We start from the raw sequence: 66,104 nt of genomic DNA, 5'->3' as shown, positions 1-66,104 counted from the left end.
TCATCTTTACATTATATAGACTTAAGCATTGTTTTTGTTGCTTCAAGTACTTGTGATAATATTTTGTTTAATAAGTCTGTTAATTAATTATCCTTCAATCTTTTCCCTTAAAAAACTCCTGAAATCACCACTATCTATATAAAACAATATATACAGACTGTATCTGTGTTTTTTCATAATTAATGTTTCAAAATATTACATAATATTCAGTAAAGTTGATAATGCAATTTTAATTTTCAATGAAACCTGGACTGTGATCCTACTTTCAAGGATTGCCTCTCTATCTATGGGATTAAAATTATTATAGAATATTACATATGAACAAAACCAAAGAATAATGACTGTCATATTTTTAGTTTTACCTTTTTTGTTCAGTGGCATTTTTCTTACACATACACATATTTGAAGATTTATAATAGGATCTGAAGAGGTCAAAAGGTCGAAAGTCTAATCCTGCCCTGTATTCCCTGAAATCAAATAATAAAGATTAACTGACAAGAGGTCATGTGTGATGAATTATGGTGACAACTTTCAGAAATCTTTTTTTGCCCATTTTTTTTGCCAAATGCATAAATGTCACATACAAGTAGAATTTACAGTTATTATATATGCAGCATGCAATAGATCTTGTTACAATAGAATACACAGGAAATAATCTATTGTTAAAGGCTTAGTGGAAGTTGATATTTTTTCCTTGTGTGGTACTCCAGTCAACACCAGTCCTAAAGGCAAGTACTGGCAATGTCTGTGTCCCATGATTATACACATATTTAAAAATAAAACGCCTTACCAAAATAAATAAATATCTAAGTGCACACTACATGTAAATGAACCAAATTATATTTTTGAGTTTAAGCAAAAAATACTAAATTAATAATAAACAATGAATTGGGACATTCAAAACAGGAAGATGAAATATTGTGGAGGGTGGAGTTAGGTAAGGTATTACACAACACAAACTTAAATGAGATGTCTTACAAATGCTCTGAAAACACTGTCATGGTTATTAAGTAGTACCTTAATGTGTACATATTCTATATTCACGCTAAACATAAGGACGTGAAAATAAAAACACACAAATTTTTACCCCTCAAAAATTTATTGCTATTCCTAAATATGGTATACTCTGCGATTGGGAAATTTAAATTATATGCATAAAACATTAACTATTTTACACCAAGACGTGAAATTTCTTTAACCTCCATACAACCCACTTATGATGTGTCATGATAAACATTATAGACATGGAACAACGTGATTAGAACTTCACAGACGGAATTTTACTTTTTTTCAACACCATTACAAGAGTTTAGCTTTGTAACAACAGGCAAAAGAAAAGTTGTAGTCTCATAAAAATTGAATTAATCATAGAGACTGTAGTTTATGAGACTGGCCAGTTTAGTCATTATGAGACAAAAATGACCAGCTTGGTGCTCCGTGATACAACAGTTAATGAAATTTTAAACTCATGTACCATAAGAGCACGCCCAGTGGATCCAAAGACTTACAAAAGAAAACAGGTGCTCTAACCTGGGCACAGGGCCAAAAACTTCAAAAAATTTCAAAGACACTGATTGGAGTTACCATGGAAGTTAAGAATATTCTCAGACTTAAATATTTTTACCTTTGTGGCGCTGGGGCCTGGGACCACAAAATTTTACTCCAGAAAAATTCATCAACTTACTTTTAGATATACTAAAATGCTAAATAACATTCTTGCTCGGATGTTGTTTCTTTAACTACATTGATTTCTGAGTAATTTTCAATGTTAAAAAATAATAATTTCCCACCTTCTCCCCCTTGATTGGCCAATGACTAATACAACAATTCTTACTTTATCATAGCTAAAAACTCACAATTAGGATCTGACATATCATAGTCTCGTTCATTCTTCAAACGTAGTCCCTCTTGTTGTGCTCTTCTCTCGTCTCTTTTCTTTTGAATACTCTCAACAGCCTTTACACAGTTAGACTTTCTTCGAGCTGAAAAAAACCATGCAAATGTATGCTACAAACAGAACTCTGAAGACTGAAGAAAAGAGATATTTAATCAACTTTAAAAATCCTACTTACGTCAAGTAACATTTGATGTGCTTTTAGTATATTTGATCACCATTGCAGGACACTTAATTTTTTTTATATTTATTACTAGTTTATTTATATTTATTGTGACAGCTTTGTGTTCATCATAACCTTACCTGCAGCGCCAAGAGGTTTCGGAGGATAAGGTTCATGTTTGATAGCAGAATGTCCTTTAGATACAGGTGATGGCTGTTGCTGTGCTTGGTAACTGAGTCTTGACTTAGCAGATGATGGTGCAGCAACTGTAAAAAAAAATGTTAGTACAAGTCATACTTTGTACTGAGAACTGGAGTGGCTAGATGATGTTCTCATTTAGATTTATTGTATGACTGCTTCCATAGTTGTTTCATTCCTTCATTGCTGAGTTTTAGGTTAGACCTCTCAGCAAGAGCAAATAAAATAAGTATAACTAGACATTGCCCCTAACGTGACTAATACCCCCGCAGCATGCTGAACCTGGTACACTTGGGGACCAATGTGGACACCCAATTCATATCGGACACAATTTTTAAAACAACCGACTCCAAACAACAATCAGTACAATAACAGAATATGACTGCAAATTTACTTTAAACATTTCTAACAATATGCACATCCAAATATGGTAATTTAACACCCCATTATGTTCATAACAATCCTGCATATTGAGGAGGAGTTGCGGACAAGACATGGGATCAAGTTTTGTAGAAAAAAATGCTTAATTAAAACAGCCGTCATTTCTACAATTTTTGTCCAAACATAAGTCTTTGACAATATACACATCCTAATATGATAATCTAACACACAATTGAGTTTCATTACAATCCTGCAAGTTGTTAAGGAGGAGTTGGGGACAAGGCATCCGACAAAGTTTTGCTGCAAAATGCCTAAGTTCAAACAGCCGTCACTTCTGCAATTTTTGCCCAAACACAAATCCAGACAATGTGCACATCCCATTATGGTAATCTAATATCCCATTTAGTTTCATAACAATCCTGCAGGTCACTGAGGAGGAGTTGGGGACAACACAAGTTTTGCTGAAAAAATCTTAAGGTCAACATCTGTCATTTCTACAAGATTTGTCCAGACATATTTTACTGACAGTATGCACATCTTGACACAACATTGTTATATTACATCCTACAAAGTTTTATAACAATGCTGCAAGCTACTAACAAAAAATTGGGACAGACAGGCAGGATGAAACCTAAATACCCCCACCCCACACCATGCAGTTAGCAGGGGATATCATTAAAGGCAGTGACTATTCAAAGTTTTTGAAAGATGCCTGTGCGTTTCAATTTAGGAAAACAAATTATTAAAATTTACAACAAACTGTGAATTTGTAAGTCAATTGTATTTCATCATACAGCTGGTTGCATTAATAGTCCTTAATTTACATCTTTATTGACAGAAGATGAGAAGTGAGGGAAAAATTAATTTTGGAGTTTTAAGAAGTTTTCACCTGATCAAGTCAGCAGAGCCTGCACGTGTCAAATTAAAAAAAATCAATGAATAGCAGGATTCTGGTAATTTTTGGAGACATTAAGAAAAATGATCATGCTCAAGGCAATGGGAAAAAGTCTTATATTGGCTCTAAATCATATATAGAAAAATCGCTGAAAGATTTGCAGTCTTTTTGAATTATGTTTTCAGTAATACAAAATGAAACAACCTGCTGACTTCTGAACTTATTAACCTCAAATTTCATAAGAGTACTTCTTGTCTTTTGCAGTCATTGTAAGTTTAATTAAAATAAATCACGTAGACTTAAGTTATATAAAGCCCAAACCATTTTTTTTCATATAATACATTTGTAATTCATTTTCGTCTTGACATTTATACTCATATCATAAAGATGCTTCCTTCTAAGTAAAGCTTTTACTTGCTCACAAAATTAATGCCCTGCTCCCCCATTTGATAAAAAGTACCTTTTGACCTTGCAGTTGATTTGGGTCAAAACGTAACATACAAAGTAGGAGGTACGCAATTGTAATAAGTGTAATTAAAGTTTAAAAAACGTATGTCTCACCCATTCCTAAGCTCACAACATTTAGAGGATCATAAATTCCTGGTAATATGCACAACTACAAATCATGTCCTAACCTAACTACCTAAAAAGTTTCAAGATATTTTGAGCTGCAGTTTCTGGAGAGTTACAATTACAAAAGGGTGACAGACAGATGAACAGGGGAGACATAATGTATGGGGCAGAAAAGTAGCAGACATTTTGGATTTTTATTTCAAATTCATGGACTAATTGTGATCAAATAGCACAATAAATGGGAATGTACAGACGAAAACTTAAAATTTTTGCTGTAAAAGTTTTGAATAGAGTTAGCATGCAAATGCATTCATAAATACCTTTGAGGCAATTCAGCAGTTTTGTTATTAATAACTAAATTTATTATCATCAAAGGCCATAAATTCTATTGAGAAATAAGTATTAATGTAAACTCTTAATGAGGCATCTTTTGCACATAATTTTACTCTTATAAAGAAAGCAGCAAATTTCTTTTATAAATTCAATTTTCACTCAAGATCATCCTTTTAGATGTTGATAAATTATACTGAGATGCTTAAGTAAAGCGTAAAGTGATGTTTACCTTTCGGAAGATGCATGCATTTTTGATTCCATAGAATATGTAATAAGTTTTTGGGTAACATGTATAATTCACATTATATTGTAACAGATATGGCGAATGGTTCGTTTTGGTAAGATAGTGCTCAGTTTTAAATCTTACGTTTCTGTGTATTATATTGGCATATGCATGTAGAATAAAGCATTTAAAAATGAACGATAAATTTATTACAATGAATGCATTTTCTATTCACCAGGATATATTACGATATTGACCCCTGGTGATAGCAGTTTCTGTGTCTTTAATAAAATGTACGCCTGTGTGCCTTGTTATGTTGCCTCATCCTAGTCCAACTGTAATTTACTAATAGCTCTTGAACAGCACTCACACTAGTATTCACCAACTAAATTTAATAGTTCCTAGTTCCTTTTCCACATCAAACGATCCTTAAAAATATTAACCATGCTTCCTAAAGTCCCCTCATATTTCTTATCCACCATAAATAATGCTTGCATTTCACTCAATTCAAAGTCAGGTTCCCATTAAATTCCTCCAGTGGTGCTCATATATTGGCAGAAAATATCGTATGCTATTGTAAAATGCAATAAACATCAAACGACAATATCGGTGTGGTGGGTGATTCCATTAATGATGGTTTCTTGCAGCACTAAGTCATTCCCATGGCTGTTGCCTTATATTTCAAATGATGTTGACAGCACTGCAGCCAAATGCAATCTACCATGTTCTTGCGAACTTGCTTCGTATTTATACCTTCGAAATTATTCATACACAGGCTCATGATAATGATTACATGTAAGCAAACAAAAGAACCTTGGCTGATAATATGTCCCTAATATTATTTCATAATTGTGTAAAGATCCCTGTGGTTCTCTTCCATGAATTTGTTCTTTTTCTATAAAACTCAAATTAATTGGCTAGTGTTTCCATTGATGCTGTTGCTATGTGAAGTGGTAAAATATGTTACTACAAATAGTCCATGGTCCCAAACATCTATAGGTTTGAAATGTTGAAATAAATATCGAAACTGCTATCATTCTAGGAGTCAACATTTACATTAATTACTGGTAACGCGGTATTTACTATCTAAATATGTATCTATATAGGAAAACTCTCCACCGACATTTAGAACTATATTCGAATACAACGAATTCCATTAGTGGTGTCTTTGCCGGTTTTCGTTATTGAAAATCACCTCTCTCTTTGAAAATTGGTGCACACTTTGAAAACAACAGTACTTACCGTAATTAATGCATTTTTTTAAACTAATCTAAAAAAATGCATATGGATAAAGACAATAAGTAAATAATGTTAATACATGCGTGAATGTTCGTTTCCGAAAACTGTCTTTAAAAGTATACTTCCAATACATTTTTTTTAAAAAGTGGCCTTAGACCTATCATGGGCACCTAAATCGGGGGTGTCCAGCTTTTTATCAGTAAAAACCACTATTTACCATCATTAAATGCAAAACAATCCCATGTATGGACTAACATTTAAACAACAGCATAGCGAGAATATCACGATAAATAAACATGTTTAATAATTTTCAATTGTCATTAAAATAGGAAAATCAAAGTACTCATGTACTGAATCAATTTATATTTACTCTTTTAGTTGCCTTAAAATAGCAAGAACAGAGACCGACTTCTTGGTTATCAAAATATTTAAACAGTTATTGTACAGCAATTTTGTAAAATCACTTTCTTCCGACATTGTTGTTCCAACTTACACAATGGAGGCACATTATTCACACTTATACACAATACTCATACTTTTGTAGAGACTTAAAAGTACGAAATAAGAGTTTACAATCTGAGTTTAATTTTGACCACATTTGTTCAATACACACTCAAATAATACCTTTACAATGCATAATTTTAGGTTAAGTGTGTTTTAGTACTTCATAGAAGGGTGGCCATTTGAGCTAGAAGTGACAATTGAGACCTTTTGCTTTGCAATACTTTATAATTATCTCCCTTTGAATTTATCTATTTTCATGAAAATCACAAGTTCATTTTGTTCTCAACTGATTGTATTGATGAAATTGACAGGAAAAAATAGTTTATTACAACACAGTTACTGCAGAATTCATCTTTCTTATAAGAATCAGAACTATTTTGCAAATTTAATAATTGTCAAAAACCTCGCCTTTTAAAACATATACAAGAAATAAATATTGTCGATCGAGCCGTCTCTACAGGCTAGAACACAATAAGCCATTAGCCGTGAAACAAAGATCATTTCTCATGAACATGATATTTGTCAGGATAGAGTTGGTGGGAAAGACCTTTCAATTGTTCTGGAACGATTGACCTTTTAATTCATTTCAACATTTATTGAAGTTATCAAAACAAACAGGTATACACATTGTAAATCAGGAATATTAGCAATGCAACTGCCAAATATCAGCCTGACTTATAAGCGGGACAAGACTAAGTTCCAGAAATTTGAGACTGAAAGGAGGTCCAATTTTTGGAGGGATCAACTTATACTTGAGTATATGAGGGTAAATTTTTATTACACATATTCTGGAATGCGTTAATTTTCTCTCAATACCAAGCCACATGCTGGCATGTTGGATGATTGAAATTTATATCCTTTCTACCAGTACACATGTATGAAACTATGATTTGATTCAACGTCGGTTTTTTCATAATACCCATATGAAGAAGGCTTTATCTCTGCACAAGGATTTTTTCAGATGTGGACTGGCATCTGCACTTTGAATGGATTAATCATCATATAAGTTTGTCCGATTTCCAAAGGTGACTGCCGGGCTCATCAACATCAACCTCACCACCTTTTCTGTTGTCCTAAGTCAAAAACCATCAGTCATCAGTCAGACATTGTCAAGTTTAAATTCTGAAAGTGTCAGTACTTTGTATATCTTTGGAAGTCAGCGTTCATGACGTAATTAACGAAATTATGTAATCATGTTTATGTACTTGACTTTTTATGAGCAATTCGGCGAGTGTTTCTAGAAAAAGTAGAGGACGCTTACCCTACCGGTGCACCTGGTCCATGCTTCCAGTTTATATTGGAGTCCTAGTTGCTCATTTGCTTTTGTTACTTTGTATGTATGATTTTAGTTACTTTATGTTCTTTGTTGTGCATGTCTGTTTTCCATGTCGGGTCTTTGTCCCTGGATTACATTCTTTTGATTACCGCTATAATCTTGGTTTCCTTGACTACTCTATTATATATTAGAATAGTCATACGTGCATTTCACTACACCTTAATGCATTGATAGCCAGGAAAGAAGGAGATTTAAAGATGCAAGTTCCTTTTCATTTAAAAAGGATATATATATCTGCTTGGCAACGAGCTGGTGATGGACACACATGTCTGCTTGTCAGTAAGATGGTTATTAAGTTAGAAGGCGACCAATTTCATTAATTTTCCCAGGGCAATTACTGAAAACTAATAAGTAATTATTGATTTTTACAGGAAAATTTTGAAATTTTTATTATATTTTAGTGTTTTGTGAACATACTCTACCTCAGTATTTCCATCATAACTTTGACATAATCAGTTTGTTAATTCTATAAACCAGCACATAAATGTATAGAAATTTGTTTAAAATTCATTATACTGACACCTGAGAAACTTTTGTCTAAGCAAAACACTTTATCGGGATACATACTGTATGATTAAAGCGTCAGAAATAGTAAAAATGTAGGCTAGATAATAGTTTAAAAGACATCTAAAAAAGCTACTTCAAGTTGGATCCTGATAAAACCCTGCAATTTACACTGAACCTGGAACAGTTCTGTGGGATATCAGTAGTATTTTAAGTAGCATGAATAATATAATAAGTAGGAAGTAAACTGATGAAAAGAGTTCACCCATTTTTAAAAATAGAGTAGCAGTCAAAAGATGAATAAGTAACCTTCCATTTTTTCTGGTTGATGGCTTCTATTGACATTCCTGGTTCGTCTAATTATTTTACAAATATTTGCCGTCTCCCACTTATTACTGATGAAAAATTCCTAACAAAAGGTGGCAAAATGATAAAAGGCACAAATTTCAAATTTGTTGAAAAGGGAACCAGATACTTTTGCTTCAGACTTCGCTTGCACTTAAGCAAGGTCATTGCCTTCCTAATATAATTAACTTATGTAACTAAAATCCTGAATAATTTCTATCTCCCTAGTATGCTTAAGTCAAATATCAATCTCATAAGTTTCAAGTTGACCCAGTATTTAGACCGGGAGCCATATTTACTTTTGTACATTATATAGACTTTGTTAGGAGTGACCAGTCCCAGTATCTAGTATTAGCTGTAACATCAAATCCCTGAAGGCCTATCAGGCTGATGCATCATAAATTGAAAGTTACACCAACCTGTTTAATTTAAATCAACGAAACAAATAGACACGTTCGTCATATTCGTTTCTATAACAAGTCTACTGTACAGTGCACATAAATCAACATGCTTAGCTTAAATGGTAAATGACGAAAAACCCAGTCATGCTGGGGAGTTATTTATTAGCAACCGATTTAGGTCACATGGTTAAGTGCAGTTTACCGTCCGTTCTTTGAATGTCGACATTGACACCGACTTTCAGCTTTCCCATTTCATCCATGACTGTTACCAGTTGAACAAATATCTGATAAATTTATCAGTTTTTCATTTAAATGTTTGTTTGGGTTTAACGTCCGAGCAGCAATATTTCAGCTATATTCAGACGATGAACATGAAATTGATGATAAAATGAACATGAAATGATGATGAAATGAAAAAGGGATGGGACACAAGGGCAATGGGGTCGACAAATTTTGATTACCACTGGAAATAGGGAGAGGTGGGTAGGATCGGGCAGTTTAGCCTCCTGTGGCGGAGCCCTATGGTCCCTACTCCGAGATAATACCACAGTAGGGTTCTTTAACGTGCGAGAAACGTAGCATCTTTCCCAACATGGTGCACCACTATGGTTTGCGGTCAGGTTTTCCGTGTTATAGCCTGACAACCCCAGCATGTAACACGTCCGAGGTACCCCATTCCACGACCTAGGGCACACATCCCAGTTGCTCTGTGGGCAGAGCGCCCTAGCCCCCGGCTAGGATTCTGAACACTATTTAGTCGCCTTTTACGACAAGCTTAGTGCTGCTGCAGGCCTATTCTTTTAACACCCGGACCTGCACGGGGTTTCTCATTTAAATAAGGTAGTCTTAAAGCCTCCCATTAAAAAATTTGAAAGGCATGAACGCATGCGTACAATACTCCTGAAATCGCTTGGCTTTTCGGACCAAAAGTAACTCGTATCATTTTAACACCGTTATTTTATGAGGGTATCATCCCCTTTTTGACTTGGGATTTTGCTCACTTTTAGAGTGTATTTTAGACTTAGGCACACAAGTCCATTGACTTAACATTTCAAAACGGTCCTACTAAACAAAGAGTGGTAGAGAGCACGTAATTTTGAATTATTTGAGTAAATAAATGTTTCTTAGTATCTATATAGTGTTTATTTTTCTATGTGACCATTGAAAATAATATATCAACTACTATTCTGGATATTTATTCATAGATCGGCATCTAGACATCGTCGCGCGATCAGTTCGCAGTCTGGTGATGTGAAGGAGTTAAATAGCTATTTATTTGCATTTAAATAAACAAAAACAATGATGTATGGTATATAACTTGTTATGATTCAAAGTTATTTTTATTAAATTAACGTGTCTTTTTTTTCAAATTTAAACATGATTTTTGGAGTACGTATTTCCACTCGTAGAATGTTCAAATTGGCGACTAGATAAATAAACTAATAATGTTACGGTGACGGTGAGGAAACATAATTAATCAGTAAAAAGATTCGAATGTCAAAATATCCCATCTATTTTTTGTGGTTAATGATATAGTTGTTTACTTTGTATGTACTAATAAATGCTGCCATTTGGTAATATGTGTTATAGTATATGTATATGTAATATTCAACCATTTCGTAACATCTTGATGAAAAGATAAATGGAATTTCTATAAAAATTCGTATTGCCAATACATGTATCTCACCTGCATATAATTTTCACAAAAAAAAGATAAAAAATCGGAAAAGTAAAAAAAAAAAAAAAATTTCGGAAAAGCAAAAATTAACTGACTCTCCCAAAATTTTCGGAAAAGCAATACGTCCATCAGGCTACTATCTGCAGGCCATTTTCTTTTGCTTATTGGGGGTTATGTTGTATTTTTTTTTTTTTTTTTGCCCAATTAATTCATCGCTCTTATGACCTGATTTCGGGCAATTTGACAAAAAGTATTTAATTTATCTCCAGGCCACAAATTCGTATCAGTTTCCGTAGGAAAACGACTGAATCTATCGTCTTAATTCGGTCATTTTCGGTTTATGTTCGGCCTTATTTCAAATAACATTAATTCTTATTGGACCGCACTAGAACTGTTGCAATTCTATTGGCTCCTGTAATTTCTATCTACAGATTTCCCGCTATTATGTCAGTTGGCCATCTGCTATCGTACAAGGCAGTAGCAATTTAAGGAGTAGGAAACATGTTGTATAAAAAAGAAATTTAGAGCGCTGTCACTTGGCTTCAAAGGTAAGTGATTTTATCTGTCGCTTGTTTGTTTATATTTATAAATGATTTGTTTTAAGGCGATGTCACTGTGAGTATTGGTTATTTAGTAAGTTAAAATTTCAATTTCGAGAAGTCATTCCACCTTTTGCTTTTCTGTGCTATGAAAGACTTCCACATTGATTGGATATGGCACTCAAAATACAGGTTAATGTAAAGTTGAAAGTTTGGAAACTGTAACATTTATTTTTTAATCATTAAAAACAAAAAGAAATTGCTTCAGGAGAGCCGGTTTCTCCCATGAAATACATGTATGTAGATAACTTTGAAAATTTTAATTGGTGAGCTATCTCTCACAGAAATTTAAATCACTCCTTCCAAGTGGTTTATTTTTTTTTGTCACTAGCATAAAGTAAGATCATATTTATTTCATGGCTCAATAGCTTAATAAAACAAATTTTTACTGGGTATTTGGTGATATGAAATTTCTAATCTTGACTTCATCAGGGAGTGTGTATTAATATAAATTCCCTAACTACATATGTACTTGAAGAAATTTTAGTAGACCCTACTTTATGTAAATGTACACATTTATACATGTACAGGTATGTACCAAGGATTTTTACAGTAAGACAATAAAAATCCTTGTATGATCTATAATCTGAAAATGCTCAAAAGGGGGCACTCCAGTTTTCTTTCCAATTTATAATGTGATACAAATTGTTATCAAGACTTTTCGAGCATAGCTCCCACCACATACACACATGCACACATAATTGTGAACTTGCCATAGGTTTGTGGTATGTCATAGAAAGTAAGCATGAAATTATTGTATTTAATATTGAATATTGTATTTGCTGACACACATTTTCATTAAATTGTCATGGCATAGTACATTACAAAAACATACATGTACATTAGGAGTAAACATGAACAAATACTACTGCATGTACCAGTACATGTATGTGTGGATGGCTTCATGTGACGTGTGTATTTTATTCTATTTTCGTTGGTTCCACAAATTGTGCTGTCAGATGTACATGTTCACAAACGTATGTTTTCAGTCTGTGGAGCTCACTTCACACAACAGTGCATTCATCATACTGATTTTTACACGTAAATTGAAAAAGTTTTTTTTTTGTTTTAAAGGTACATTCTGAGTGGTGTGAGGTGGAAGCCCCTGCAGTCCACATCATGTACAATAGAAAGGGTCAGCCTACCCTCCTGTAGGTCAGCCATTATCTTATGGTCAAAGAAGCTTATACGTCAGGTAAAGTATTCACTGTTGCATTTTTCAGCTTACAGTCCACCTGAGCTACATGTACATGTATTGTCAAAATCTGTTGTAGTTACTTCCAACTTATTTTCATTTCTAACTACTCAGTGGATTGTCACCAAATGTATCAGGGTATGTACTTGAACTGTGTCATTAGTATGCTGATGAAGCAACTTTTATCAATAAACGTATAAGATTCTGGAAAATAAAATGTGACATGCTTTTAGCTTAAGCCCTTGAAATACATTTGTATTCATTATTGAGTCCAACTTGTTTGGCAACTCCAAATTTGAGTTATTGCCTGTGAAAAGGCTAAAAGTAGCAATTAGCACTTTTAAGCTGCTTCTAATGTGTATAATTTAAAATCTTGTAGTTTTAGAAAAAAGCTTTTAATTGAAAAAAAATATCCATACGATTATACTAAGTAAGATATTCATTGAGTTGAGCTTGTTTGTCTCCCTTTTAGAATTTTTGACCTTAAAATATAAAATGTACCAGAGAATTTTTGAAAATTAAAAGAATAACTCACCTAATGCAATGATCTTAATGACGAAGGTACTATTATACAATGTAGTGTATGATAGATTGTGTAAAAGTTGTACTTCAACTCTTAATTATACTGAAGTTGTACTTCAACCCCTGATTGTACCGAAGTTAAACTGAACGTGAGTAAATGAGGCTTCAATATAAATGCAAAGTTTATTTTAAAATCTGCTCAATTTTTATTTTTCAAAAATGTATATATATTTAAGGTAACATTTGAATTTGCATCATTTCATTTACAATTAATACATGTTGTTGAATGATCACCTGAATATGGCTGAAATATTGCTGCTCGGGCTTTGAACCCCAACAATCATGTTATTGAATGGTTTTCCAAAATTACCAGATGATTTATTTATTTCAGAAAATGGCAGCTGTACTCAGAACAGCAAGCTTCAGAAGCCAAGTTCCCATAGGTTACAGGACCCTCTGACTGAATTCTTTATTTCAAAACACTCGTCCATTCTCGTTCAACTAATACTACTAAAACCACTAACCTTGAATGGGGTGGTGAGCCTACTTGCAAGATAATCTGGGGGGATTTCTTGTGAGGTCTTTGGCGGGAGAAGATTCTGTCTGATTCCTGGGGAAAGACAGCTACAGAATTGCATCCCACGGTTCCAAAGACAGCAAATCATCATAATTACTGAAAGAGTAGACCCTTTCATAAAAAGGTTTGTTGATATTTATTGATACATAAATATAAATCAATTCATATTCTCTATCAGCTCTTTAATATACATGTATACATGCACATGTTTTATTTTTGTTTTCTAAAGGATCACATGTCTGCTGTTCTCAATTAAAAGGTAATGAAGTTCTATTTTTTTATGATAGGTTGATGCAATTCTTACACAGTGGTTCTGACACTGTGGGAACACTGGTGTGGATACCAGCAGGTCAAGGTTAGTAACAATGCTGCTAAGTTTGTTTTGTCAGTTATATATGAATATGTTCAGTAACAGTTTATTTACTACATGTATGATTTTTTAATGCCCTTCGAAGTTAGGGGTATAAGAAATTACCATATAGATTTGTCCATCTATTCATTTTGGTAATAAACCTCTGAAATATTTTTTTTATCATTCCATCAATATCAAACTGCTAGGCATTGTAAATACATGTATGCAGATGGGGATGATAGAATCAAGATAGTAATAACTGTGACAATGTTTTCCTAAGAAAGACATGGGATTAGCAGGTTTTTAAAGCATGTTTAGGCCCTTCTAAATCTTAATTTTGCTTAAAAGAGGTCATGAATGAAGATATTGAAAGTAATAAGATACAAGGAAGATAATTCTATCCTTTCATGAGGTCTCACTAACCACTTCCGGGTCAAATGGCCACCCCCCTATGTAGTACCAAAAACACACTGAACCTAGACATATGCATTGTAAGTGCATTATTTGTGTGTATTATGATTAAAAGTAGTCAAAATAAAGCTGAGAATGTGTACTTTAAAATCATATATGTAATTAACTACAAAAGTGTATGAATATTGTTTACATGTGTGAGTAATTTGCCTCCATGCTGTCAGTTAGCAGAACAGGTAAAAATGTGGATTTTCAGTATTATTTATTCAAGTAAATTTTGTGAAGAATATCTACTATGATCGTACCATTAGCATAATGATTTTGGAAGCCTTATTTTCCAAGCTTCGCAACGGTATGCAGCTTTAAGATGTCATTTGTCCTGATAATTCACAGTGAGACTTTGAAAATTACTTTTTTAACATGTAAAGTAATGGAAACGTTAGAAGTGGTTAGTGAGACCTGAAGAGTATCCAGGGTGTTCGGTGCAAGTGATTTTATAACACAAGACATTAGATTTGTAATTAAGTACATGTTAAGCCAAGTACATACATTGTATATGTACTAATTTTCTCTGTATGATTGATGGGTAGTTTCAAGCAATTTTTTCTGACTACAGAACTACTTCCTTTCTCTAGCAGTTTGATCAATATATGCAGTATATAAACATAATTGCCAGCTGGAACTCAGACATTTTAAATAATGTTTTTATCTGGTATATTGTAGCATCAGATTTCCTGGCTTTTTATGACATATGTATCCATTTTCTTCTTTTAATTTATAGCTGAACCACATTGAGAAGACGGGGGAACTGCACTTAGGTGGATTTGTGCCAGTAAGTGAAACTTAATGACAAATAATTTTTATATTACACAACAAGCAATAATGATGCTTCAAAGTGCAATAAACAAAATATGCACATGGAAAATTTGTTATTTTTCAGTAGACAAAATTTTTTTCATAGCCAATTCTTATAAATTAATTTTAAAACATATTTTTATCTTTAAACATGAGAAAAGTAGCTCTGAATTTAACTGAATAGGGGCGTGTCAATATTTTTTTATCCATTGAGATATAACAAAATTATTTTAACCAATCAGATTACAGTATTTATCTCAAATTAAGTAATTCTCATACATTTTAGGTCAGTTAAACATGAATCACACTTTTGCTAGATCATTGCATTATCACTACATTACAGTTGCATATCTTTTTCATGGTTTATTGACTTTGAAATTTCTTGTTAAAATTATTATTATTATTATTATTAGGTCAGGTAACTCCTCATGCCAGGTCAATGGTATTTTGTTAAGTTGCATTAGCATCACAAAAAAATTTAAAATTCCATATCATTTTCATGTATATGCCCCTGTAGTCATGGTCTATTGATTTATTACAAACTTTAAAAGTATATGTACTTATGTATTGAATTTGTGAATTTGTAAGTGAACCTAGACAAACCAAATCATAGAAATTCACTAGTACGGGGATAATCTCAAATTACAAAACAATTATTAGGATCAAGTGCAATGATTAGGAAAAACATGAATTTTGACAATTTGGGCACCCAATAGTAGGTTCACATGTATGAAATATAGGACATTGCATTATTTTGGAAAAATATTTGGTTAGGAACCAGAAATTTGGTACAAAGGTAGTGTTTTGCATGCTGAACAATTTATGCAAAAAAAATGGAAAGATATGTTGCCAGTTGCCATGGCAACTGATTTTTTCTGCCAAAAATTTAAAATGCTCCGATTTGGTTGGAATTCTCAGAAACCTTAAAGCTGATTTTTACGGATCATTTCACACAAACCTAAAGTTCTCAAGACTTAAAGGGAAAGACCACCTTTGCATTAAATTAGACTGTTATGATAAATCATACCCATGTAAACAAAAATAAATAACCTTAAATACAAAATGTGCTTTTATAAAATGCTCAAGGCTATGCAAAGTTCAAAATCCTTGAAATATAAGTGGATAGCCATCTTGCAGAACTCTCCTATCTGCAGGGAGACCATAGCCAGATTTTATTGATTTTTACCAATAGCTTCCGATTGGCTTGTGATGTCTCTAAGTCGGTTTGGTATTTATACAAGTACTGCAAATAATATGTAAACAAAGAATATTCCATTAATATTTCTACGATCGTATTTATCTAATCACCAAAACATGATGACTTGTCAAGCTTACGATTGCACGAAATGTTCTATAAGTTTTTTTTACCAGCAACATGAACATTCTTCGGAAGTAGCCATAAGATTTTCCTTACAATACTAGTCATCTGGCTGCAAATCCTGTTGTTCGTCAATGATGTCTGACATTTGCTTGCATGTTGTGCCTCAATTTCTTCTATTTATTTTGGGTTGAAATTATAGGGGAAAAGTCCCAAATTTGTGATTTGTCGTCTATTAGATATATAGCTTTAAGTATTGAAGATAAACAACACTTAAAAATAATTCTTTTTAATACATATAAATATCCATGTATAGATATGCAGGTAATTTGTGACTGGTCTTAATTTTTTTATATTTCTGCTAAATTTAATACATGTACTACTTAAACTGCTGAAAACGTGGTTTAAAAGATTCAGTGATTTTTCTAGCACTTGTCATTACTGCCATTGACGAAAGACTTCAGAATGACAATAATGACAAGTACTCAGGTGTTACTCCATGTTGTAGTTACATTTTGGCAATATCAATAAACTCCTCAGAGACCAATACTGAATATAACAGTGAAATTGTCATCAACTCAGTCTGGATCCCAAAATCACAGTTGAAATCATGCTATAAGTTTCTGCAAAGGGTGGCCAAGCAGAAAACAACATTTTTTCAATATTGAAGAATTTCAAATTATGCTAGGAATATATATAAATATAAAGGTCTGAAAAATTCCCTACGATGTTAGAACTGTCAAATTTGCGATGCAAATGTGTGGTCGTTCCCTCTGTGGGACTCATAACGCTGTGACATCTATGGCAACACCGCCTGCACAAAGTCCAGCGCCCTAGACCACTCGGCCAGCTAGGCTATATTAATTTGATCTGTATCAGTTTGATCCGATGGAGCAGTGTAGTGAATAGAGTCGTCATATATATAGTCCCCGATTAAGTGTAAGAGTGTCCTAAAAGGATTTCTATTTTTGATGATTCTTAAAGGGTGGGGAGTTTTTTTTTTTTTTAATCTCAGGTGTATTTGCCATTTGGATTGTTTGGAAAACATGCTTACATGATAGTAAAAAAAATAATATGCTTTACTCGTATGTTATGTATATTTAAGTTTTATTTAATGTCTTTACATAGTGCTGTAAATAACAGATGATACTGAAATACTACTTTAAAAATATACCATTAAAATGGGCCTCATTTTCTCACGCTAAAGTGACTAAAGCATTCAAAATCCAGGAAAAAACCCTGGGATCTATTGAGTTCTGTCAAAATATTGTGTTACACCAGTAAACGTGAATCATTTATTGTCCTCCTCTACCTTACGGATGCTAATCCTATTCCATCACCAGATGGTGTCCTTCTTCCTTGGCTGTTTCGGTGATATTCCACAACATCCAGAGGTGTGCCTGCTCAGGTGACCAGTCTGAACCTGGAACTGGATGGCCTACATGATTCTGATTCTCCGGGTGTAATTGCTATTATGTTCTTAAGTTACTGAGTGTTTTTTTTCCATTTTCATTTTACCATAACTGTTCACTTGTACACTGCACTTTCTTTTGTTTTTGTTTTCCTGAGCATAACACCAAAGTTTTATGATACAGCCAGAAGAAACAGATGAAGACACAGATGAAGAAACAGATGAAGACACAGATGAAGATATACAGCATGTCACAACATTGGATCAGGTAACATTAGTCTTAGATGTGTTTTACGGTATTTTGGTGTGTATAGTGCGCATTTGTGTATAATGGGCAGGGTTGTTTTCCTTTAAAAGTTGATGTGAAAAACTTTTTCACCGATGTATATATGTATTGGTACGCAGTGAAAATAGGGTAACTTGTTAGAACCACAAACATTACTGGCTTTATTTTATTTTTAAATAGAAGGGTCCATTTCGTCTGTTTTGTGTATTTATTTCAATAAAGAATATTGTTTTTGTTACTTTTGTATTTATCAGTTTTGTCAGTGTTCATGTGTATTCATTTACTGTTCGAGTAAGAAATTCGTAACGTAGACAATAGCTGAAATTGTCTTGGACATACGTTTTGATTAACTTTGAAAGGTTTCTATTGAGAGTAATCAATTTCTGAAAATTGGTAATTCTAGAAGAAGGACTGTTTTTACTGTTTTAACAATCAATTAAGGGGTCTGAGTGAACAATGCAGACGGTCATCAAATAGGGCATGTGTGTTGATAGCTTGGCCAAGCGTGATAATGAGATGCAAAATTTTCTCTAATGTGTTTTGGGGATACATAAAGGGTTTGTGTTAAAAAATTATAGTTTTTACATTGGATAAGGATTTTGATATTAGTTCAATTAAAAAAGGAAGTCAATATTTTCAAAAAGTAGAATATCCAATAACTGTGAAGTAGAGTTCAATACTATGCCTAAATAACAATATATTTTTTAACCGACTACTTTGTCCAGTGGAAATATTTTAGGGCTCCATGAGCAATGTGCCCAAGATTTTGTTATTTAGTAATTAAATTGTTTAAACTTGTGTGTATTTTAATTACTTATTTCAAATCTTTCAAAAGTCGTATTCCCTATTATGGAGCTGGGGATGCAGGCATATTTTATCCTGTTTTTGCAGAGTTACCTCCCGTAAGAGCAGGTATAATTTCAAAGTCTCTCTAATCGATGTTTGGATTCGGGTGCAGAAAACACAGGTAACTCGAATGAAAACGGAATCCCCAGCAGACAAACACAACGGTGTTCCTAAAATTTACAGGGTGTTTCATTTTGTTGGTAGTTTACATATGGATGATTTTCATTTGTATCCCGGGTAAAGAAAATTTATGGCAAGGTAGAATGAGAAATTCCCTTTTGACTTTCGAGAATTTCTAAAGTATCGTTGATATTGGATGGAAAACCTTGCGTGTTCCGAATAGACACCTGGCCCAAAGGGAGATAAATGTTGACAAAATGTTGGTCCGCAAGTCAGGAATAATCGTATACATCGTAAAGACATAATTATATACATATTATATAGTTAATCGATACACAAAAACGAAAGTATGGCGGTTGTAAACATAATCTGCCATGTTCTTTTTGGGAGGAAATAAATCAAAACCAGATTCTGTTCAAGAAGATTTTATTGACAATCTATGCTTACAAAGGTAACAAGTCAACAAAAAACTCATGAAAAATTCATAAATATGCTTTGGTAGCTCATAAGTGGTCTCTGATTCGATGTTGACTCCCTCGAGGTCATTAATTTTTGACTGATCTAAGGTCTGTAAAAATGTGTTGAAACGATGTATGGGTGTATTATACACACCCCGTGTTCTGAAGTTAGTTTTCTGGTAAAAAAAAGTGGGCACAATACACACCAAAGTACGGTTTAATGTGAGTATTTATTGTATGTGATATTGTTCTTAATCTTATGGTTATGCCACCAATGATAAAACAATTATTAGATATAAGAGTAATCAAGGGAACCAAGATTATAGTGGTAATCAAAAGAATGTAATCCAGGGACAAAGACTAGACATGGAAAGCAGATATACACAACAAAGAACATAAAGTAACCAAAACCATACATACAAAGCAACAAAAGCAAATGAGCAACTTGGACTCCACCAAAAACTGGAAGCATGGACCAGGTGCACCGGTAGGGTAAGCGTCCTCTGCTTTTTAATTTTTTTTAAAGATTAAAGTATAGTTTAGCTTGACAGACATGTATTCAAATTAAAAATCAATAAGCATCTATATCACTTCTGAGGGATCATTCAATGAAACTAATTAATACAAAAATATGCACTTACGCTTCACTTACCTTTGCTGCAGGTTATATCTTTCATGTTGTGCTTGAGGGGGAAAATCGTGTTGCCAGAGTAAAGCAAGGAAGGATTTCTGCGGAAACAATGCCTCAAATGATTGACTATCTTCACTGAAATTATGGTCCACAGATTTCAGTGATACTGCCCTTTTGTATGTAGTAAGGCTTGACTACATACCAAGGTACCCTGCTCAATGTGAAATAACCTCTCAACATGGCCCCCAGAGGATACTAGTCAATATATCACAAAGCAGGAGCAACACGATTACAGATTCTTTACATTGGTCAAGATGTAAGTAATCTTAAATTTATACAAACCTAACGAAGAAATTGGTGTCTCCCAGTCTGTTCACAACAAGTATCAAGTAGAGAGTATTTTATTTTCATGAATCCTTCCTAGTCAGATTTAAAATAAGGAGGATGGACAAGAACTAATAGTTAAAACAAAAACTATAATCCCTTTTTAGAAATCCATAGACAGCAGTTTTGACAGAAATTGATACAAAGAATTAAATCCAGTACTTTGCTAACAATTGTAATTGTAATGTAAGAATCAGTTTTACTTATAATCCTAAGCTTAATTGATATAAAAGTGTGTACTTTATTTAGGTATTGTGTATATTTTGCAGGTCACGAGAACCAATGGATGTTTACTGAAGGTCAAGTAACAGTAAACAGAAGTTATTGTATGAAGAACAGTTCCACCTTGTAGAAGGTTTCTACTTTTCCTATTTTCCTTTTTTATGGTGTTTATAATGATAAAAGTTGATTAAAATCAAGGAAGTGGATTTTTTTTAAATATTTATAATACAGCAAAATTTGGGTATAAATGGGCAAATGGGCCCCCCTCCAAGACCTGCCCCTAAGAATTTTCTAGCAATGAATTGATAAAATGTTATTATTGGCTAGATTTATTTGTTTTTATGAAAAATGATGTTTGTGTAAGGACAATTGTATGTATTTTACAGGTTTAGAACTATAGGCTGTTTATGTGAAGGTCAACACTAAACAGTACATATATGTATCATTTTGGAAAATGTATTTGGGAGTATTTCCCAGTTTATGGAAGGTACAGTACTTGTATTAATAATATACCGTATTTTCCGGACTATAAGTCAATGTGGAGTATAAGTCAAATTGCCTCATTTTGACCAAAATCAAGGGAAAAAAAGTTGAATTCGGCAGATAAATCAAGGGTCAGACATGTACATGTATATTGTAGGTGTTAGCGGTTTGTTTTTAACAGCATATATTCTAGCGATGTTACTTATGTGTTACGACATACCGTAAATGGGTATAAATTTGCATATCAAAGGACGGATAACTCCAGAACACTTGATAATGTCTTTCCAGTTAAAAAACGTATCATCTAGTGTTTGTTTATATTTTGTATATTTATATATATTTTAACGGTTTCAAAGTTTTTATTATTTATCATGGTATTCATTCAAAATGGAAAGCAGCACTGATCAATAATCTTCAAGTTCGATTGCCTGTTTGACTGTTTGAGTGACAGCTTTCGTTGATTGCAGTTTAATCAAAATTTTGAATTAAAGCAATCAGAAGTGAATTGAACAAATCTAATGAAATGCATTGTAATTGAACAATTTTTCTTGAAAAATCCTTATAAGTCCACGTTAAGTCATGCCTGACACTTTGCTGAAAAAAAATATCCGGAAAATACAGTATGTGCTCAGTAATTTCGCATTTAATCTTAATTCAATTGTAATATGTCAATTAAGGCCACTACCCACCTTTCACATTTTGTCTGCTTAAAGTTTCCTTGTTTTTTTTATTCAAGGACACTGAAATATTAAAGCTTTTTGTTTTTTTGCATCTTACAGTTTTGTGAAGGGCTTGTATACAGTAAATATACAGGCAGTAGCCTCACTGCTATAGGTACCCAGCAGTGATTACAGAGGTGATGCAGTCCTTCCTTATTGGTCAGGTAAGTAATAAATTAGTATGCCTTCACTTGGTGTCCACCGTCATTGTCATCGTTTCTCAAACGTCTTATCCTCTGAAACAACTGAATGGATTTGGATGACACTTAAAACGATAGTTCCTTAGGGTATCCTGCACAAAGTTTTTGCTTTGATTTAGACTATGGTGAAAAACATGGCTGCCATAACTAAAATAGAAGATAGGGGTCAGACAGCAGTTTTTCACATATATCTTCGAAACCGTTATGTTAAGCCAAATTCTGACAGGATAAAAGTGTTGAGCATGATGAGAGCTATCTGAGTGGTTATTCTCATGAAAATATGTCTACTGATGTATGAGTTATTGCCCTTTTTTCGACATTTTTAGTTCACCTGGCCGAAGACCAAGTGAGCTATTGCCATCACTTGGCGTCTGTCTCCGTCGTTATTAACAATTTTTCAAAACTTTTATCCTCTGACACTACTTGACCAGTTTGAACTAAACTTGGTATGAATGTTCCTTGGGGTATCCTGCAGGCTATATCTTCAAAATTCAACCAGGTGAGCAATTCAGGCTCCTGGGATCCTCTTGTTATTTGAAACTACTATTCAGAATCAGATGAAACTGTTAGAATGTTTCTTTGGGTATTCTGTTTCAACACAGGGAAAAGCATGCCCCCTGTTACTAAAAATAGAACATAGGTATCAAAAAAATTTTCTGCAAATAATTAAAAAAATGATGAATTGTGCAAAATTTTGATGAGCTATATATTATTCACCATCAGACGGACCTATGCCAAAATTTTCAAAATGATTTGTTGCATGATGTAGGAGTAATGGCCCGTGAAACAGATTTTTTGTTGTATTTCACAAGTACATCTTTAAAAATCTTCTCCTGAAATAATACGACAAAATATAATGAAATTTTGCGTAATTGTTTTTTAGGGTATCCTACACAAAATATTTTCTTCAGTCAAAAAACATCCATCATTACTAAAAATAGAACATAGGGGTCAAAATACTATTTTTGCTATTTTGTTATTATTTCCTCCACCATAGAAGAATATTGAAGATGAGCGCTATTAATAAAATAATCTTGATATTCTGAGTAGACTGGCAATATTGAAATGTTTTTTAGGTGGCTATTTTTAAAATTGCTGCCATTTTGCGTCCAAATTCACCAGTCAAATTCAAATTCAGTCCACTGATTTTTGGCATCACTAAGAAACATGGTATTCTAAGAGTAATCAAGGGAACCAAGGTAATAGCGGTAATCAAAAGAATGTAATCCAGGGACAAAGACCAGACATGGAAAACAGACATACACAACAAAGAAGATAAAGTAAATAAAATCATACTTACAAAGTAACAAAAGCAAATGAGCAACTTGGACCACAAAAAACTGGGAGCATGGACCAGGTGCACCGGTAGGGTAAGCGTCCTCTGTTTCTATAGAAACTCCCGCCAAGTTGATCCTAAAAAGTCAAGTCCGGGGTAGACAAATGAGGAAAGGAAAACTTTGACCCGTTGAATTAATCAGTTTTCATGTGCAGAAGGATACACCATAACGATCCATGAGTTCATGATGAAGACTATAAAACTTCTGTAGTGATGACTTCAATCTTGCTAAACATATTTCGGATCAGATCAACTATAAAGTCAGCCTCATAAGAGTGAAGGAAAAGGTCAGCCAGTAAAGGAGCACAATTTGTTCCCATTGGAATGCTGACCGTTTGTTGAAAAATACGTCCACCACACTGCACAAATATGTTGTTGATTAAAAATTCCAGCATTTTGTAAACATCTTCTTCTGTATATTTGGAAGATGATTTGGAATTATTTCTTACAAAGTATGAGAAATCTCTACCAAGAACTATATATTTGTTTCTAGGTGTACCATCGTTTTTGGAAAAACAACGATGTATAATGTTTTTAAGTCGGGATTTTAACTGAGTATGGGGAATAGAAGTATACAGTGTTGAAAAATCATAGGTTTTAATGCTATTATATTCAGATAATAGTCTTGAAAGTCTGCCACTTCCCGGCTAATTTTTATAATATCTTTGATTTCAATAATGTTTGGTTTATATAGTAAGCATGGTCTCCTCAGTTGAATGATGTTGATGAAAATTCAGTGTAACATTATTTAATCCACTGAGACATATTTGGACTGAATAGAATTTTAACAAATTTTGCAAGTTATGGAATTTGGGTGACATCAACACTAGGGACATGTTGCTATGTGATCTTTTGAAAATTTCTAAGATTGACTCCTGAAATTACATACATTATATACATAAGTTTGAAACTTCATATACCTGTTCTTATTGGCTTATCTCAATGATAAACTTTTTGTAATTTCAGAACAGCTTTACTCAGAACAGCAAAACTTCCAGCTGAAGCCCAGGACATACGGAAGCTGATTATTAGTCTAAAATTATTTTTGGGAACTTTTTGGGAGGGTAAATATTCATATCAATCTTTGGCGGGTGTGATCAGTGGATGTCTGTCCTTGGGAAAAGATAAAAAATGTTGCTCCAGTATATGTAAAGTTAAATCATCAGAAGGTATGTTTACTATAAATATATTATGAAATAGATCATACATGCTTTATTAAATCAGGTCAGGATCATAAATAGAAAGTGCATTAGTGTGGTCAGACCATTTCCATCACTTCACTAACTGATAAAAGAGAAATAAGGTTTTTTTTTGTCAGTCTTTTCAGCTTTTATAAGATTTCACTATTTGCTGCATACAATAGAATGTATTCCCATTTTTTCTTGCCTATTTTTATTTTTTTTTCATCTTTATTCAGTCAATTTAGGAAAAAGCACCATAGGTCAAAAAGTGGGGAAATGAAGTTAAGTGTAGGTCAAAAGCAGTGAAGAGAAGCAGCAGGTCAAAAATGGGTAATTCAGCAGGACTTGGAAGTCAGAAACCTAGTTAGTTGGTGATCAGAATTGTGACATAAGAATTTACAAGTTAATCTGATGATGAGAAAGGGACAAAAAAGAACATTAAAGAAAGAAAAAAAAGGAAGAAAAACTGTAGGTAAAAAGTGGTGAAATGAAATAAACTGCAGGTCAAAAGCAGTGGAGAGAAGCCTCAGGTCAACAAGTGGCTACTGGAGCATGAACTCGGAGGTCAAAAACCAGAACAGAACTAAGACAACTTAGTAAACATTGTTAACTGATGATGATCATTGTACAAAAAAATAGAAAATAAAGATAAAAAGGCAATTGAAGAAGATACATAGCATGTCACCATGTTGGATCAGTTAACATTAGTCTTAGAAGTGTTCTGTAAAATGTGAGTACATATTGTATGTAATATTGTACTTAAATTTGGTTATGTGTCAAATCTTATTTTAATTTTTTTTCACAAATCAAGCTTTTCTTTTAATAATTCATAATGAGAATGAGAAAATAATCATTAAGATTGAAGGTCATTTTAAAAGATAAATAATTTAATTAATTTGACAGACAAGCATTCAAATAAAATAGAAAAGTGTTCTATATGGCTTCTGAATGGTCTTTCATTGAAACTAATAAAAAAAATGCACTTCACTTTGATTTGCTGCAGGCTATATCGTCCATGTTGTGCATAGGGAGAAAATTGTGTTGCTTGAGTAAAGCAAGGAAGGATTTCTGCAGAAACAATGCCTCAAATGATTGGCTATCTTCACTGAAAGTACGGTCAACATTTTTAGCGATACTGCCCTTCTGTATGTAGTAAGGCATAACTACATATCAAGGTACCCTGCTCAATGTGATATAACCTATCAACATGGCCCCCAGAGGATACTGGTCAATACATCACAAAGCAGGAGCAACACGATTACAGATACTTTACATTGGTCAAGACGTAAGTAATCTTGCGTTTATACAAGACTAACAAGGAAATTGATGTCAACCAGTCTGTTCACAATAAGTATCCAGCAGAAAGTAATTTATTTTCACGAATCCTTCCAAGTCGGATTTAACATAAGAAGGTTGAACAAGAACTAATGGTTAAAAAAAACTATGATCCCTTTTTGGAATGCCATAGACAGCAGTTCTGAAAGAAATTAATACAAATAATTAAATCCAGTACATTGCTGCTAAATGCATTCATAATGTAACAATCTGTTATACTTGTCACCTTAGGCTTATTATATATAACCAAAACAAGTGTACTTTATTTAGGTATTGTGGATTTTTTACAAGTCGTCAGAATCAATGGTTGTTTGCTGAAGGTCAAGGAACAGTAAACTGAAATTATTGTTACTTAGGAGAAGATTTCTACTATTACTATGTTCTCATCAACTTCTCCTCACAGTGACTTGGAATTTGGACAGATACTTCTTGTAGGTATGCTATATAGGAGGGATTAAATTTTGGAAAAATTCAACAACAACTTCCAGTTTATGGAGGACTTCATATCGTGTTCGAAAGTATCACTAGTGAACCATCGCTCACAGAATTTTGTTAATTTTTTGCAAAGTTTGGGCAAGAATGGGCATTTGATAACCTAAAAAAAAACTGAAAAAAAGATCTACTGTTTTACCAGATAACAGATAAACATTAAGGATTAATAGAGATGAAAAATTTTCCAGCAGTGTGTTATTTTATAAGGTGTAATTTGTCAGCAAGAATTACTTGATTGTATATGTATTTTATGTATTTTTTACAGGTACAGTTTTGAAGGCTGTAATTGTGAAGGTCATCACAAAACCGTACATACATGTATCATTTTGGAACATGTATTTGAAGTATTTCCCAGTTAATGGAAGGTACAGTACTTGTTTTAAAAATGAATTCTGCCTTGATAAAAATAAATGATAGTTCCCCAGTATTTGATAAAAGAAATAGGGCATTTATTTGCAAAATATGGTATGGCTCAGAGATTCATTACCTGTATTTGAGGGCTTGTAGTTTTTTATTTAAATAAACTAAGATCTTAAGTAACATTGTTGAACCTAGGTACATTTTTCTGCCATTTAAATTCAAATACTCTGAATATTATACACAGTACTATTAAGGCTGGGATTGTGAATTTTTATACCCCACAAACAAATATTTGGGAGTGGGGTATATGGGAATTCCCCTGACTGTCTGTCCATATTTCTTTTAAGCACAACTCCTAAATTGCTTATGGGATTTTGATGTAATCTAATATGAAGGTTGGGTATCATATGTAGATGTGCATGAAGAAATCTAATTAGGCCCCTACGGGCTTTAGCTGAAGGGGACTTAGGATTTACACTCCATCTTTCAGTCCTGAAAAAAATTGAAGTTTTCCGCACTTTAATTCTAAACACCTGCAGATACTAAGCTAATTTTTGGTATGCGAGTCAACCTTGATGAGATAGATAAATTGATAAGTTTACGTTTGGTTCTACTTCTCTGATTTTTGGCTGAGTTATGGCCCTTGAATTTACCAAATTTTAAGTTTTCAGCACTTTTTTCTAAATGCTTACAGATATTAAGCTGATTTTTAGTGTGTGAGTCTACCCTGATGAGTTACAGATCAAGTTAAGGTTTCATTCCGCTTCGCTGATTTTTTTCCAAGTTATAGCCCTTGAATTTACCGAAATTTTAGATTTTTCCACACTTTTTTTCTGAATGCTTGCAGATATTGAGCTGATTTTTGGTATGTGAGAAGGTAGTATTTTGGTCAGTGATATAAACAGCTGGTAGGGGACTATGTATTGTTTTGCGATACTCTCAGAATGCTTTTTATTGTTGGATGATGCCAAAAGGAGATATTCCAACATGTGACTTGCATTTAAGTTGATTTGAAGTGGGAGTATTATCTTTGTGAGCTTTTTCACCTATTTCTATTTACAAATATTCTTGTCAAATGCAAATGTTCAAGGGCACTGAAAAATCAGCTTTTTGTTTTATGCTCTTACAGTTTTGTGAAGGGATTGTATATATATACATGCAGTAACCTCCCAGCAGTAATTACAGAGGTGATGCAGTCCTTCCATATTGGTCAGGTAAGTAATTGCGAGCACTGCAAAGCGGTATGAGCTGTATAGTTATTACATGCTTTTTCTAAATTTCCCTGAAGGTTCCCCAATATACTAACAAAAAAGTTGTGTCCTGGAAGTAACAAAAAGTGACTGTCCTTTCGGAGAAAATTCATCATTTCCTTCAATCAAACAAATAAAAAATATAGGTTAAGATTACATTTTGATAAAAGTAAATTCATCTTTTCTCATAGTTTTCAAGTCTTTTTCAATTTTTTTTTTGGTCCCACATTGCAACATGGAGCGGGGACATAGAAATGCTTGTGTCCATCCGTGCGTCCGAAACTTGTGTACACAACTCCTCAGAAACGGCTAAACAGAATTTGACCAAATTTTGTAGAATTGTTTGTCATCATAGTGGTTAAGTATGGTGAACTACATATGATGACATACAATCCTACGAATTCTTGATTCGACAATTTTTATGGGAGTTATGGGACTTTGTTCATTTTTTACATTATTCGCAATTAGTAACACATTGTGGAAGCAACTCCTCAGAAACCGCTGAACGGACTTTGACAAAATTTTGTAGGATTGTTTGTCACCATATGTAATTGACCATACTAAAACGCTATTTTGATTCGACAATTTTTATGGGAGTTATGGAACTTCGTTTTATTTTCCACATTCTTTTTTCACAGATTTTTTTGTTGTGTGAAGAATTCTTAACCTAACTTAATTTGATTCATTAAGATACATTAACCTTAAATCGCCACATGGACCTGTGAAAACGCATAAGTTTTGAATATGCTATTTATACAAGTGTCAAACATTAGTAATTCAACTCTTTCTACAGCGGCGGGGGACTTATGGCTACGCGTAGCATTCTTGTTTAAAGAAGTGAATGTTATGTTTTTAAAAACTTCGGAAAACACGTGGATGCACATACTTGTATCTCTGCTGTTCCACTGTTGCTGTTGTCAAGAACCTAACCCACCTTGGAAAAAAAATATAACTCCGATTGTATTATCCAAATCAAAGCATAGCTTTTCTAAGATAGGAAAGGCAATCATTTTCTTGTTTGGAATTTCTTTAATTGTGATTGAAAGCAGGGGTATCACTAATGAGCCAATGCTCATATTTCATAAAAAAAAATGTTGATAAATGGTAGATAGGAATTAAATTTCAAAGCTCTTAATACTTACAGCTGTAGCAAGGATGGGGAAAAACACGAACAAGAACAATTTTTTTATTGAGTACCCAGGTAGCTAAATTGCTATTTGATTCTCGGGCCTATACTCAAGCACACATTGACATCTCTAATTATTATTGTTGATGTGCCAAAAAAAAATTGATGTGAAATGATAGATAGGAATTAAATTTCAAAGCAACTGAATACTTATAGCAGATGTACCTTTTCTAATATGCTTTTATCTATGATGAACTTTTTGTGATTTCAGAACAGCAAAACTTCCAGCTGAAGCCCAGGACATTCGGAAACTGGTTCTTGATCTAATTTTTTCTTTTTGGGGATTTTTTGGGAGGGAAGTAAATATTCAAAATCCATTCAAATTTGTCTTCCATAATATCATTCAACCCTAACAACCCTAACAAGTACTAAAAAATACTCATAAAACTAATGTAACTCACATTTAACCCCTTACTAACTCCTGAATGAGAGGGAGACTCTTGCAAGAATCTGGGGGGATTTCTTGTGAGGCCTTTGGCATATCTATCTTTGGCGGGGGTAATCAGTGGATGTCTGTCCTTGGGGAAAGATCACAAAAGATAGCTTCAGTTTGTGTAAAGTCAAATCATCAGAAGGTATGTATATTATTTTATAAAGAAACCGATCAGATACGCTTTTAGCTCACTTAGCCCAAAGGATTATATCTCCAAAATCATTAGGTTTATCAAAATTTCGACATAGATCTCATCATGCTTAACACTGATGAGATCTATGTTGTGAAATTTTCATGTAAATCTGTTAACCCATGTTGAAGTTGTTGCCTTTTTTAACGTTTTTTTCTTCGCTATTTTGATGTTATTAAATTGAAATAATCTCCTGACACAACTTTACCCATTAAAACCAAACTTGGTATGGATGTTCCTGAAAGAATTCTGCATAGAACTATGTGGAGATATATGATCCCACAAAAAATATAAAAAATATGGCCATTTCTTAAAATAGAACGTAGGGGCCAGGCAGACATTTTTCGCACATGTTTAAAACAGTAAGGTTTTTTGAAAATCTGGCCTTGGTGAAAGTTTCAACATGATCAGATCTATCTATGTTTTTATTCTAAAAATAAATCTTAATTGGCTTTACATTATTGCTTTTACCTCCCTTTCCTGTAAACGCTTTTTGTTGTAGTAATCAGAAAATTAGGTGGATCCTATGGGGATGCCCCCTTTGTAGGGAGAAAATTCTATCTGAACCCACTTATTTCAAGATTTTCATCACTTTATTTTCATCACTCGGCGGGTGTTTTTAGAAAAGCAGAGGATGCTTACCCTACCGGTGCACCTGGTCCATGCTCCCAGTTTTTAGTGCAGTCCGAGTTGCTCATTTGCTTTTGTTACTTTGTATGTATTATTTTAGTTACTTTATGTTCTTTGTTGTGTATGTCTGTTTTCCATGTCTGGTCGTTGTCCCTAGATTACATTCTTTTGATTACCGCTATAACCTTGGTTCCGTTGATTACTCTTTCGCTAACTGATGAAAGAGAAATGTTTTTTTGTCCCCTTTCGGCAAATGCTGATGGGGACTTAGGTTTGTGATGCCTCATTCAGTTGATTTCATATTTGTTATAGTTGTGTCCCTTGGACATAGAAAATTTCATAAAATTTTTATGTTTTCCAGACTTTTCTTTGTAATGCCTCATCCAATTGATTTCATATTTGTTGGCTAGTCTTATCATGACAAGTTACAAATTAAATTTAAATATTATTGCGGCAAAATGGTTTATATGGAACTTGTGGCCCTTTGACATAGAAATTTACATAAAATTTTATGTTTCATCATTTTGATGCAAATTGCTGCTGTCATTCTAGAGTTATTTGCCCTTTAATTCATAATAACGAAGTCTTTTTCAACTTTCCAGGTGATAGAAAGAGAATGTTTTTATGCAGCTTTCTGTAATGCAAAAATGTTATTATCTACTGTAAAATGAAGCTCAGGTTTGAATTTGATGGAATTTGCTTTTGCTGTTCAAGAGTTATTTTCTCTTGATTGTTAAAAAATAATACCATCCATTGTTAGTTCACATATATAAAAAAAAATCTCATAAAGGCAATGAGTTCAAAGGCTGAAAGGGGACACATTATTGCATCAGCAATACTGTCAGAATGTTTGTTTCACTTAATATGAAACAGTTAATTCTGGTTAACTATTTACTGCATGCAACAGAATGTATTCCCATTTATTCTTGCCTATTTTATTGTTTTCAGTCAATTAAAAGAAAAGCCACCATTGGTCAAGAGGAGGTGAAATTAAATAAACTGCAGGTTAAAAGCAGTAGAGATAAGCCTTGGTGAAAAAATGTTAAAGTGAAGTTAGCTGCTTGTCAAAAGCAGTGGAAAGAAGCCATAGGTAAAAAAAATGGTGAAATGAAGTAAACTGTATGTCAGAAAGTGGTCACTTGAGCAGGACTTGGGAGCCAGAAACCAAGTTATTTTATGATCAGAATTGTGACATTAGAATTGACAAGTTAATCTGATGATGAGAAAGGGACAAAAGAACCCCAATAAAGAGGAAAAAAGGAAGAAATCTGTAGGTCAAAAATGGGTGAAATGAAATCAACCAAAAAGTTGTGGCTACTGGAGCATGAACTTGGAGGTCAAAAACCAAGTTAATTTGTGATCAGAACTAAGACAATAGAATAAACATTGTTAACTGATGATGATAAATGTACAAAAAAAAAAAATAGAAAATACAGATAAAAAGACAAATGAAGAAGATACATAGCATGTCACCACGTTGGATCAGTTAACATTAGTCTTAGAAGTGTTCTGTAAAATGTGAGTACATATTGTATGTTATATTGTTACATTTGATTTTTTCTCCTCATAAAGCAAGTTTTTGTTTTAATAATTGTCAAAGGAAGACGGTAATTAAGATTAAAGTTTGTATTAAAAGATAAATTTTCTATAACACTTCTGAGTTGTCATTCAGTGAAGCAAACAAACAAAAGTGCACTTCCACTTCACTTTAATTTGCTGCAGGCTATATCTTCCATGTTGTGCTTGAGGGGGGAAATCGTGTTGCCTGAGTAAAGCAAGGAAGGATTTCTGCAGAAATAATGTCTCAAATGATTGGCTATCTTAAAATAAGGAGGTTGGACAAGAACTAATGGTTAAAAAAAAACCATGATCATGGTTTAGAAAGCCATAGACAGCAGTTTGGCTGCCAAATGCAACTGTAATGTAACAATCTGTTTTGCTTATAATCCTAATTGTAATTTATACAACCAAAAAAGTATACTTTATTTAGGTATTGTGTATATTTCAGAGGTCACCAGAACCAATGGATGTTTACTGAAGGTCAAGAAACAGTAAACAGAATTTATTGTATGGAGAACAGTTCAACCTAGCAGAAGGTTTCTTTATCTATATTCCTTTTTTGATAGTATTTATAATGATAAGTTTTTTTTAAATCAAGAAGTGTAGATATTTATATCAATAATACTGCAATGGTGGACCCCCTTCTTTCAAATATTTTGTTCATTTTGTGCAGTTGTGCAAAATTTGAGCATAAATGGGAAAATGGGACCCCTCCAAGACCTGCCCATGTACGTCATATTTATTTGAGGTAAATCCTAAACATAAATAAACCCATAGAATGTTCTAGCAATGAATGTATTATTTTATAAGGTGTAATTTGTTGGCTTGATTTATTTGTTTTTTTAGCTCACCTCGCTGAAGGCCATATGAGCTATTGCCATCACTTGGCGTCCGTTGTCGTCGTCTTCTGTCATCGTCGTTAACAATTTTTCAAAAAAGTCTTCTCCTCTTACACTACTTGACGAATTGGAACTGACCTTGATATGAATGTTCCTTGGGATATCTTGCATAGAACTGTTGTGGGGATTTTTGATATTTCAAAAAACATGGCTCTGTTACTGAAAATAGAACAAAGGGGTCAGACAGTAGTTTTTTCCATGCATCTCCAAAACCGTTAGGTTTAGCAAAATTATTTCTATAGTTGAAATGACCCTTATTATAAGGCCTTCAAAAGTCCTCAGGGATCAAAGTTGTCAGATGACTCCTTGTAAGAGTTATTGCCCTTGAAAGATGAAAGATGACAGGTTTTTTTTTGTTTTTACAGTTTTCAGCCAATATCTTGAAAACTATAATAGATAGAAACTTTCTATTGCTGAAATGATCTTATGATAAGTCCTACCCAAGTCTTCTTGAATCAAAATTGTTGGACAACTCTGTTAAATTTATTGCCCTTGAAAGACAAAAAAACCAGGTGAGCCATTCAAGCTCCTGGGAGCCTCTTGTTTGAAAAAAAATGTTTGTGTAAGGACAGTTGTATGTACTTTATTACAGGTTAAGAACAAAGGCTGTTTATATGAAGGTCAACACTAAACAGTACATACATGTATCATTTTGGAACATGTATTTTAAGTATTTCCCAGTTTATGGAAGGTACAGTACTTGTTTCAATAATATATGTGTTCAGTGATTTCACATTTAATCATAATTCAATTGTAATATGTCAATTAAGGCCAATACCCACCTTTCACATTCTATCAGCTTAAAGTTAGAAATTCATGTAAATAATTTCAAAGTCAGTATGTATGTAATTCAGCATGAGTTGTTCCACTTATGTATAGATTAAACATCAGGAGTTATTATTATTACACTTAACTTAATTGTTTATCTACTTAACTGTTTACAGCTAGGTTTGCATTTGTTTGGATGGAATGTGAAACCTAGGTAAAGTTTCCAGAGTTTTTTAGTTCACCTTGCCATAGGCCATGTGAGCTATTGCCATCACTTTGTGTCCGTCGTCATTAACAATTTCTCCTGAAACTACTGAATAGATTTGCATTAAACTTATAATAACTGTTCCTTAGAGTATCCTGCCAAAAATAACCATTTGGATTTTTGATCTATTAAAAAACATGGCCGCCATCACTAAAAATAGAACGTAGAGGTCAGGTAGCAGATCTTTGCACGCATCTCCAAAACCATTAGGTTTAGCCAAATTCTGACATCAGATATAAGTATTCAGCATGATGAGATCTATCTGTGGTCAAAGTTTAGTGAAAATCTGTTGATCCATGTTGGAGTTATTGCCCTTTTTGGATGTTTTTTGCTGTTTTTGATGTTTATTACTTTCAAAAATCTTCTTCTCAAAAGCTACTGCACTAAATTCAATTAAATTTGGTATTTTTGTTTTTTAGGGTATCCTTAACAAAATGACTTTAGATTTTTGATCGGTTAAAAAACATGGCCACCGTTACTTAAAATAGAACATAGTGGTGAGAGAGCAGATTTTTGCATATATATCTCCAAAACCGTTAGCTTTAGCCAAATTCTGACATCGGGTAAAAGTATTCAGCATGATAGAACATAGGGGTTGTACAGTAGTTTTTTTGCATACATCTCCAAAACCATCTTTTGTGGGGGTAATCAGTGGATGTCTGTCCTTGGGAAAAGATAAAATATGATAGCTTCAGTATAAGTAAAGTTAAATCATCGGAAGCTATATATATAGTATAAAAATGAAAATTTGCAGGTCAAAAACAGTGGAGAAAAGCAGCAGGTCAAAAATTGGTAATATCAGCAGGACTTGGAAGTCAGAAACCCAAGTTAATTTATGATCAGAATTGTGACATTAGAATTGACAAGTTAATCTGATGATGAGAAAGGGACAAAAAGAACACTAAAAAAGAAAGAAAACTGTAGGTTAAAAGTGGTGAAATGGAATGAACTGCAGGTCAAAAGCAGTGGATAGAAGCCTCAGGTCAACAAGTGGCTACTGGAGCATGAACATGGAGGTAAAAAACCAACTTATTTTGTGATCAAACTAAGACAATTGAATAAACATTGTGAAGTGATCATTGTACAAAAAAAATAGAAAATAAAGATAAAAAGACAAATGAAGAAGATGCATAGCATGTCACCACGTTGGATCAGTTAACATTAGTCTTGGAAGTGTTTTGTAAAATGTAAGTACATATCGTATGTGATATTGTGCTTATATTTATTTTTTTCCACAAAACAAGTTTTTGTTTTAATAATTGATAATGAGAAAACAATCATTAAGATTAAAGTTCATAATGAAAAAATAAATATAAAATAACAGATATGTATTCAAATAAATGTTCTGTATCACTTTTGAGTTGTGATTCAATGAAGCAATCAAAAACAAAAAAAATTCACTAACACTTCACTTTAATTTGCTGCAGGCTATATCTTCCATGTTGTGCTTGAGGGGGGAAATTGTGTTGCCTGAGTAAAGCAAGGAAAGATTTCTGCGGACACAATGCCTCAAATGATTGGCTATCTTCACTGAAATTACGGTCCACAGATTTCAGTGATACTGCCCTTCTGTATGTAGTAAAGCTTAACTACATACCAAGGTACCCTGCTCAATGTGATATAACCTCTCAACAAGGCCTCCAGAGGATACTGGTCAATATATCACAAAGCAGGAGCAACACGATTGCAGATACTTTACATTGGTCAAGACGTAAGTAATCTTTCATTTATACAAGCCTAACAAGGAAATTGGTGTCTACCAGTCTGTTCACAATAAGTATCCAGTAGAAAGTATTTTATTTTCATGAATCCTTCCAAGTCAGATTTAACATTAGGAGGTTGGTTTAAAAAAATCTATGATCCTTGTTTAGAAAGCCATAGAAGTTTAGACAGAAATTGATACAAAAAATTAAATCCTGGTTGCAGAATTAAATCCAGTACATTGCTACCAAATGCAATTGTAATGTAACAATCTGTTATATTTGTCATCCTAGGCTTATTATATATAACCAAAATTGTGTACTTTATTTAGATATTGTGTATGTTTTACAGGTCACCAGAACCAATGGATGTTTACTGAAGGTCAAGAAACGGTAAACAGAATGTATTGTATGAAGAAGAGTTCAACCTAGTAGAAGGTTTCTACTTTTACTCTGTTATTTTATTGATAGTGTTTAATATCCAGGACGTGTAGATATTTTTATATTAACAGTACCATAGTGGCAGTTCCAATGGGGGTTCCAGAGGTGTTCCTACCCCCTTATACCCCTGCTCAAAAGGAGAGTGAGGTATACTTTTTACCCTTCTCTGTGTTACTGTGTGTTTTGAACTCTTTTTTTTGGTCTCAGTTTTTACGATGTACAGTGCCATTGCTCTTAGAATTTTGTTAATTTTGTCCAAAGAATGGGCAAATAACAGCCTGAAAACATCATGAATTTTCCAGCAATGTATGAGGTGTCAGCTTGATTTATTTGATTGTGTAATTTTTACAGGTAAAGAACTAAAGGCTGTTCATGTAAAGGTCAACACTGAACAGTACATACATGTATCATTTTGGAACATGTATTTGGAAGTATTTCCCAGTTTATGGAAGGTACAGTTGTTGCTTTAAAAATGAATTCTGTCTTGTGAAAAATAAAATTGAACGATGTTCCACAGCATTTGATTTTTATGGGGCATTTATTTGCAGAATATGGATTGGCTCAGAGATGTATCACCTAGGTATATTTTTCTGCTATTTTAAATTGAAAGACACTGAAAATAATACACAATACTATTCAGGCTGGGTTTGTGTATTTTTATACCCACAAACAAAGTTTAAAGAGGGTGTATACAAATCACTCTGTCTGTCCATCCGTCTGTCTGTCCACATTACTTGTAAGCACAACTAAACCAATCAAGGGAGGAAGGTTGGATATCACATGTAGATAAGCATGAAGGGTAATCCAAGGACCTAGATTCGAGCGGAAATTGAAAGGGCAGGGGCAAAACCCAGGCATGGCAAAAAAAAACACCCACAACAAACATAAAATAACCAAAATGATTTAAAGGAACGAAAGTAAATGAGCAACACAGACTCCACTAAAAACTGAGAGCATGGACCACATGCACTGATAGGGAAAGCATCCTCAGCTTTTCTGTGACAAGTTGAACAAATCAATTTTCATGGTGCAGATGGATACACTGTATTGATTCACAAGTTCATGATGACTATTAAACTTCATGGTGCAGGAAAGTCTCAGATTTCTCCAAAGGGAGATAATCCAAATCAAGGGTTTATATGGTAAAACCTCATAGGCCTAACTCCCCCTGAACTTCTCAAGGGATCTTTGGATCTTTTTATATGAAGGCTGGGTCTCATATGCAGATAGGCATGAAGGAATATAATTATTGTTGGATGAAGCCAAAGGAGACAATCCAACAAGTGTCTAACATTATTCTTTTTGTGAGCTTGCTCACATATTTCTAGTTAAAATACTCTTTGTCAAATGCAAATTATTCAAGGGCAATGAAAAATTAGCTTTTTGTTTGTGCTCTTTCAGTTTTGTGAAGGGCTTGTATATACAAACAGGCAGTAGCCTCACTGCTATAAGTACCCAGCAGGAATTACAGAGGTGATGTATTCCTTCCATATTGGTTAGGTAAGTAATACATTTAATAAGTTTGAAGGTAATCATATATCACCATAAACCCTGTCCAAAAATCTAGTGCATCTGCCAAAAAAAAATGCACCACCTTTATTGCTCCATTGTTTGAATCTTTCCATCTGAGTTTCTCTACATTTTACAACCTTTTGAATACATTTCCTCCGAAATCACGTTGATTGATTGAGGTAAAATGGCAGATCACATATTTGAGAAATTTTAATCATTGGAACAAACTTGACTTAGGAATTAAATTTCAAGGCTCTTGAATACTTATAGCTGTAGCAAGGATGGGGAAAAACACAAACGAGCGATTTTTTATAAGAGTACCCTGGTAGCTAAATTGCTGCTTGATTCTCGGACCTATCGAGCAATACTTGAATACTCAAGTATTCCTTGACATCTCTAGTTATTATTGTTGATGTGCCAAAAAAAAATTTTTTTTAGATATGGTAGATATGAATTAAATTTCAAAGCAACTGAATACTTATAGCAGATGCACCTTTTCTAATATGCTTTTTTCTATGATAAACTTTTTGTGATTTCACTACAGCTTTACTCAGAACAGCAAAACTTCCAGCTGAAGCCCAGGACATTCGGAAACTGGTTCTTGATCTAATTTTTTCTTTTTGGGGATTTTTTGGGAGGGAAGTAAATATTCAAAATCCATTCAAATTTGTCTTCCATAATATCATTCAACCCTAACAACCCTAACAAGTACTAAAAAATACTCATAAAACTAATGTAACTCACATTTAACCCCTTACTAACTCCTGAATGAGAGGGAGACTCTTGCAAGAAATCTGGGGGGATTTCTTGTGAGGCCTTTGGCATATCTATCTTTGGCGGGGGTAATCAGTGGATGTCTGTCCTTGGGGAAAGATCACAAAAGATAGCTCCAGTTTGTGTAAAGTCAAATCATCAGAAGGTATGTATATTATTTTATAAAGAAACCGATCAGATACGCTTTTAGCTCACTTAACCCATAGGATTATATCTCCAAAATCATTAGGTTTATCAAAATTTCGACATAGATCTCATCATGCTTAACACTTTGACTATGATGAGATCTATGTTGTGAAATTTTCATGTAAATCTGTTAACCCATGTTGGAGTTGTTGCCTTTTTTAACGTTTTTTTCTTCGCTATTTTGATGTTATTAAATTGAAATAATCTCCTGACACAACTTTACCCATTAAAACCAAACTTGGTATGGACGTTCCTGAAAGAATTCTGCATAGAACTATGTGGAGATATATGATCCCACAAAAAATATAAAAAATATGGCCATTTCTTAAAATAGAACGTAGGGGCCAGGCAGACATTTTTCGCACATGTTTAAAACAGTAAGGTTTTTTGAAAATCTGGCCTTGGTGAAAGTTTCAACATGATCAGATCTATCTATGTTTTTATTCTAAAAATAAATCTTAATTGGCTTTACATTATTGCTTTTACCTCCCTTTCCTGTAAACGCTTTTTGTTGTAGTAATCAGAAAATTAGGTGGATCCTATGGGGATGCCCCCTTTGTAGGGAGAAAATTCTATCTGAACCCACTTATTTCAAGATTTTCATCACTTTATTTTCATCACTCGGCGGGTGTTTCTAGAAAAGCAGAGGATGCTTACCCTACCGGTGCACCTGGTCCATGCTCCCAGTTTTTAGTGGAGTCGAGTCCGAGTTGCTCATTTGCTTTTGTTACTTTGTATGTATTATTTTAGTTACTTTATGTTCTTTGTTGTGTATGTCTGTTTTCCATGTCTGGTCGTTGTCCCTAGATTACATTCTTTTGATTACCGCTATAACCTTGGTACCCTTGATTACTCTTTCGCTAACTGATGAAAGAGAAATGTTTTTTTGTCCCCTTTCGGCAAATGCTGATGGGGACTTAGGTTTGTGATGCCTCATTCAATTGATTTCATATTTGTTATAGTTGTGTCCCTTGGACATAGAAAATTTCATAAAATTTTATGTTTTCCAGACTTTTCTTTGTAATGCCTCATCCAATTGATTTCATATTTGTTGGCTAGTCTTATCATGACAAGTTACAAATTAAATTTAAATATTATTGCGGCAAAATGGTTTATATGGAACTTGTGGCCCTTTGACATAGAAATTTACATAAAATTTTATGTTTCATCATTTTGATGCAAATTGCTGCTGTCATTCTAGAGTTATTTGCCCTTTAATTCATAATAACGAAGTCTTTTTCAACTTTCCAGGTGGTAGAAAAGAAAATGTCTTTATGCAGCTTTCTGTAATGCAAAAATGTTATTATCTACTGTAAAATGAAGCTCAGGTTTGAATTTGATGGAATTTGCTTTTGCTGTTCAAGAGTTATTTTCTCTTGATTGTTAAAAAATAATACCATCCATTGTTAGTTCACATATATAAAAAAAAAATCTCATAAAGGCAATGAGTTCAAAGGCTGAAAGGGGACATTATTGCATCAGCAATACTGTCAGAATGTTTGTTTCACTTAATATGAAACAGTTAATTCTGGTTAACTATTTACTGCATGCAACAGAATGTATTCCCATTTATTCTTGCCTATTTTATTGTTTTCAGTCAATTAAAAGAAAAGCCACCATTGGTCAAGAGGAGGTGAAATTAAATAAACTGCAGGTTAAAAGCAGTAGAGATAAGCCTTGGTGAAAAAATGTTAAAGTGAAGTTAGCTGCTTGTCAAAAGCAGTGGAAAGAAGCCATAGGTAAAAAAATGGTGAAATGAAGTAAACTGTATGTCAAAAAGTGGTCACTTGAGCAGGACTTGGGAGCCAGAAACCAAGTTATTTTATGATCAGAATTGTGACATTAGAATTGACAAGTTAATCTGATGATGAGAAAGGGACAAAAGAACCCCAATAAAGAGGAAAAAAGGAAGAAATCTGTAGGTCAAAAATGGGTGAAATGAAATCAACCAAAAAGTAGTGGCAAGAAGCCTCCGGTCAAATAGTGGCTACTGGAGCATGAACTTGGAGGTCAAAAACCAAGTTAATTTGTGATCAGAACTAAGACAATAGAATAAACATTGTTAACTGATAAAAAGACAAATGAAGAAGATACATAGCATGTCACCACGTTGGATCAGTTAACATTAGTCTTAGACGTGTTCTGTAAAATGTGAGTACATGTTGTATGTTATATTGTTACATTTGATTTTTTCTCCTCATAAAGCAAGTTTTTGTTTTAATAATTGTCAAAGGAAGACGGTAATTAAGATTAAAGTTTGTATTAAAAGGTAAATTTTCTATAGCACTTCCGAGTTGTCATTCAGTGAAGCAAACAAACTAAAGTGCACTTCCACTTCACTTTAATTTGCTGCAGGCTATATCTTCCATGTTGTGCTTGAGGGGGGAAATCGTGTTGCCTGAGTAAAGCAAGGAAGGATTTCTGCAGAAATGTCTCAAATGATTGGCTATCTTAAAATAAGGAGGTTGGACAAGAACTAATGGTTAAAAAAAACCATGATCATGGTTTAGAAAGCCATAGACAGCAGTTTGGCTGCCAAATGCAACTGTAATGTAACAATCTGTTTTGCTTATAATCCTAATTGTAATTTATACAACCAAAAAAGTATACTTTATTTAGGTATTGTGTATATTTCAGAGGTCACCAGAACCAATGGATGTTTACTGAAGGTCAAGAAACAGTAAACAGAATTTATTGTATGGAGAACAATTCAATCTAGCAGAAGGTTTCTTTATCTATATTCCTTTTTTGATAGTATTTATAATGATAAAAGTTTTTTTGAAATCAAGGAAGTGTAGATATTTATATCAATAATACTGCAATGGTGGACCCCCTTCTTTCAAATATTTTGTTCATTTTGTGCAGTTGTGCAAAATTTGAGCATAAATGGGAAAATGGAACCCCTCCAAGACCTGCCCATGTACGTCATATTTATTTGAGGTAAATCCTAAACATAAATAAACCCATAGAATGTTCTAGCAATGAATGTATTATTTTATAAGGTGTAATTTGTTGGCTTGATTTATTTGTTTTTTTAGCTCACCTCGCTGAAGGCCATATGAGCTATTGCCATCACTTGGCGTCCGTTGTCGTCGTCTTCTGTCATCGTCGTTAACAATTTTTCAAAAAAGTCTTCTCCTCTTACACTACTTGACGAATTGGAACCGACCTTGATATGAATGTTCCTTGGGATATCTTGCATAGAACTGTTGTGGGGATTTTTGATATTTCGAAAAACATGGCTCTGTTACTGAAAATAGAACAAAGGGGTCAGACAGTAGTTTTTTGCATGTATCTCCAAAACCGTTAGGTTTAGCAAAATTATTTCTATAGTTGAAATGACCCTTATTATAAGGCCTTCAAAAGTCCTCAGGGATCAAAGTTGTCAGATGACTCCTTGTAAGAGTTACTGCCCTTGAAAGATGAAAGATGACAGGTTTTTTTTTTTTACAGTTTTCAGCCAATATCTTGAATACTATAATAGATAGAAACTTTCTATTGCTGAAATGATCTTATGATAAGTCCTACCCAAGTCTTCTTGAATCAAAATTGTTGGACAACTGTTAAATTTATTGCCCTTGAAAGACAAAAAAAACCAGGTGAGCCATTCAAGCTCCTGGGAGCCTCTTGTTTGAAAAAAAATGTTTGTGTAAGGACAGTTGTATGTACTTTATTACAGGTTAAGAACAAAGGCTGTTTATATGAAGGTCAACACTAAACAGTACATACATGTATCATTTTGGAACATGTATTTTAAGTATTTCCCAGTTTATGGAAGGTACAGTACTTGTTTTAATAATATATGTGTTCAGTGATTTCACATTTAATCATAATTCAATTGTAATATGTCAATTAAGGCCAATACCCACCTTTCACATTCTATCAGCTTAAAGTTAGAAATTCATGTAAATAATTTCAAAGTCAGTATGTATGTAATTCAGCATGAGTTGTTCCACTTATGTATAGATTAAACATCAGAAGTTATTATTATTACACTTAACTTAATTGTTTATCTACTTAACTGTTTACAGCTAGGTTTGCATTTGTTTGGATGGAATGTGAAACCTAGGTAAAGTTTCCAGAGTTTTTTAGTTCACCTTGCCATAGGCCATGTGAGCTATTGCCATCACTTTGTGTCCGTCGTCATTAACAATTTCTCCTGAAACTACTGAATAGATTTGCATTAAACTTATAATAACTGTTCCTTAGAGTATCCTGCCAAAAATAACCATTTGGATTTTTGATCTATTAAAAAACATGGCCGCCATCACTAAAAATAGAACGTAGAGGTCAGGTAGCAGATCTTTGCACGCATCTCCAAAACCATTAGGTTTAGCCAAATTCTGACATCGGATATAAGTATTCAGCATGATGAGATCTATCTGTGGTCAAAGTTTAGTGAAAATCTGTTGATCCATGTTGGAGTTATTGCCCTTTTTGGATGTTTTTTGCTGTTTTTGATGTTTATTACTTTCAAAAATCTTCTTCTCAAAAGCTACTGCACTAAATTCAATTAAATTTGGTATTTTTGTTTTTTAGGGTATCCTTAACAAAATGACTTTAGATTTTTGATCGGTTAAAAAACATGGCCACCGTTACTTAAAATAGAACATAGTGGTGAGAGAGCAGATTTTTGCATATATATCTCCAAAACCGTTAGCTTTAGCCAAATTCTGACATTGGGTGAAAGTATTCAGCATGATAGAACATAGGGTTCGTACAGTAGTTTTTTTGCATACATCTCCAAAACCATCTTTTGTGGGGGTAATCAGTGGATGTCTGTCCTTGGGAAAAGATAAAATATGATAGCTCCAGTATAAGTAAAGTTAAATCATCGGAAGCTATATATATAGTATAAAAATGAAAATTTGCAGGTCAAAAACAGTGGAGAAAGCAGCAGGTCAAAAATTGGTAATATCAGCAGGACTTGGAAGTCAGAAACCCAAGTTAATTTATGATCAGAATTGTGACATTAGAATTGACAAGTTAATCTGATGATGAGAAAGGGACAAAAAGAACACTAAAAAAGAAAGAAAACTGTAGGTTAAAAGTGGTGAAATGGAATGAACTGCAGGTCAAAAGCAGTGGATAGAAGCCTCAGGTCAACAAGTGGCTACTGGAGCATGAACATGGAGGTAAAAAACCAACTTATTTTGTGATCAAACTAAGACAATTGAATAAACATTGTTAAGTGATCATTGTACAAAAAAAATAGAAAATAAAGATAAAAAGACAAATGAAGAAGATACATAGCATGTCACCACGTTGGATCAGTTAACATTAGTCTTGGAAATGTTTTGTAAAATGCGAGTACATATCGTATGTGATATTGTGCTTATATTTATTTTTTTCCACAAAACAAGTTTTTGTTTTAATAATTGATAATGAGAAAACAATCATTAAGATTAAAGTTCATACTGAAAAAATAAATATAAAATAACAGATATGTATTCAAATAAATGTTCTGTATCACTTTTGAGTTGTGATTCAATGAAGCAATCAAAAACAAAAAAAATGCACTAACACTTCACTTTAATTTGCTGCAGGCTATATCTTCCATGTTGTGCTTGAGGGGGGAAATTGTGTTGCCTGAGTAAAGCAAGGAAAGATTTCTGCGGACACAATGCCTCAAATGATTGGCTATCTTCACTGAAATTACGGTCCACAGATTTCAGTGATACTGCCCTTCTGTATGTAGTAAAGCTTAACTACATACCAAGGTACCCTGCTCAATGTGATATAACCTCTCAACAAGGCCTCCAGAGGATACTGGTCAATATATCACAAAGCAGGAGCAACACGATTACATTGGTCAAGATGTAAGTAATCTTTCATTTATACAAGCCTAACAAGGAAATTGGTGTCTACCAGTCTGTTCACAATAAGTATCCAGTAGAAAGTATTTTATTTTCATGAATCCTTCCAAGTCAGATTTAACATTAGGAGGTTGGTTTAAAAAAATCTATGATCCTTGTTTAGAAAGCCATAGAAGAAGTTTAGACAGAAATTGATACAAAAAATTAAATCCTGGTTGCAGAATTAAATCCAGTACATTGCTACCAAATGCAATTGTAATGTAACAATCTGTTATATTTGTCATCCTAGGCTTATTATATATAACCAAAATTGTGTACTTTATTTAGATATTGTGTATGTTTTACAGGTCACCAGAACCAATGGATGTTTACTGAAGGTCAAGAAACGGTAAACAGAATGTATTGTATGAAGAAGAGTTCAACCTAGTAGAAGGTTTCTACTTTTACTCTGTTATTTTATTGATAGTGGTTAATATCCAGGCTGTGTAGATATTTTTATATTAACAGTACCATAGTGGCAGTTCCAATGGGGGTTCCAGAGGTGTTCCTACCCCCTTATACCCTGCTCAAAAGGAGAGTGAGGTATACTTTTTACCCTTCTCTGTGTTACTGTGTGTTTTGAACTCTTTTTTTCGGTCACAGTTTTTACGATGTACAGTGCCATTGCTCTTAGAATTTTGTTAATTTTGTACAAAGAATGGGCAAATAACAGCCTGAAAACACCCAAAGATCTGCCCATTTACCAGATGACAGTTTTAAACATTAAGATTTGATAGAGATCATGAATTTTCCAGCAATGTATTATTTTATGAAGTGTAGTTTTGTCAGCTTGATTTATTTGATTGTGTAATTTTTACAGGTAAAGAACTAAAGGCTGTTCATGTAAAGGTCAACACTAAACAGTACATACATGTATCATTTTGGAACATGTATTTGGAAGTATTTCCCAGTTTATGGAAGGTACAGTTGTTGTTTTAAAAATGAATTCTGTCTTGAGAAAAATAAAATTGAACGATGTTCCACAGCATTTGATTTTTATGGGGCATTTATTTGCAGAATATGGATTGGCTCAGAGATGTATCACCTAGGTATATTTTTCTGCTAGTTTAAATTGAAAGACACTGAAAATAATACACAATACTATTCAGGCTGGGTTTGTGTATTTTTATACCCACAAACAAAGTTTAAAGAGGGTGTATACAAATCACTCTGTCTGTCCATCCATCTGTCTGTCCACATTACTTGTAAGCACAACTAAACCAATCAAAGGAGGAAGGTTGGGTATCACATGTAGATAAGCATGAAGGGTAATCCAAGGACCTAGATTCGAGAGAAAATTGAAAGGGCAGGGGCAAAACTCAGTCATGGCAAAAAAAACCACCCACAACAAACATAAAATAACCAAAATGATTTAAAGGAACGAAAGTAAATGAGCAACACAGACTCCACTAAAAACTGAGAGCATGGACCACATGCACTGATAGGGAAAGCATCCTCAGCTTTTCTATGACAAGTTGGAACAAATCAATTTTCATGGTGCAGATGGATACACTGTATTGATTCACAAGTTCATGATGACTATTAAACTTCATGGTGCAGGAAAGTCTCAAATTTCTCCAAAGGGAGATAATCCAAATCAAGAGTTTATATGGTAAAACCTCATAGGCCTAACTCCCCCTGAACTTCTCAAGGGATCTTTGGATCTTTTTATATGAAGGCTGGGTCTCATATGCAGATAGGCATGAAGGAATATAATTATTGTTGGATGAAGCCAAAGGAGATAATCCAACAAGTGTCTAACATTATTCTTTTTGTGAGCTTGCTCACACATTTCTAGTTAAAATACTCTTTGTCAAATGCAAATTATTCAAGGGCAATGAAAAATTAGCTTTTTGTTTGTGCTCTTTCAGTTTTGTGAAGGGCTTGTATATACAAACAGGCAGTAGCCTCACTGCTATAAGTACCCAGCAGGAATTACAGAGGTGATGTATTCCTTCCATATTGGTTAGGTAAGTAATACATTTAATAAGTTTGAAGGTAATCATATATCACCATAAACCCTGTCCAAAAATCTAGTGCATCTGCCAAAAAAAAATGCACCACCTTTATTGCTCCATTGTTTGAATCTTTCCATCTGAGTTTCTCTACATTTTACAACCTTTTGAATACATTTCCTCCGAAATCACGTTGATTGATTGAGGTAAAATGGCAGATCACATATTTGAGAAATTTTAATCATTGGAACAAACTTGACTTAGGAATTAAATTTCAAAGCTCTTGAATACTTATAGCTGTACCAAGGATGGGGAAAAACACAAACGAGCGATTTTTTATAAGAGTACCCTGGTAGCTAAATTGCTGCTTGATTCTCGGACCTATCGAGCAATACTTGAATACTCAAGTATTCCTGGACATCTCTAGTTATTATTGTTGATGTGCCAAAAAAAATATTTTTTTTTTAGATATGGTAGATAGGAATTAAATTTCAAAGCAACTGAATACTTATAGCAGATATACCTTTTCTAATATGCTTTTTTCTATGATAAACTTTTTGTGATTTCAGAACAGCTTTACTCAGAACAGCAAAACTTCCAGCTGAAGCCCAGGACATTCGGAAACTGGTTCTTGATCTAATTTTTTTCTTTTTGGGGATTTTTTGGGAGGGAAATAAATATTCAAAATCCATTCAAATTTGTCTTCCATAATATCATTCAACCCTAACAACCCTAACAAGTACTAAAAAATACTCATAAAACTAATGTAACTCACATTTAACCCCTTACTAATTCACATGCACTTAACCCTGAATGAGAGGGAGACTTCTTGCAAGAAATCTGGGGTGATTTCTTGTGAGGCCTTTGGCATATCTATCTTTGGCGGGGGTAATCAGTGGATGTCTGTCCTTGGGGAAAGATCACAAAAGATAGCTCCAGTATACATAGTCAAATCTTCAGAAGGTATATATACTAATGTACAATGAAAGAGGTCATACATGCTTTTAAGCTCATGTAGCCCAAAGGATTATTTCATTATTGCATCTGTTGTCAACTTTTCACATTTTGCTAAATTACATGAAAACCCCTTGACCAATTTTTAACCTAACTTGGCAAAAAGGATATATGCAGGATCCACTTTTGGTTCCTCTTGATTAAACAAGATGTATTTTAAGCTTCTGATATGCCAATTTTCGAAGATCAACTCCTCAGAAATCACATGTCCAAACTTGATAGGGTTAATGACCTGAATGCTTTGTACAAAGGTCCACTTTTTGTGTGGCTTGGGTGGCAGTGGCCACTGAAAAACGATATATCTTTGCGTTCTTTTAGCCAATGGAGACCATACTTGGCAGAAATAATAAAAGGGACAACTTGGATGATTTTTGTTCAACTTGATTTAACAAGATGTCTGCAAGAGGCTGTATAAGTTTTTGATTGGCCAATATATATCTCCAAAACTATAAGGTTAATCAAAATTTTGTGGTTAATTTTTCATGTAAATTAAGCTATGGTGGGAGTTATTGCCCTTTTTTGATGCTTTTACTATTTTATAATTTGTAAATGTATACAGTAAATATTCATATTCTTCCTTGTCTGTTTTATTTCTTTTTAATTTTTTTTCAGTCAATTACAGAAAAAACACTGTGGGTCAAAAAGCGGTGAAATGAAATAAACTGCAGGTCAAAAGCAATAAACAGAGGCTACAGGTCAACAAGTGGCGACTGGAGCATGAACTTGGCGGTCAAAGAACGAGTTAATTTGTGATCAGAATTAAGGCAATAGAATTGACATTGTTAAATGATGATGATCAATGTACAAAAAAGCAACAAAAAAAATAAGATAAAGACAAATGAATTCAAAAGTTCAGAAAAGTAAAGCAATAGAAACAGAAGAGAAAAGAAGGAAAAAATATGTTTTTTTACATTATTTTTTGGTTATTGATCCTTTAGTATCAAAATACCTTATGTTTGTGGTTCATGCCAGGAACTTTCCTACTGTTTCTGAACACTGCACAAAAATATAATTCTTTTATATCATTGAATACATCTTTGTAACCTGTAAATATGTTTCTAGCAATCATTAAGCTCAGCAAGACCTAGTCTATGTTTCTGGCACTTATTCAGCTCAATAAGATCTAGTCAAAATATGTTTCTGGCAATTATTCAACTCAGCAAGACCTAGTCTAAATATTTTTTCTGGCAATTATTCAGCTGAATAAGGTCTAGTCTAAATATATTTCTGGCAACTATTTAGCTCAAGCTCAATAATGAGCTTCAATAGTCTTCAAATGAGATGAAGATTTGAAGGACTCCTTTCAGCCTTGAAAGATGTTTAAATCTCCATCATATCATTAATGTTTTATGATTAATAAACAGGGAGTTCAAATTTGTGGGAACATTCAAATTGATAAAAAGTGTCGAGTTATGAAAATGTTACATTGATCGTGGGAATTATTTTCTTGGGCTGAAATTGGTTCCATATAAATATGTAATTACAGTGTGGGATAATACTACGTTGAAATAGTTATGGATGTGACTGCAAATTAAATTTTGGACAAGTTTTTTAAAAAAATTGAGAAAAAGGTGAAATGGAACAAGATTTGTAAATGTGTGTGAAGTTATAATTATTGTTATTGTTATAATATGGGAAATGCAAATGTATGAGTATATTTTTCTGCTTTTCGAAGTATATAAGAAAATTAATGTATTTTCATTTTGATTTTTAATTGAGAGTATGGTCAAGTGTTTAAATGGACCAATTGGTGTTTGATTGAATTGGCGCCAAAGTTGGCTTGGCTAGTTTTTTTGTTTCAATCTAGCCGCACACATTTAACAGTAAACACCGATATTAGTATTGCATAATTTTTAAGATGAGATTTTTGGATTACTTTTTAGTTTACAGGTTAATGTCATGCATATATTTCTGTTATTTTTTTTCCAAGGCGTAGGACTTGAACGCCTACTCTGGAGGCGGTGTCGGCATTACCTCGAGTCACAGGTTTCCATCGTTTTTTTTTTTAATCTAATTGTTTTTTAGCGTTGGTTTTTCCTGGGTGGCATTCATCGCCAATGAAAGAGTGTATTTTCATTCATGAATTTTATTCATATGAAAACTTTCAAAAAAAAAGAAAAAAGAAAGAAACACAAGAAAAAGGAAAAAATAACAAAGATATAATATTTATTTTTTTGCTTCTTTAACTTTCATTCTTCTAGAATTATCAAATTTCAAACATTTTTCACAGATTAGTTATTTTTTAATGATAAATTAAAGCATTTTAAAAATCTGTCATTTCATGTATTGAATTTTGAAATATTAGCATTTCTGCCTTGGTTCTTTAATCGAAGTACACAGAAAAACTATTTCTTGTAATGGTAAAAAAAAATGCAACTATTTTACCCCTATTCCTCCCCCATCTGGTAATGTACATCATAATTTTGTTGCCATTTTCTCCCTACTTCAAGTGTCAGTCATGTGATTGCATCCTATATCCTGCTTCTTACCAGATTAAAACAGTAACAACTTCAACTACTATCGTGGAACCGAGGAAATACCAAGTAGTGAAGACATTTTCGGAAAACTTTTTTGAAAAATAGTGATATTAACAATTGAAATCTTTTATTCACGCCTACATACAAATTAAGGGGCAACATTTTACTCAGCAGCTACACTTCATTGGTATAATTAGGGGCCCTGTACCATGCATGTGCAGCTTGTACATATGTTAAGGGAGAGCAGGGGTATTCTCAAGAACAGATTTTTCATACTTGTCCTTTGGCATTACATTTTTATTTTATTAAAAAAAATTTTTTACAACAGTGATCACAACTTAGGCTTATTTATTTCTCTTTTGATTTTTGGTTCCAGAATGGTTGTTATATTGCCAAGTGGTGAAGTTTGGAAATAGGTTCCCAAATCCTTTAAAATACTAATTAAGGCATGCATTTCATAGCCGCTAACAACCAAGTCCAACTCCACCTTCTTATAGGGGAACTGTTTTGACGGAGATTGGGCAAACTACTGCCGCCTTAACCAGTCAGCCTCGGGTAGATGGGACTCGTTAACCTTGCAAGATAGCCGATCTAAGTGAAATGAAGCTATTTTTTTCAGCATATTTTAGCAATTTTACTATTTTAGCATTAGTTGTAATTATACTTAAACTTGGTTCATACATATTGTAGCATTGTTTCTTTTTTCCCTGCATTTTGTGATAAATTTATCAAATAGCAATTAAAAATGTATATGGAATGTTAGTTTGTTTAATGACAACAAATAAAATATCATTGACTGAAACTGTTACCTTTTTAGTCTGTTTATAGCCAATTGAGATGAACTGAAAAGGAATAAATCTACTATGTTGTATTTAAGTCCGGTATCCACTAGTTTAGACTTCACATTGCTTCTATTCAAACTTTTTTGCATGTTTCTTTTTTAAAATTTCATTGCTGGATCGATTTTACCGGTCTAATTTAAATTTTAAAAGAAAAATAGCATTACATTCATATTTGAGAGTGGTGCAGTAATGATGAGTTGTAGCCTATTTTTCTTGTTTCTCGTTGTGAACAAACCTTGTGTTAATCTGCACATCTGTATAACCAATGTATCAACATTGCTTATCAGAATAACAGGACAACAAAATAACCTGTGTATACCAAACACACCCAAAAATGTGCACATAACTGATTATACCATTGGATTATAAACAACAGAGTATCATACTTTCAAAATGTATACCAACACCTGTGCATGAACTTAAACCATGTATATACAAAAATATATATATATCATCATTTATCAAGTCAGAAAAAAGCTTGCCAGGCAATCTCTAGCACTACTGGAGTAATAAACAGACCATCCTTTAAGACCTAAAAATGTTTCCGATCACCCTTGGCCTACTGACCCTCTTTCAGGCCCCCTACTCATAAATTTTGATTTGAAATTTTGAAGAAAAAAATTACGTAAAAATTCTGCCGATTATCTTTCAGAAAAAAAGAAGAAAATTGAAAACACACATGCCATAAGTGTACTCTTGGTCGTGGATAATCCCTTTTTGTAATTCGGCACTATAGATATTTTTTTTGTTTTTACCACCTCCGTCAAAACAGAAAAAAATTACTCATGGGCCAAATCCCTAAAGCGATTAGGCTGTGGACTGAGTCTATTGTATGTTTAGTCTTTGCATATTTAGTTTTCATTGTATCTGTATGACTTGTGTCATTTCAAAAATATCAAATGAAAATAAAAATTCCTACCTACCGACACTACAAAATTTTAGAATAGTTTTTTTATTTTTTCTGCCTTGGAAATTTCTCGTGAATTGACTGGCATGCACCAATATCAGTCTTACATGCACCGAAAAGTGCTGATTTTATCCCAAAAAAAGTATTTTTGCTGGGTCAAAGATTCAGCAAATGCTACTGTAGTCTATACAACGCTGTATATAGCGTACATATTACAGATTGCATCACCTGTTCGCCGATCGACATTAAATCACGTGATAATGCATTAATTTTTATTCTATAATAGACCCAGGCAGAAGTCGATACTTCAAGGTATACTGAATTTCACCAAATTTGTACCAAATAGTACCTAAATGAAGCAAAGCTTGGGTAACATTTCATTTCTTATTCTTCTCAATAATAAGAGGCTAAAATGAGGACCATCTCTAGGTCCACCTTTTTGGCCCCTGAAATTCATCAAAATTCCTAAAAATTACATAATTTCGACACCATTCATATTGAAATGCTCCTGATGAAAAACAAGGTAATCAAAGGTTATAATTATATAAATGTATCAAATATCTTTATGTCTGAACAAAAATATAACTAATTTTAAGTTACACTTTAAGGGAAATAACTCTTGACGTAGGATGAATTTTCCAAATTGGAATAAAAAAAATTGAAAAACTACCAAATAGTACCAATCTTCAAACAAAAATAAAAAAATAGAATTGACGCCTCGTTTTCATTTTCAATAGTTTCTAATTAAAAGATTTAGACTTACTTTTTACATTATATCAATGTTTTATTTGGGTTCTGAGGATTAAGTACTTTTTCGTAAATTTTAAAATTGCATATATTTAAAAAAAAGGATAAAAATCACTGAACAAAGAGTTAGCTCCCTTGAAAAGCATATCTTATATAAAATGCAGTTTTATTTATATTAATGCTCATTAGCTGCCTATACGCAAATACGCAGTTGTGTACTTTCGGAAAAAGTAACAAAAATAAAAACACACATTTTAAAGATGAAATAAAGGTTTTATGCAACGACTCACTGGGGGCCTTGAGCGACCCCCCCTCCAAGGCCCCTCGCCGTAATTTTGCGTACAAATAAAACAGGCCTATCTACGCCCCTGACCACAATACAAATAAGTTAGCTTACTTAAAACGTTTAAAGTAAATGAAAAAGGGGGAATGGGTTGTCACATGTACACACATACACATGGATGAATTTCAATTTCTACTTAATGCATACCAAGAACATTTGGATTGAAAATAGCTCAAGATTTTATTTCTGTCTTGTTGATAACTCCTCTAAACTTCAGTGAAATTAGGTCTTCTCTCTTTCAAAGGGTAGACAATTTGAATAAAAATGTATTGTAACCATAAGTTTTCACATATATCTTAATTTAAAACTACTTTTCAAGAAATTAGCAAATCTTTCTGCCTAAAACACAACAAACAGTAAAATATAATAACTTACAAGAATGTGACTGAATTTTTTTGTATGTATTTTTTTTTTCTTAAATAATCTCATACACGTTCATGTTGTACATGCATTATATATGGTCTGCATCAATAAAGAAGTTTTCACAATTGAAATATTGTTTTTTCCCATTTATATTAGAGAAACCCTCATTATGAAAATTATTTAGCTTTTTGAGTTGATAAAAATCATACTCCTATTACATGTATTACAGGCCATACTACAGACTAGTAATACCTTGAGAAAAGCTCACTTATTGGTGGAAATGCAAAATGAAACATTCAAATATGACGAAGAATTTGTGGAAACTTCATTAATTCCATTTATTAGTTTTCTGGGGAGTAGCAAATGAACCGACACACAGAATGATCAATATTTATGTACATGTATACTATGCTTTTTAAAGGGGGGATAATAAAACAGACTATACTGTCCGTAACGCTGCCTGTTGTTGATGTATTATTTACATTCTAAACTTCCATTTTTAAAGCTGATTTTGCAAGTTTGGATAAATACACAAATATCAATTTTCAAAACTGTTTACATTTTGATTTTAATTTTCTTTCAAGTCACTCATACAAATTCTGTTAGCATATTTTTAGTTACATAATAAATATGAATATACAGTGTAGTATGCTAGTTCATAAATCTCACTCGGTTCTTCATTTTTCTTGGTTTTCATAGACAGTCCCACTCCGTTTGTTTTGGACTTTACTGGAAGTCTCCATCATCTTTAAAAGGGCAATGAGCTAAGAGACTCTTCACTTCTGCACAAAAATCCAATCATTTGGGTAAAATATAGTCTTCCACACTAATCACAGCCATTGATAATTTGTAATAAATAATTTCACAGAACTTGCTTACTACCAGAGGTTTCTCTTTCCTCAAATACATGTTCATGTATATCACATACAGTTTGACATCTTTGTCTGATAAGGGCCCATCCAGTTATGTTTTTGTTTTCTGTGAATTGTAATTACTCTCATTAGATTGATTGTGCATTACATTTGACTGGTGACAGGTTACTGAGTCGGCACTCAGTATTTGCCAACAACTACATATGTACATTGCAACATTAGAAGTGATAGTTGCTCCAGGGTGAAAAAAAGTTTCGACTATCACTGTTTTTTTTCAAGAGGAAACTACTTTCTGAATGACTTTTCACAGCTAGGTTCTGAGCAACTAAACCTCCATGTTCAGTAATACATTTCTCTTGAGATGTGCATTTCATACATGTAGCTGCATTTCACAGGGTTCTTTTAAAACCTCAAACGTATAAACAGTACAATATGGACCATTTGTTCTGAACTTAATACACTTAACTGCATCACATTGATACACATGTTTACTATTAATATGTCTACAGTATTAATAGTAAACACGTGTATCAATGTGATGCAGTTAAGTGTATTAAGTTAAGATTCAGTAAAATACAACTTCTTCTACATTGTATGATAAGGAGGCTATTTTTTATTTAAATGTCTTCTTAATTTATTGACAGATTATAAATAATTCAAGGGATTTTAATGTGGATAACTGCTAGCTATTGTTAACACTGAGATTCATTTTTTATATGCATGCATGAGAAGGGTGTAGCATAATGCCCAGTTTGCACCACTCAATGTAGACCCATATTGACATTTTTCTCTCATTTGTTTTTTATCATTTATGGTTGATATGCTACAGAGTATAATGCAGTGTAGCTTATCATAACAGCTAATTATAATTATATAGTACATGTATAATTAGAACCGAAAAAGATATAAATGTATGGTTTATGTCATGAAAATAAAATAAGTCAAGGGGATATCGACTTATCTTGAACTATTGTGGAATTTTAAATCAGGGACGGATTTAGGCTTGGGCATGGCGGGCATGCGCCCACCCCCCTCAAAATTTGCATGTCTTTGATCCCTGGTTGAAATACACCAGAATATAAAATTGGTAGTTGTGCACTGCTTCTCTGCCTAGTCTGTGCCATATGAGAGATATCATTCTAAATGATTGGCAGGGAAACAGAATAATGAGTTTGACTGCCTACCTGCAGGCTGTGACTACTGTCAGGTCAAGCACCAGGCAAGGTCAGCTTGAATGGTCAAACATTCTCTTCCTGAAATGCATGAAAAAATGGAGGATTATAAATCGCAATCGACAAAAACTAGATAGAAATGGACATTATTCAAGTGACAGGTTAATATAAAAAGCTAGCTATCAATTTCAATATGACTTGAAAACACAGGCCCCCATTTCAGACAGAGCCTTGCTCTCTACGTACTACCACTCTTGGGTGGTAATGGGGTCTGTGCTTTAATATTATGCTTTGTAGCCCACCATGGCATGACCACGTAGAATTTGCTACATTGTACCTAAGACTTTGAAAGACATACCTTTTTAAACTGTAATTAATAGAGGATGAAGTCCCCATAATGGTACTCAACAGCAATAGAATCAGATACCGAATACAATGCTCAGTGGACATTATGTCAATGACTTTTGTACCTGGCTCCATTGAGTGTGGTGCTCTGAATAGGTGCAAAATTATAACTACGGCCATTTTTGAAAATATTTAGTAATCTGAATGGTCACAACTAGTAAGTATAAAAAATATAATAAATGAGCAATGGCTACATGTTTATAGCTGGGGACTGATACAATTTCAACTTACTAAGTTTTACCAAATTGTGTAATTTGGGAAGAAAAATTAATTGAAGATGATGTAAAGCTGTAAAAAGCATACATTTTTTAAATGTCAATTTACTCTACTTCATGCTCTTACAAGTTACATCTGCCTCGTAGTATAAATGTATTTGTAATTTTTACTTACCAGAATCAACTGGTACAATATGCCAGTGCCCGGCACTGGCGGCAGTGGTTGCACAAGTTCTTCCCTGGTCTGATTTCTGAAGACCGGTCTGCATTTTATTGTTCACTTCCGGGAAATTAAAACACTGTATCGCTATGCAAAAGCTTCTATTTTATGCTTTTCTTAACATTTTTATCCAGTAGAACTAGATATTTGTCATTTTTATCAGTATTTTATTTCACAAAAAGATATTTTGCTTTTAACATTGAACTCAATGCTATGTTAATGACGAATCTCAATGCATTTGAATGGGAGATGGGGGCCCATTCTCATGAAATCACGGAGTCACGTGACGAGACTTACATACCCTAATTGCAAACTGAAAAATAACAAAGCTTTGGGTGAAAATCAAATTGTGAACGAGTGCATTAAAAGTACCTCCCAATATCTTATGGAAGTGTATGAACTTTTATTCTATGTAATTCTTGATACAGGTATAATGCCAAACTTGGCTTGTTGGCAATATCATTCCAATATATATTGTATAAGAATAAGGATGAGATTGATTACACTAAAAACGTTTGGCCGACCACAATTGTGAGCTGCATTGGCAAACTTTTTACTGCTATTTTGAGCGAACGCCTTAACAGTTATTCGGAAAATCTTTCATTACTGAAAAAAATCAGGATGGTTTTTCCCAGGGATATTCAGCTGTACATAATTTATTTACCCTATATTCATTTTTTGAAACTCTGAAACAGAAAAAAGAGAAATTAAGTTATACTGTGTCTTTGTAGATCTTGAGAAGGCGTTTGATAGTTTGAAGAGATGGGCTATGGCATGAATGTATTATAATCAGTATATTGTATCAATGGTAAAATGTTCAGTGTTATACAAAATATGTAAACGGATTGTTTATTATAAATGTACACCAGAATATCAGAATATTTCCCCTCGTGAAATTGGAGTTAGATCAAGTGAAAACCTTTCACCTTTCTTGTTTGCATTGTTATTAAATGATTTAGAAGACTTTATGAACAAGTATGATATCTTAGATTATAAATTCGTTATCAGATGAAATAGAAAATGAATTAAGTTTATTTATGAAAATATTTAAATTGCCATAATCACGCAGATGATACTGTACTTATGACGGAAACACCAAAAGATTAACACAGATGGTTTTCATCAGTATTGTGTAACGTGGAGACTTAAAGTTGATGTAAAGAAACAAAAGTGTTGTGTTTTTGTAATGTCAGAATAACAAATAATCCAAGATTATTGTTTAATAACAGAAATATTGACATTGTGAATGAGTTTAGGGATACTTCTATAAAAAACCGGCAAGTTTGCAAAAGCAATACAATTGCAAGCAGATAGAGGGCGAAGGGTCATGTATGAAATTCTAAAAAGGGGTAAATATCACAATTTATCAAATTGAATCTTCTGTCAATTACAAAATGTAGATATATTTGATAAGACTATAAAACCCATTCTTCTATATGACTCGGAGGTACGGAGCTTTAGTAATATTGACTGTACTGAACAAGTGCATCTTAAATTTTGTAAAATATTACTGAATTTGAGAATGACAACATAAAATTGTATGGTATACTGTGAACTTGGACGATATCCGCTTATTTTAGATGTGAAGCAGAGAATGATTTCTCATTGGACTAAACTTTTAACAGGAATACAATCAAAGATATGTTCTGTTGTGTATACGTTAATGCACGTTATGCATTCACAAAATCGTCACATTTCCTTAGTTAATTCTTCTAATAAAAGAAGATACTAGGTTGTCATATATATGGATTTCCCAAACATTTGTAAGTGATATACGGCTGAAACTGACAATCAATCTACGTGATCAGTTCCAACGAGAGTGGAACAATGTGATTAATGAAAATTGGAAAGCATTTCAACTTCGACATTTAATGATAAAAATGTTTTGGTTTTGTTGTTATAGATTTTGATTAACAAACCATCGTTTACCTATTGGGCATGATAGATGGACTAACGTTCAAGGAGAATATAGATACTGTACTCTCTGCAATTTGAATGAGATTGGTGAAGAGTTTCACTATATAATGATATGTCCTTTTTTAAATCAATCTAGGAAGATGTTTATTAGCAGGAATGTTTATCAACGTCCCAATATTATTAATTTCAAATATGCCACGAACCTAAACTTTTGAGACTACATTTGTATGTAAATTTGTCAGAATTATAAAGAAATATGTTGAGCCTCCTGGTTAACCCTGTTGATAAATTACGTTATTATGTATATAGTTGAAGTACCATTCTGTGTAAGAATGGATGACACATAATTTTTTCTCAATTCGGTCTTATTTTCCTCAAATATATTCAATACATCTAGTTATTTAGATTTATTCTGAAGCATCTGTTACATTGATATTTTTACTGGCTATACAGGGGAAAGGGCCGGACAATTTTCCTGCAATCTTTCCATAGTGCATTTCAACTGAATTTGACCTACCAATTTCTTAAAAAGACAAACTTTATTTCATATTCCTATACTTCACCCATTGCATCCAAAATTTTCAATTATAAAAGGCTATTGCAGAACCTCGACATTGAGGACTTCCAATCTAAACCACCTGACTGTTCTTGCAAAAACTCTCCATTCAAAAATTGAGATTTGTCCATCATCGAAAACGAATCTCTGCGTAATATTCTTTCTAAAGGTCCCAAGTACCGTGAACCACGCTCCATAAATTGGAATTATAACTTTAAAGTTCTTATGGATGCCGTAGAGGACTACGCAAGAAAATGGATAAAACGAGAACAAGAAGATATTGATTCTCTGTCAGAGTGGTTATAGGCTGTGAGGTCTTTAATTTGGAAACAAATAAAAGTTTCAAGTAGGTCAATTAGTGCCAATGCTACATCAGTTTCAAAGACCCCGATGTAGCAAAAACATTGTCTACTGTACATGACAAGTATGTTGTCGTACCAGCAGACAAAGCCCAAAACAACATTGTTTTTGTCTGCAAAACGTCTTACATCCAACATTTATTATCAGAGGTAGGCGTAGAAAATAACAGCAGTGCTAAGACATATACTGCTACCACACTCTCCAAAGAAGAAATTGTGGAAAACCATAAATCTGTGCTATCCTCTTTTGGTCTCTCCACCAAAGACGATGACTGTGATTTACCGTCTATGTACTGGATTCCTTAACTCCACAAGAATCCATACAAACAACGTTACATAGCTGGATCTGCAAAATGTACCACCAAACCTCTTTCAAAACTTTTAACTTCTATACTCATAACTGTCAAAGAGGGTCTGCAGTCCTACCACAAAATTTGTTACTCCCGTAGTGGTATTCATTCAATGTGGATCCTGAAAAATTCGAAAGATCTTTTGGAGACAATCAGTTCAAGACTATTATCGGAATGTAATAGCATTAAAACCTATATTTTTTCAACACTGTACACTTCTATTCCACATACTCAGTTAAAATCCCGACTTAAAAACATTATACATCGTCGTTTTTCCAAAAACGATGGTACACCGAGATACAAATATATAGTTCTTGGTAGGGATTCCTCACACTTTGTAAGAAATAATTCCAAATCATCTTCCAAATATACAGAGGATGTTTACAAAATGTTGGAATTTTTAATCGACAACATATTTGTCCAGTGTGGTGGACGCGTTTTTCAACAAACGGTCGGCATTCCAATGGGAACTAATCGTGCTCCTCTACTTGCTGGTCTATTCCTTCACTCTTATGAGGCTGACTTTATAGCTGATCTGATCCGAAAGAAAGAATATCGTTTGGCTAGATCCTTTGATCTCAGTTTTCGCTATATAGATGACGTATTATCTTTAAACAATTCTAATTTTGGGGATTTAATACATCGCATCTACCCAAAATAACTTGAGATAAAGGATACTACATACACTGTGAAGACAGCCTCATAACTTGACCTACACTTAGAAATCGATGGTAAAGGAGAACTATTGACCAAACTTTACGACAAATGTGATGACTTTTCATTCAAAATTGTCAACTGTCTTTTCATTTGTGGCAACATCCCTTCAGTACCTGCGTATGGAGTGTTCATATCACAACTCATACGTTATGCCAGAGCTTGCCGAGACTACGCAGACTTTTTGTATCGCGCTAGAATTCTAACAAATAGGCTTCTGGAGCTGGGTTATGTTGCTACAAGATTAAAGTTATCACTACAAAAGTTTCATGGTGGTCATCATGAACTCATTGATTGTTACGGTGTATCCATCTGCCCCATGAAAACTGATTTGTTCAACCGGTTATAGTTTTCCTTTCCTCTTTCGTCTACCCTGGACTTGACTTTTCATGAGCAACTCGGCGGGTGTTTCTCGAAAAGCTGAGGACGCTTACTCTACCGGTGCATCTGGTCCATGCTCCCAGTTTTTAGTGCAGTCCGAGTTGCTCATTTGCTTTTGTTACTTTGTATGTGTGTTTTTAGTTACTTTATGTTCTTTGTTGTGTATGTCTGTTTTCCATGTCTGGTCTTTGTCCCTGGATTACATTCTGTTGATTACCGCTATAACCTTGGTTCCCTTGATTACGCTTACAAACACTTTCCTGTTTGGTGGTTATTTCTGGAGGTTATAAAGTATTAATACTTTATTGAACAAAAATAAAAATATCTGCGTTTTATTTCTTTAAGTGCCACACCTTATATACATTATTTGTCTGATTCTAAAACTACCGAAGTACTTGAATATGTTAGCAGTAATTTCTGTACCTGTACATGGTGGCGATGAAAATAAAGATATATATTTTTATATAGCGTAGCTGGCCGAGGTGTCTAGGGCGCTGGACTTCGTGCAGGCGGTGTTCCCAGCTAGCACAAAAACGTAATAAAAATGTTTCCTTAAAAATGTTTTTAAAACGTAAAAATGTATGGTTGCAGAAATGTTATAACAATGTTTTCAACAACCAGTTATTATAATGTTTTTCAATAACATTTTTTTTTTCAAAACAAATTGTATTATGAATATTTTTATGCAAAATTTGCATACACATACAACAGGTTTAACATGAGATACGAAATTTGTAGAGTTCTCTATATTTTGTAGATGTAGCAACAAACTAAACGAAATTTCAAAGATAGGTTTTGTCAGTTCACTTATTCATCTTCAGGCATTTCAAGCAGTGTCCATTTCCGTTCTTTGGTTTCCTTCAAACAGGAAGTGGATATCCATGGAACCAAACTTCATACATGTGTTCTATAATTAAAACTTTACTTAAGTTCAGCAAAAACAGAGTTGGATCCAAGAGGGGCCCAGGGTCCCCTCATATTTTAAAAAAATGATTTTTTAGAAAATTAATGATACTACCCATAGTGAGCCCCCTCAAAGGCCATACTTCCCCACCTTTTGGAGTTTCTGGATCCGCTACTGATTTATGTAAAACAGTTATTTCATATTGCGGTCAAATGAATGAACGGATACACGGAAAGACTAACAAATGCCATGAGCACTAGTCATGGTCCAATCAGATTCTCACCACTATATAAAACTGATCTTGAAAAAAATTAATCATCTTGGTTTATTAGGAATATTAAACCATTAGGTATGGGCTTCTTTTGTAATCCTTATTCCCGGCAAAAGAGAGAGATCATGTGTATTTCTTATAAAGAAATAAATTAAAATGACAAGCATTATATATAATCAAAACTGTGAACTTATTAGCTCGATCCAAATCCTCGGAGAGGGTAAAATCCTACAATAAACAACAACAACAAACACCAAAGAATTTTCAAAAAAGGAAGAAAAACAAACATTCTACATATTTATCTTTTCGGGCCATTATTCTAAAATAGTAAGGGCCAAAATCACTGTCCTGAACGAGCCCGATTTAGATTTTTTTGGACCTGGTTTCGATGACGCAAGATGGCGGACGGGCACTTTGACGAAAGGTAGGTATCTTACATATCTTTCTGATTTGACCTTATGCAGACTTGTAACTGCTTAAAATTTTAACGCACAAATAGCAACTATCTTCTTTTTTATTAACAATACTCGTTCACGGGCGATAATATATTTAATCTCAGCAGAACATCGATTGAAATCTTGGTTAATGTGAAAAAAAAAAAAAAAAAACGAAATCAACCAGAGTGTCGAGCATTCTTTCCATCATTTCATATTATATACTTATATCTTATTTTTGAATGAAACCGTTGTCTATAATAATTTTATTCAGGCAAAAATCATTCCCGTATAAAAAATTAACAGGTAATTAAATGTAACTGCAGATTTATGGTGTTTACAAAATAGCCAATGACCTGGTTTAGATTAATCAATCATTCAGTGACCTTGAGCACTTTTCATTCGAAAAGTTCCCGGTTTAGATAAAAAAAGAGACCCGGTTTAGACCTTCCAGGTTCTGAGGACCCGATTCAAATCATTGAAAACTTTCATTTAGCTGTCTTTACAATGTACTGCAAGTGCGATTGATAGCGAAGAAGCTGATAAACATTTTAATTTTTGTTGTCGTGTCGATTCGGAAAGTACCTCGTCACACTTAAAACACTGAATAGAAATCAACAAAAAATCTATTGTCGTTGCACAGAGTATAGATTTCAATCGATGTTCTGTGAAGTTAAAGGCATTTTCGTCCGTATACGGGACTCAAGGATCAACAAATTTTGATTTCAACAAGAAAAAGGAAGGAATGGAACATACAACCCAGTTGCTCTGTTGGCAGAGCACCTTGCCCCCGTCTAGGTTTCTGAGCTTTATTTAGTCGCCTTTACGACAAGCTTAGCGGTGCTGCAGGCCCAATCTTTTGACACTAGGACCTGCACGGGGCATTTGAGAAATTAATGTGTCACACATATGATGATTATTTGACAGAATTTACTTTGAAATATATGTATTAAAACCATCAACATAATACTGATTGAAAATTTTAACATTTTTAACAATAATTTTAGACTAATAGGTACATTAAAAGTGTTCGCACACATACACTTTGCAAAAGTATGTCATTTTGAAATTGTTTTCCGAAATAAGAGTATCGCAATCACCAACCGTATACTAATATTGCCATTTTTGATATTTTAAACAATAATTTTTTACCATTATTAAAGTTAAAATTGTTTGCATTCTTACAACCTGCCGAAATATTGCATTTTTGAGATATTGGACTGAAATTAATGTGCCACAGCCACATGTATGATACTTACATGTAGTTTTACAATTTTAACATTTTAAACAATAATGTAAGACCATAACGGTAATTTCAACTGTTCGCACTGATTTAATTTGCAAAAATATATCATTTTCAAGAAGTTAGTTGATATTGAATTTAAACATTTTTTTTTTATTTTGTGGTACTGGGACTGAATATGTATAGATTTGGAAAAGTGTTTACCTATATCAAATTTGAAATAAAACAAGAATATCGATTTTAAAAATTATTTTAGAAAATTCATTCATAATTTATATATATATAATAACAAAAATGTAACTTAAAATCATATAAAACAGCAAAGTACTTGAGAAAAGGGAAGAGCAACTCTGAAATAAAAATGTACAGCCCATGGAAACGAAAATAAAAACGCCAAAAATGTCTAAACGGAAAACAATTACGGAAAATTCCGGAATTGGTACGACTAATAACCAAAAAATAAGTTAAAATTATATAAAATGCAAAGGACAAAAAGGGGAGAGCAACTCTAAAATAAAGATGTACAGCCCATGGAAACGAAAATAAAAACGCCAAAAATGTCTAAACGGAAAACAGTTAAGAAAAATTCCGGATAAAGATAATAGAAAAACAAGTTCAGACATGCAAAAAACTGATGACGTCATATTTGACGTCCCTGACGACTAGTATAAATACGACGTAAGTAACGTCAAAAATTCATAATTCAAAATTAGATGGGAGAAAGAGGACGTGAAATACGTAGATGCCTAAGAGAAATTATTCGACTGCTTTTGGAAACATGCCTAGAAGCAACAAGAGAGCTAGATACTATAGACGGAAGAGATATGCAGCAATAAGAGCATACTACAGAAAAAAAGCGTATTACAGAAGGAGATATAGAAGGGGTACGACGGTTACGGTCTCGAAGCCAGACTATATAACTAAAGCAATACATAATGGACAAATAGATGTACAAGCTACAACTACAGATCCAACATCAAGGTTTGGTGCATTTATATTCAGATTGAGTCATTGCCATTGCTATGATACATGGAGAAAGATGTATGATCAGTATAGAATTAAAAAAAGTAAAAATATATTTCTATACTCAAAATATAGAACTTGGAAATCAAGATGGATTATTGATGCTAAAAACAGATTATGACGATAATACAGGAATTCAACCAGCTAATTTGATGGCAGATCCAAAAACATGTATATATAGATTAAATGAACAAAGATTTGTAAACTATACATGATATCCAAGAGCATCAACAAATGTTTATGGAGCAACAAATGATCAACATGGTATACAACCAAGACAAACATGGCTGGATTGTGGATATCCAGGAGTAGTACATTATGGAGTAAAATGGGCAGTAGATAATGAAACACCAGCGAATACAAAAATAACATGGAGATGCATGTACACACTTGAATTTAGAGGACAAAAATGCAGTACATAAAATGTTTATAAATATATTATTTTAATTTTAATAAAATTATTAAAATAATTAATTTGTTTATTATTAGTTGGACGACGGATGCAAGGATAGTGGGGTATGCAAATTGTGGACGACGGATGCAAGGATAGTATAAATGAATATTAATTGAAATTTAAAATTTATTGAACAAGAAAATATTTAACACAAAATTAATTTTTGTTCATCATCAACCATATAAACAATCCATCTATCATCACTAAGTTTAGTTCTATCAGGTTCAAAGTTGGAGAAGCAGAATACTTTAGGTGGAATGAATTTCTTTCCTCTAGATTCATATTTGGTAGAAAATATTCTTCCATCCTTTAGCATTTGCAATACACCATAATTAATAGAATCAGGAGTGTCTCTAGTATAATTAAAGCAAACATGGGATTCATCGTTGTATGCATAGGCAACATGAGCAGTGGGACAATTGGTAAACATAATACCATCCTTATTGTCCTCAATATATCTTCCCAATTCAGGTTTTCCGGTACCTCCAGCTTCAGAATAAACCCATAAGATTTGACGATTATTTTGAGTAGGTAGTACATGGTTTAAAACACCTGCTTGCCATTTACAGGGTGTCCAAGTTTCCCAATAGTTAGAGAAATGTTCCTCTTTCTTTTCATTATTGAAATGACTGAAAAATTCCTTAAATTGACGTTGCTGAGTAGGAATGAAGGAACAATATGGATATGAAGTAGGTATCAAACGAGATGTACGTTGAGAATGGAGATATGCTTTGCAAATAACAGACAGATAGTCCTTATCAATACCATGGCATATACATCTATAGTCTTCTTTAGAAATATATCTAATAGAGTCCTTCAACTTCTTACAACGTTGTATATCAGCTATGCGGCGGGGAAAACGTTCTTTAAACTCTTTAAAAGACATTTTCTTCTTAGTAACAACAACAACAGCATGAGAATGTTTCTTATTTCCAATTCCAAATTCATTTCCAACACAAACACCAGAAATCCAAGGAGATAATTTCAAATGAAATACTTTTGCAAACCAGTATTTGGTAAAAACTTGAAAAGTTAAGAAAAATAATGTTCCTTTACCTTCACGTTTACGTTTCTTCTTCTTATTCTGATTTTGAGCATTATTCCTACCCCTTACACGGTCTACATCAGCTAAATCACGGGCAGCTCGCTCAGGAACAGCTCGACAAGTCCTATAATGACGTTGAAGATTATCTCTCCTCATTTCTTTATTGCAATATATGCAATTACCGCGTAAATGTTGTTGCGCAGGCGTAGTGCCTCAAAAGTGACTCAATTTTAACAGCGGCGGTTTCGATAATACTAGATACCTCCGCTTTTATGACACTACAACGTATATGACGTAATGTAATGAAGATGA

At 33.4% G+C, this 66,104-nt stretch overlaps 1 long non-coding RNA gene across 7 annotated transcripts; it reads left to right on the top strand.

Annotated features, from left to right (window-relative positions):
- Positions 1–11,092: 11,092 nt before the first annotated feature.
- Positions 11,093–50,857, top strand: LOC148610792 (uncharacterized). Of its 7 annotated transcripts, none has more exons than XR_015924762.1 (36): positions 11,093–11,215; positions 12,341–12,461; positions 13,375–13,684; positions 13,848–13,915; positions 15,105–15,155; positions 18,092–18,175; positions 20,281–20,564; positions 20,902–20,987; positions 21,241–21,341; positions 22,117–22,220; positions 24,559–24,761; positions 25,010–25,503; positions 25,777–26,058; positions 26,379–26,543; positions 26,866–26,965; positions 28,090–28,174; positions 29,608–29,971; positions 31,598–32,167; positions 32,658–32,745; positions 33,701–33,799; positions 34,923–35,157; positions 35,569–35,852; positions 36,194–36,279; positions 36,634–36,734; positions 37,684–37,782; positions 38,339–38,713; positions 40,352–40,905; positions 41,392–41,479; positions 42,434–42,532; positions 43,629–43,889; positions 44,301–44,573; positions 44,918–45,003; positions 45,430–45,530; positions 46,481–46,579; positions 47,134–47,527; positions 48,191–50,857. It is a non-coding gene; the product is annotated as an uncharacterized LOC148610792 (long non-coding RNA). The 7 variants fall into 7 exon arrangements; XR_015924759.1 differs by having other exon boundaries at positions 34,896–35,157; positions 43,655–43,889; XR_015924758.1 differs by having other exon boundaries at positions 34,896–35,157; positions 47,139–47,527.
- Positions 50,858–66,104: the final 15,247 nt, after the last annotated feature.

Source organism: Perna viridis, chromosome 8 (genome assembly GCF_037379345.1).
Source record: "Perna viridis isolate PV_CMFRI_1.1 ecotype Kerala chromosome 8, ASM3737934v1, whole genome shotgun sequence".
Taxonomy (NCBI): Eukaryota; Metazoa; Mollusca; class Bivalvia; order Mytilida; family Mytilidae; genus Perna; species Perna viridis.
The sequence above is the reverse complement of the archived record's forward strand: the minus strand, read 5'-3'. Positions and strand labels throughout refer to the sequence as shown.